At 38.3% G+C, this 72,089-nt stretch overlaps 1 protein-coding gene across 2 annotated transcripts; it reads left to right on the top strand.

Moving 5' to 3' along the window:
- The first annotated feature begins 14,162 nt into the window (after positions 1 to 14,162).
- Positions 14,163 to 55,785, top strand: LRIG3 (leucine rich repeats and immunoglobulin like domains 3). 2 transcript variants are annotated; one of them, XM_039726987.1, is made up of 19 exons: positions 14,163 to 14,547; positions 21,659 to 21,730; positions 22,002 to 22,076; positions 34,697 to 34,831; positions 35,453 to 35,596; positions 37,487 to 37,630; positions 37,946 to 38,089; positions 38,519 to 38,662; positions 39,926 to 40,006; positions 40,659 to 40,730; positions 41,091 to 41,162; positions 42,350 to 42,513; positions 45,392 to 45,712; positions 46,240 to 46,521; positions 46,971 to 47,423; positions 47,633 to 47,791; positions 48,885 to 49,028; positions 49,110 to 49,385; positions 51,874 to 55,785. In XM_039726987.1, exons 1-19 carry the CDS (start codon positions 14,357 to 14,359, stop codon positions 52,116 to 52,118), a joined length of 3,318 nt encoding a protein of 1,105 aa, XP_039582921.1. In that variant the 5' UTR covers positions 14,163 to 14,356; the 3' UTR covers positions 52,119 to 55,785. The 2 variants fall into 2 exon arrangements, with proteins under 2 accessions (XP_039582921.1, XP_039582920.1); XM_039726986.1 differs by having other exon boundaries at positions 35,438 to 35,596.
- Positions 55,786 to 72,089: the final 16,304 nt, after the last annotated feature.

Genomic DNA, 72,089 nt, shown 5'->3' with positions numbered 1-72,089 from the left:
TTAATTAAGAAAACAAAAGGCCTGTTTTGTCCAGCTTTGACAAGTTTCTATGAAATCAGACTATAAAGCCATATATAGCCATTTCTTCCACGAATTCCATCTTTTCACAAGTCTGTGCAGTCACAAAACCTGCATGGAGTGAAGGGCATCTGCCTATTCACAGTTCATAGCCCAAGCGCAGGGGTTGGTTCGTGATCTGTTTTCCATTTGTTTCATAGGCATTTCCCACTGTCTAATGGATAGGATATTGGGTCAAAAACCAAGTAAATAAAGTAGTGAGAATTGAAGTACTGCAAGTTCCTGACTGGTATGCATTGTTGTATTTGCATTGAGGGTTTTGGTTTGTTGGTTGGTTGGTTGGTTGGTTGGGGTTTTTTGCTTTGCTTTGCTTTATTTTGGGGGTGGGTGGTTGTGGGTTTGTTTACGGGTTTGTGGTTTGTTTTTTTTTGTATAAGCAATTTTCTTAACAAAAGTTCGTGTGCTGCTTTTTTCTGTCACTTAAATGCAAAACCTTGTTCCCCTAAATAAAGTCCTTTCCATTTGGAGGTAGAGTGGTAGAAAGTGAAACACTTGATTAATATATTCCTTGGCAATTTCCCACCAGCACAACCAGAGATAGGATTGTTTTTCATAATAATCTTGTCCCTCAAAAACTCTTAGTAGAGGTTCCCTTTAAACCTGCTATGGCTGCGCCCCAGCAGTCCACAAGAGCAGTTGGTTTTACCATTCTTCTTTAGGTAAGTAAATTAAGTTGTTTTAACTATATTTTGCTGTATTCTTTAAGGAAAAAAAATAGAAGTTGAGTGCTTTTAAAAATCCAAACAGTGACAACCATCCCATTGACTTAAAAATTTTTATGCGTCTAATTTTCTCATTTTCTTTCCTTTCAATATTTTGTAGCTATACTAAATTAATTTTTAAATGAAACAACATCTAAAAAAATGTTAAAAGGGTTCCCCTCCCACTTTTTTTAGGCAATAAACATCTTGAGATTTCACAACAGGTCTCTCGTTTGTTTTGTTAAAACACATCTTTATTACCTCTTTCAGCTAACATGAAAAGGTGCAAGCATTTCGCTATACTAAAAGCTTTTTGCTGTGCTGAACTCAGAGGAATAAACAGACTTGAATGTAATAATGATGCTTTTAAAAAGTAATTACCAAGGCGCTTTCTGGAAGGATTAGTGCCATTTAATATGCTGATTAATCAGCTTCTAAATAGTGAATTTGTAAAACCAAAAGTAGTTAATACCCGAAGTGTGTTAAATTGTACAAACAGAATTCTTTTCAGAAAGGAAAACGTGTTTGGTAAGGCCTTTATTGCCTACCTGTTCTGTCTGGCCGAACATTTAATGAAAGGATTTTCTTATTCTGTCAGCAACAGGCAACAAGCACGCCGCGGGCGTGAGCGGGAGCGCGGCCGGAGGCTGTGTCCCGGAGGAGGCTCCCGGGACCGCGACACCAGGGATGGCGAGCGGGCTGGCTCCGCGCATCCGCTCGCTCCCAGCGCCCGGGCGGCTCCTGCTGTGCGCTGGAAAGACTCCGGAAAGCTTCTTGTGACCTCTCAGTCGAAGGCAACCTCCAAAGGCAAATACGTAGCAGATAAATACCTTATAAATGCCCTTATAAAAAGCTAAAATTATTCTTCACTGTAACACAGAAGGGCTCTGCCTCTTTCTTAAAAGCAAACATAATTTGCAAACGCTTCTTAAGCAGCAAGTCATATCCACGTCTTTACATGAACTTAATCAAAGTGTGAAATGTCCCGTTGGGTGAAACAGATTCCAAACTTTCCCCTGTGCTGCAGCTAAAGCAGGGCACTTCCCTGGTCTCTCACTTGTACACCTACTTTTGCCTGAATTTTTTCTTGCACTCTAAGTAGTCTCCTTTATGGCAATATAATTTTCAAAGTACACTTAGCATATAAATAGATTTAATGTGTTGTACAAATAATCTTCAGAAAACACTGTGCTCCTGTCTTTTGTGACTTCAGATATAGGAGTAGATTGCTGGAATTAAACGGCACTCTTAAAATTCAGCAGCTCTGTAATTTGCAGATCGGAGGCCTACATTACTTCTTGTCTCTATTTCTAATATCAGTGAGTTGCCTTTATTATTTGCTGTCCTTTGTTAAGTTTACAATCTTTACTAATTATAAATATATATAAACCACTTTTTACCCATTCTTTAAGGCTGCAAATTAAAACAAAGAAGACAAGCCTTGGCATCAGGAGCTGGAGTTCGATGATCCTTGTGGGCCCCTACCAACTCAGGATATTCTAATTCTATGATCTTACAGAACATTTTTTAACAGTGTCTCTCCAGACCCTTTGTTGGTCTTTACTGAAGTTTTCAGCTGAAAATTTGATATGTGATAGATCAGTTAGAAAAAAAAAAAAAAGGAAAAAACAACAACAAACCCCAAACAAACAAAAACCCAACCAAACAAAAAAACCCCAACTAAGCCACCACACCAGATTTAATGATTCAGTGTATTGACTACTCTACTTAATTTACCGGAATGGACCAAATTTATTCCCAAAATAATTCACTGAATCCATAGCAGCTGTAGGACTGTGTTAAGGTCACTGGTAGACAATATGAGATAACACTATTAACTGTGGGACAGAACAGCATCTTTCTGATGATGAGAAATGCCTAGCCTTTTGTTTCATATGGAGAAATACCAGCCTTTTTAAAACCATGCAATAAAACACCCATTAGCTGCAGTGTTATCCTCCTACTTGATGGTTTGTTTGTTGTTTTGTTTTTGTTTTTGTTTTTTTACTGTATGTGTGGCAATAACAATATTCCAAGTTTAGCATCAAAGAGACTCAAAGTTGCAGCTGTAAAACAATTTGGTGAGTTTGGAAGAGTGAAGCAAAGGTTTCTCATCTGGGAACTTCTAACGCCTCAGCAAGGAGGATGTTTCTATCAACACTGCAAATCACAGAAATCTGTGGGGTGCAGCAGGATTTGCAGGTTTTCCTGCCAGGCTGTTGAGCCTGAGGCTGACAGAGATAGTCTCAGCTGAAATCTGCACTAATTGTGCTTGGAGCCTACTGTACTTGTGACAAAAACACATGCAGTACATGAAGTTAAATATCATGTGCACAGAAGGTTAAATTACATATAAAATATATTTATGTGTATATACAAATTTACAGGTGCAATATACGAATGAGTGTCTGAGCATTCAAATCAAGAAACCAGGACAAAATTGTGCATTAAAGAACTCTAGCATGCATGCAAACTTTGTGGCTTTAGACAAGTTTTAGAAATGGAAGAACTTAAAGTACAAGGCCTGATGCATGCTGTCAGGTTTGTTTTCAACTATTTTTCAAATCTTGAGCCCCTACACATTATTTACTGGCATTATGAATGTCTGCCAGGCTTATGAAAATGAGCTTGTTTTTCTTGTACTGCAGGTTCCATGATCATTTATACCACACCTGTGCATTACTGGAGTAAATGGAAGTGCACATTGGAGATGGATCAGGTTTGAATACACAACTGCATTCTGGCAAACTGGACAGTAAGATTTTTAATTCTGTCTTTAGGATCTTATACTAGCTTTTTTTGAGCTACAGATTGATCCATTCTGATCTTGCATAAAGCAAAACTAGGGGAGACAACACTTCAGACAGCAAAGCTTCAAGATCAAAGATGTCTGTGGAAAAAAAAACTGAATTCATTTGAAGAGGCAGAGTGAGGTTTTTTAAGTTCAAGTGACTGTTATGTTTCTAGACTCGGCCTCGGTGCACAAAGACTGGATTTACCACCACGTTAAATGGTACTCTTTAGGGCACAATGTATTTGGCACACTTTTTCCAGAGATAACAACCATTTAAGGTGCACCTAGGACCCCTAATGCCTTGCAACTGGTTCATATTATGGCAGCCAGCATCATTTGTGGGGCCAAATGACAAGCCAAACAAATGAACAAAGACAGGTTAAAATAACTCTAACAAAAAAAATAATGATCTGGTTTCATCTAAGGCACCACAAGCAGCTGTGCTCACACTCCGCAAGGGTGGTTAGGGCAGGTCTGAGCAGGCAGTGTGCTGGATGGGAAAATCTGAAGCCACGTCTGCTTGAGAAAATTGTGTGAGGAGCCATTCACAGGGATACTTATTCTTTTTGCTCTCCACTGCCTCATCCTGTCAACTTAAAAACTTGTCTATAGGTATGGAAAGGTCCTCAGGCCACAGGCAAAAGGTTATTCGGGCACACCTGCTCTGCTGAGGGAGGAGTGCTAGAGACAGCTTAGGGAAACATGCTCAGAATGCTGGCAGCAATAATGACTTTCCCCATCCACTGCATTCAGCTTTGTTACAAGTCTAACACTCAAGGCTAGCTCATGAAGGGGAACTGGTTGTAAAGGGTCCTTGTCATCCATCTTACTGGGCTTAGAGGTCTGTGTCCAAACCTCCTTCTTAAATACATGCTGGAGGGCTCTTTGAAAAAATGACATTTTTTAACAGCCCAGCTCTGGAGATCATTGTATGCTCCTAAATAAAGACAACAACAAAGGATTGTTTGCATTTGCAAAGCAGCTTCTCTGGTAGAATGATTCATTTCTGTGAACTACTTTTACATATTTTATAATTAATTATACACTTAATTTTATCTGTTTAAGAAAATTAGAAAATTATGTATTTGGAAAGGAGTAGAATGAGTTTAAGAGATTTAAAATGCAAGAAGTCAGGTAGCTATACCTAAAAATTTTAAACAAAATTTTACCCTTTTATATTTAGCTGTTGACATTTTTTAGACAGTCACATTTAGTTTTCACTTTGAATGCTCTCTTCTTGTTGATTTTATTTAATATAGTTTACAGCTTATTTTTTATGACATGCATTCACATATATGTGTAAAAAGAACACTTCTTTATAATTTATTATATTAATTTATATACTGAAATATACACAAGGCTAAGTTTCTTGGCTATATCTCTTTTGATCCTATTTTTAAATAGTATTATTTTACAAATAAGATGCTAGTCCAAGGGTTTAACATTGCCCCAGGAGAATTCGTCTCTGAGAAACACATTGCTCACAGCTGCAGTGAAATATCCATCACTGAAAATTTCAGCACTTTTAATTCCATCTCAGTGACATCAGTGGGATATCTGAAGTATTACTCACATGTGGTACTCAGTAAGGGCATGTATGATTTTATCAAAATTCTAGAAAAGTAATTTTGTGTTTATCATTAGCAGTTTTTTCTAACAAAAAATCAGACAAAAAACATTACTGTCATAACATGGTGTATTTGTGGTGAATTTTTTTTCCATTATGATTACAATAAGATGTAATTTTCCCAAAGTTCAAAATTATCAGCAAACTTCTTTCTGTTTACTTTAGTTTATAGCTTATTTCTTTTAATCCCCCCACAAAATTGGGAAATTCATACTGTAGCAGTAGCTTAGCCAACCTTATGGAGACTTTGCTGATTATTTCACAGAATAACTAGGTTGGTAGAGACCTTCAAGATCATTGAATCCAATCCAGCCTTAACACCTCAACTAAATCATGGCACTGAGTGCCACATCCAGTCTTTTTCTAAACACGTAAGTTACTCAAAGGATAACTCAATTATTGAGCGTCTGCAGCTCAGTGAAATGGTTTCTTAATCACCACTGCCAGACTTGTACCCAGCCTGACCACCCACATGTGTGATACCACTGCTTTGATTCTGACACTGCACATGTGCACCCAGGTACACAACACCCCACACTGTGGCACCGTGCCGTCTCATCCTCAGATCCTCATACCTCAGATGTTGTAGGATGCTGACAGTGTTGTTGATACCTTTCTAGAAGGTTGCTTTTTCCAATGCTCAGGTCAGTTTTGTCCAAGGAGAACTGTACACTAAATATTTGTCTTGTGGCAATGTTAATGCATTGCACCCTTGTATCCTATTTATTTCCTCTCCACAATTTGAACAGCAACAGAGAACACAACTGCAAGGAGAGTTCCTGAACCAGAAGTTCCTTCTTTGGAGATTACAGTCACTACCAGGAAAATATTTGAAGACTCGACATATGCAACTCTCTGCCCTGCTAAATATTTTGTTTTATAGATTGAAGAGCGTAGAGAGGTTAGTGAAAGGATGAAATTACTGAGAGGAAATTATTAGGCTTCAAACCTGTCAGGGAAAACAACAAAAGAAAAACTTCCCAATTGAAAACATTATTGAAATGCATATTGAGGGTTATCTTAGCTTACCCTAGCAGAAAACCCACTTCATAAAGTTACTTAGGGTCAAAAGAAGTACCATGGCCATTAGGAAACTGACAAACCTCAGTTTCCCAGTGCTCACTGGCAGTTAACGGGGTATTTGAAAGTGACATCTCCATTTCAGAGACTTCCCAGACCGTGTTGTCTGAATGTCAGAGATGTACAAGAGTCCACAAAAACTTTTGCTTGTATAAAGTTCCCCAAAAGGATTCATACCAGGATCCCTTGCAGTTTCTCTGATTCCATATTAAGAAGATCAAAGCAAAGAGTGTGTTGCAGACCGTTGTTCACCAATCTGGCCAGCTGGTGCACAGGACTGCTGTTGGTTGCAGCTCCTGCTGGGATGTAGCTGGCACCCAGCCCGTTCAGATCTGCAGGCTGTGTGCTGCCATGGGATCCAGCCTGCTCTTTGATGCTGCAGCTTGGAAAGTCAGACTTTATTGGCAAACATAACTATTTCAAGTAACCACTTGAACAGCTGTGGTAGTGGTGCAATTTGTGTTTGGCCAACTCCTTACCGGGATAGTGCTTGCTTATTTTGTTGCATATAATAATTGGTAAAGCAAGAGACAGCCGGCAGCAGAAGGGGGGGACCAGGTCCTGATGACACTGCAGTGTGCTATGACTCACTGGTTTCCTAATAATGGCAATGGCATGGCTTTGTGCAAAATTTCAAGTGCTACTTGCTGCACTGCAACACTGGGTATTCATTTTGTGAGAGCTGGAAACTCTTTCCTCTTGACCTTGCTACCAGCTTTTTGTAGCTTATTCCATTCCGCTCCTTTAATTTGTGACTTCCAAATGGGATACAGTACTTCATCTCAGTCCTCACCAGGACATATTTCTTTCTCTCACATAGAAAACTCCAAGTGATATACCCCGAAATTCTTCCTATATTGTTATTGTTTCCACATACTTATTTATTTTGTGATGCACTACTAGATCTTTCTTCCATGTGGTCCTCATTTTTGTATCATATTTTGTATCATATTTTGTATGATATTTTGTATCATGTATTTGTACATGATACTTCACTTATGCATATAACTTCCCCTTTGGTTTACTAAGTCTTTGAAGATTTAACCTGTTAATAAATCCTTAGTAGAACATCAGCAGGAAACAAAGTAAACTATTACAGGGGTACAATACAATTTAAAACTACAATTCATTTTTGGGATAAATTTTGCTTACTATTGTTACAATGATATTTAAGGTACTGTCATGGGTTGATGCTGGCCAGATGCCAGGCACCCACCAAAGCCACTCACTCACTTCTGTAGCTGAACAGAGGAGAAAGAAATATAACAAAGGGCTCATGAGTTGAGGTAAGGATGGGGAAAGATCACTCATCAAATACCATTACAGGCAAAACAGGCTCAACCAACAAAATCAGAGAAGGATAATGAGAAGTAAAATAAATCCTGAAAGATGTCTTCCCCCCAGTCCTCCCTCCTTGGAGTTCTCTTACCTACTCCAGTGGCTCAAGGAGGCAGGGAATGGGGTTATGGTCAGTTCAGCAGGCTTCTCCTGCTGCTCAGGGAGAAGAGTCATTCCCTGGTTCCACCATGGCCTCCCTGCCATGGGAGACAGTTCTCCATAAGCTTCTCCTATGTGAGTCCAACTCACAAACAACAGCTCCCCACAAACTGAAGCAATGTTTGTCCATGATATGGGCAACAGTCTTCCCAAAACTGCTGCAGCATGGGTCACTCTTCCATGGGTTGCAGTCCTTCAAGGACAGGCTGCTCTGACATGGGAGCAGGGCTCCTCTCTCCATGGGCCTTCGACAGGATCACAGCCTCCTCTTAGGCATCCATCTGCTCTAGTGTGGGGGTCCTCTGTAGGCAGCAGGTGGATCTCTGCATCCCCATGGAACTCCATGTGTTGTAGCAGCACAACTGCAACACCATGGTTATCACCACAGCCTACAGGGGAATCTCAGCTCCAACACCTGGAGCACCTCCTCCCTCTCCTTCTTCACTGACCTTGGTGTCTGCAGAGTTGTCCATCTCACATGTTATCACTCTGTTCGTCTCTTGCCAAAATAAAACTATGTCACAACTTTTTTTTTATCTTTCTTCTTAAATATGTTAGCACAGAGGCATTATTGGCATTTCTGATTGGCCCAGCCATGGCCAGTGGCATGTCCATTTTTTGAGCCATCAGGGACTGGTTCTGCTGGACACAAAAGAAGCCTCTAGATGCTTTTCACAGAAGCCACCCCTGTAGCTTTCCCACTATCAAAATAAGGCCATGCAAAAACAATACAGGTACCCATTACAGAAAGAAATTTGAGAAGTATGCTCCTGTATTATTCTATTTAGCTTAATGTATATGTTTGAAGGCAGACCTTGAGAATCATCTGAAAAAGCAGGGTCTAGACTAAACTAGTCATAAGGTTCTTTTTATACAGAAGGAGAAAATCTCCAGAGACTGTTTCACTCTAAATTCCTTGATTGTGTATTTTAGAAAGGTAGTAATCACTTCCTGGATTTGTCTTTTTTCTACTGACTACAGAAGAAGCCAATACAAATGCTTTAGAAGAGATACCAAACTTCCAAATTGCTAAAATTACACAAGATGAGTCCCAGCTGCAGCTCATTCTCCCCCTAGAACAGACAATCAGACATAAATTCTTCAAAGATTTAAGGCCTAACTCCCATTGATTTCTTGCTGTGAGATTCTTTAAGCAGTTGACTTCAAGGAGAGCTACACACCTAAAAGTAGTGAATACTTAACATTGAGATTGCAAAATACTGATATAAATCTTAAAAATCGGTCTCTGACTATTTAAGCAGATAAAGCCTTCAAGCCCTTTTTCCTGGGGCAAAAAGGAACTTATGTCTGAGATTCAGGTACCACAATCCCCCACCCCAAGGAAGGGCAGCAGGGAAGAGCGAAAGACATTACTGTCTGGAAAAGCCACTGCTAGGTTCAACTGAGCACTCCTTCAGATTCCCTTTTGGACCACTTCTTGGCCTTTCTTACCACAAAATGTTTACTTATTTTAAAAGACTATTTAAAAACCCTCAACAAACTGAAACAACAGGTAGAACAGACCTGACAGGTGTTTTATTGCAGTAGCACCATCCTGAAATTACATCTACTTATTTTTATTCAAATTGACAACATTTCAACTTGAGTGTTCCTTAATGACATAAAACTAAGTCTTAATTTTTTGCTCTTTGAAGTTACATCACTGTAGCTGTTGATTGTTTAATTGTCCTTCCAATCAAGCACTTAACTTCCTACTTAGCCCCACACAGGACATGACTTGAAGACATTAACAATCGTCACTAATGCAGATTGCCTTAGGACGCTTTAAGTTTATTTGTAATGGAGGCAAACACTCACTGTTTGGATGAATTCTATAAAAGCCGAACATTTTCTGCCCTAGGCAAAGTCTTCAGAAAGAGTTAATATGGTTTTTCTGGTTGTAATCAGTGCATTCAAATTATGTATAATTTGGTTTTCATGGTTTCACTGTTGGATCACATAAAGTCAATTATAATTACTACCAAAAATAAATTTCTGTATGCACCTTGGAATATTCACCATGGAATTATGACACACTAGAAGGAGATTAACAATTACTAGGAAATTATTTAAGAATATTTTATTATTTTTCTCAAATGCAAATGAAATTGCAATGGTTAATCATAGGGTTTGAAATAAATGGTCATGAAGTCTTAGTACTGCTATAATCTAGTATTATCAATTGCAATACCAAATGGGCAGAAGTAAAGGAAGGTAGAAAATCTCTTCATTTAGAGTAATTTCCATGACAAATATTCCAAGATATTGGATGTGATTATTGTTCACACACAAAGAAGTAAAAAGCCTCTTCTGCATACAATACAGAAGTTTTGTGGGACTCTTCAGTAACTGCCAGACAGGTGCCTGAGGCAAAACTTTCTCTTGCCTATTGCAAGGTATTTCATCTAGGCAAGCAGCCTCCACAAAAAGCATGTCCTGCTCCACTTTTGTTTTACAATCAGGATGGGTCTCACTGGTTCATCTCTCCCTCCAGCTGTGGTTTTAGAAAAAAAAATTGTTAGCCTTAAGATTATTCTTTTCAATGGACTAAATTGGTGAATCTCCAAAACACAGTAATGATCTTGAGAGCATGAACCCTTGATTTCCTTCTATCAGACAGCCCTAAACATCTTCTTTGACAATAAATAAAACTGAACTGTGGAAGTTTAGGAGTAAACAGACAGGACATCAATTCTGCCACTGCTCCTACAGGTCATTTACTGACAGAAAGTAAATAGATGGGCCATTGGTTTCTATCTCACTCTATCAGAAGTTAGATGTGTCAGAGTGTAAGCAATGTTGTTCTGCTTCACTTCTGCTTTTTGCTGTTGAATCCTACCCAAATCACTTCATTTACCCATGAAAAGTAGAAAAATCTGAAATTAATACCAGACACAGATTTGGATTACAAGGTGATTCACGAGTACATGGGAAGACTTTTAATTCCTGAGGTGCCTTAATGGACAAAATCATTTAAAATTTAAAAGATGTAACTGTTCAGTCCCTTTGACCTTCTGAAATTAGTCCTGCAGACTAATACTAATTACACATAACTATATACAACTGTCTATGTGTCTGATGTAATGACTTGAGATTTCTTTGCAAAATGAATAAAAAACCTAAAGTACCTTAATTTAGTTTTGCTTAATTTGGCAATAGGTAAATTATTAATAGTTAAATTATTTTTAATAATCTGCTAAACCCAGTCTGATTTAGGGTTGACTTTTTCTGGAAGTAGATTATTTGAAAGCAGTGCCTGATTTCAGTGCATTAATGATATGCAAAAAAATCATACATAGACAGCTTCTGGGTGTGTCTTTTGCCTGAAGTGAATATATATTTTAAACAACATATGTTTGAACTTGACTCTGATTTACAATAATCAAAGACTGAAAATTATACCATTAGAATCAAGCCATAACATCCAAAACAGTGAGCTGTATCTCACTACACAATCCCCTGTCCCCCACTACCAACTCATCCACAGGACTATGCCTGGTAGTGTTGTGGAGGAAACTAATCTCATCTACCAAAGAGAGAGCTTGAGAGTCTAGTTTTGCAAGAATTTTTCTCTGCAGCCATGTTCCCCTCTCCTCAACATCATTCCCCCAGGCTGACCTGTATTCAGGTTGTCATGGAAAGGACCTGTCTTTGCATAACCACAAGTAAAGTCTCTTCCTTGTGCAGCTACATGGAAAACTGGGTAAGGAAATTATTCCAACTCAGAATTAAAGAAAGTGTTTGTATGTGTGGGGGGGAGGGGATGTTATTATTTTTAAGGGATTTGGCTGATTCAGTCAAATCAGTCCCCTAATCCTGGTGAATCCACCATTATGCTAATACCAATGCCAAGAATGGTCACCAGAAGTTCCTTGCTACATGTGGAGATAACAGGGTAGATGAAGATGGGAGACCTCTTATTTTGATTTAAGCTTACTTTTAAGCTTATAAGATATAGTCCAGCCAAAGTTGTGAAGAAGTGACTTGTATGTGGTTATGTACAGATACAGTGCACACTCAACCTAAAACCAGTGATGAAGACACTCCAGGAACTGAGGGTCGCAAGAGCTTGCAGTGCTCATATAAGGTGCAGAACCAGTCCCTGAGACTCCTGAAGAGAGCAAATCTCCCTGTGGGAACAAAGACCTTCTGTTATGGACCCTGAAGTACACATATGTATATATGAGTGTATATATAAGCATTGTAGGATTCATAATATTGATTGTTTTGAGAAAAGAAGCTGCAAAGACAAATGAACTATTTTTCTGGATTGATTTACCTTGCTTAACTTAAACCAGCTTCATATATTATTAGCACTAAATATGTATTAGGTTTTTCTATGGACACAGTATTCCCTGCCTGCATGAGTGGTTTTCAAAATTACAAAACCAGAAGTTCCTGCCCTTTTCATCTTTTTTCCTGCTTTTGTTTCTCAGACTCTCTTTTGTTCCACAGTTCACATAAGCACCACATATATTATTGACTACTAGGATAAATTAAGTTCAAAACGCTTTGTTTCTAATTTTTCTTTTCCTTGGATGTTAAAACTGACAGCTTAATGATTCTCTTGCCACCTACTAGTGAATCACACCACCCTTACCGACACTCAAGATAAGAGAAGCTCACTTTTCCCAGAAAAATGAGGCCCTTTGCTGTGAACTCCGGGAACTATAATACAAAGCTCAGTTACTTTAAATCTATTTGAATTCTTGTAGATCCTTCAATAATTACTTAGAGCAACATAAAGATCCTTCTCTTGAATTTTTGTTTACTTTGCAAAATTAGCAAGTATAGCATATCTTACCTATACACAAACACAAAATATGCAAGTGTCCCTTTACCTTGGTGCTACAGTGTGAAACAATTGGATAGCTAGAACAAATGCTGGAACTTGAGAAAAGACGCTTTCCCACTGACTTCTATGGAAATGGGTACAGACCAATCATGGATAGCTTCAAAAATCCAAATTGGGCACTGTCGCACTGTCCTGCTGACTGTTTAGAACAGCTTAGTGTTTCACAGGCTTTGTTGATCTAATGTCACCCTAATGTTTTCCAAAGGAAGACTGGAAAGGAAACTGCGATACTGACATGCCAATTGTACCAGGACCGTTTTCATTCACTTTAAATAAAAAGTAACTTGTAAAGACATACTAAGTAATTTCTATCCTATATTTTGTTCCTTTGTTTGTTTGCTTCCTTGCTTGCTTTTATATGTAGAAAAAAAGTGCGTTCTTGCAGCATTTGTTTGCTTTCCCATGGTAATTTCCTTAAGGAACACCAATGGTCAGTGGAGCTCAAGCTGACAAAACATTGCAGAGCTCTGCACACCCTATGCATCTGAAACAGTTATGTTGACAGTGGCACGTGAATGTTTGTAGTTACTTAGGTCTGGTCAGTCTTTCAAACTCATGACGCCTGGCTGAAATGTATTTTTGCTTCTTTGATAAAAATCCCTGCACCATGAGATATACATGGAAACAGTAAAAACCGGGACGAAGTTTCAGCCTTACAAATCTTGATACTGGAGCTGTCAAACTTCTTGGGGCTCCAAGTTCACAGGGTCTTAGATGTCTGCCATCTTTCGGGTGCACTTATAAAGACGGGAAGCAAAGCAGTGTTCCTGAGCAACTTGATGGCGGCTGCTTCTGCAGAGTAGGGGGTGTGAAGCCTTCAGTAACTGATTCCGTGGCAGGGTCCGCGCTTACATATGGAAGTTGAACAATAGGTATTTACTTAAATTACATCGATTACCTCAGACATGTGGAATCTGTACGTCCTGCCCACTTCCCTGAACCTTTGGAGCCGGGATCCTGTGGGGAACATAATGGGCTTAATTACGGTGTCTGGACTAGCCATGTAGGACCCGGAAGGCAGGAGTTAACCTCACCTCACCTTTTACATGCCAGTGACCCCAGGCTTGGCTGGGAAGCCTAGAGCCTCTGGAGCAGCTTCTGGATTACCACGACACACGTTACCTGGTGTGATGGCAAAGGGAAACCCGGCGCGAGCGCGGCCACGGTGCTCGTGCCTTCTCACCTCGGCCCGGGCGTGGTGGGTGACGCTCAGGGCACACAGGGCACGCTCCCGCCCGCCCATGGAGAGGCCGAGGACAGCAGCAAAATCCCAGAGTAGCGCCCGCCGTGCTGCGGGGCGGGGGCCCGGGGGTGCTACCGCCAAGGCCTGGCAACAGTGGGGCACGATGCCGGCGCACCTCCGCCCTGGCCCGCCATCCCGCGCCCCAGCCCAGCGGGGCCCGGCCGCGGCTGTCACATGGCACGGGGAGGGGGCTGCGGCGGGGCGGGCCGTGCTTGGGGCTCCCCCGGCCGCGCGGAGGCGGGCTGAGGTGGCGGAAAGTTTGCGGAGTGGCTGGCGGCGGTGGCGGCGCTGCGGTCCCCTCCCGCTTTCTTTACTTTTTTCTACACACCCATCTCCCACCGCCTTCCCCCCTCAGCGGTCGCTCCGGGGCATGAGCGGCAGCCGCCACCCGCGCTGAGAAGCAGGAGGTCTTGCCGCGCTCGGCTCTGTCAGTGGGGCGAACGCCAGGGACGGGAGCGCGGGCAGCGGCTCCGAGCCCGCCATGCTCCGCCGGCCCCGCTCGGCGCTCGCCGTCCTCCCGGCGCTCCTGCTGCTGCTGCCGCTGCTGCTGGGCGGCCGCCCCGCCGCCGCCCGCTGCCCCGCGCCCTGCCGCTGCGCCGGGCACCTCGTCGCCTGCAGCCGCCTGGAGTTGAGCCGGCTGCCCGAGCGGCTGCCGCGGGGGGCGGTGCAGCTGTGAGTATCGGGGCGGCGGGCTCCCTGGCGGGCTGGGGGTCTGCGTCCGCTCGCCCGCCATCTTCTACCCCCGGAGCCGCGGCCGGGCGGGCTTTGGGGGCAGCGCGGGTGTGGTGGCGGGAGCGGGCAGCGCCGGGGCTGCGGCCGAGCTGTCAGCGGGTGCGGCGAGGTCGCCGGCGACCGCAGCGGGACAGCGTCCCTTGGGGCGGGCTGCGGCCCCGGACGGTGGTGGCGATAAGCGCCCGGCTGAAACGGCCCGGGAACGCTGCTCAGTGTCCGAGAGGGCGAGGAAAAAGTTCTCTTGACTTTCTTGGACAACGTGTAGTAGTCATCGCGTTAACGCTGGTCGGTGTGTTGGGAAAGCTCCTATCGGTTTTCTTCGTGCAGCTCTTCATTCCTGGGTAGTTCTGGCGCTGGCGATGCGCGGGCCCGCTCGGCCCGGCGCCGCGCAGTGCCCGAACCCAGAGCAGCGCGAACTCAAGGGCCAGCTGGGGAAAAGTTACTTTGAGTGACAAACTTTTATAGAAAAAGCATAAATGAGGTCAGCTACCTAAAAGCTTGAAAATGGCCCAGGGACTTTTCACATTTGTTTTTAATCGCTTGTCACTGAAACATCTTCTATATTAGTCGTATTAATTTTCTATTACATTTTCAAAGCAGATCGAGATAAGGGCTTTAAAGTAAACAGGAAGACTTTCAATTAGTTGTGGCTAATTCTGTTCAATTGCCTCGTCTGGAGGTCATGCTGCTTTACTCATGAAATGTGGATGGCTGTATTGACACCATATGGAACTGAACAGAGGCATGGCTCTGGGAGTTGAATATTACCAGGACTGGTGTACCAAAGTGTGAGGGGAAAGAAACTTTTTTTTTTTTCCCCCTTATGTGATTGAAACATACATACTGCATCTGCTTTACATTCAACAACTGGTTTTGCTTTCTGTTATGTTTCATTCTTCTTAGTTTTTTGAATTGTTTCAGTATACTGAACTGTTTCAGCCCACTTAAGTTTTCTGACAAAACCTAAGGATTTTGTTTTGATATGAGGTAAGCGTTATAGTTTAATTTCTTAGGTTAGCATACATCAATGCTGTTAAAATTCAGATGTGGTAAATAAAAACGGAAAAATCACAGAACTTTTCATTATTTTAGAATTGCTTTAAAAAGCATGTTTTGTTAGCAGTAATCCAAATTTGTTTTTTCCACTTATGTTCCCGAGAGACAATACAACACATTGCAGGGCTTTTTTTTGTTAGCACAAGGGACATTTTCCTAATTAGAATTCCCTTGGTAGTGTAAATTGCCCTTATGTAAGTTCACATTCCTTTAAAAGTGTGAGAAAATAAGTTCCGCTTGTATAAATAAGCTTTGGTCTGTTGTAAGAAACCCTGCTGTGATTACTCATTGGACAGCTGTGTCACTTGCTTTTAAACTCACAGAAGTACATCTTTGTAGGTGTCACCAAACCATGTGGTCTGGCCACTTTTGTGTAAATATTTCTTTTGTTTGTGACAAATGCCTTAGAAGTACCCAGCTCTTTCTTCCTTCCCCTCTTAATAAGAACAAGGAAGAGTGTGGCCTTGTCTGTTACCTCCAGCTACCCCAGTACTTGGACCTGGGATTGTGCAATTTGGTAATTAATGCGTTCAGCTTTACATAGGCAAAAAAGGTTTGACTAGTTTGGATTATTGTTGCAACAAACTGCACATTACAAATTGTAAAAGACTGTTTATGAATTTTATTGCTGTATGTCTACTGTGTTTTCCATGAAACCCTGTAGTGGGTATAGCCAAAGGCTAGTAGTTTAATTGCAGGCTTTCCAGTCCTCTTGAGGAAACAACAGCTTTTTTTACCACGTTCTTAACATACACAGGCGAGACCCCCAAGCAGGAGAGTGGAAGCTCTTCTGCCTGGGAAGGTCTAGGCCCATGTCAGGCTTTACACCTTCCTTTGCCCGTTTGTACTCACCCATAAGGAGAGTAGGTTTTCCCTGCTGCATACTTTCATGCCTTTTTTTGTTCCCATTCCCTGCTGAAATAAAATAAGAGTGATCTCAGAATGGACGAAGAAGGGAAAAAAATGAACATGTCTGATGTCCCCTTCTTCTTGGTGGCAGGTGTGAATCTACTGTATTGTATGGAAGTATCCTCACAAAGTGGAGTGTAAACAGGCCATAATTGCCAGCTTCACTGTGATTTTAGCTAAAAATGCCTTCTTCTATTACCTTGCTTTCATGAGAGGTAACAGTCTGCTGAAAACTGATAAACAGTTATAATGGCTTTGTGTACAGATAGTTTTGAAGTTGGATTTCCATTTAATTCCACAGTGTGTATCCTGATATTGCAAGAATGTAAGGTTGTTGGAGCTGATGGAAGAGGAAGAGTGTTGAGCACTGGCCAGCGTCCTCCATGTGTGCAAACTCCCACTGGCACTGCAGTACCCCTTGCCAGGTTCACTCAGGAATGCTACAACTGTCGGTGGGGCAGGAGGGAAAGTCTGAAAAATGGTTTTCACTTGTGTTTGTATTACGTCTTCAGTATTTACATTTTATAAATCCTCTAGTTCTCTACCAGAATTGCCAGAAAAAAAGCTGTATGGTTTTCACAGCTGTTTTTCAATATTTTCCAGACTAAAGCTTCAACATAGCAAGCTGATTTATGAGTCACTTTGGATCAGTGTCTTAAAACAGCTACAGCCTGGCTTTTTGTTTTTCAGCTCTGCTGATTTCTGCTGAATTAGCAGCTCTATAGGCCCCAGTGGGACTGATTAAGGAACTGTTGCTGGATTTGCATTTTAAAATTTGACTTGGGGCTCAGGTTTCTGAGTTCTCTAAGGAAGAAGATGATAATTGTGACTAAGTGTTGTAAATTAAGTTAGAGTCTAAAAGTTATATCTATAAAATGTGTGAAGAAGCACTTGCTTTCTCTCTCTGTGCATTAGGCTTCCTTTCACTTTTTAATCACACAAACATTGGTGTTCACAGTTAAGTTTCAGCTAATGCTGGGACTTGTGAGTTACAAAAAATGGTCATACAAATGTAATGGAACAAAGAAAATAGTTTCTTTCATAGAACAGATTATTTGGGGATAAAATCTATGGTATACTTTCTCAAGTGGAGGCAATTCTACTTAAATGTCCAATCACTTCTATTAGAAATGTGAGGTGAAGTAGAAGTATATATGCTTACTATTGCTATAGAGAATTTCTTAATATGTATCTGATTTCTGACTTTTTAGAGTATGTTCTATCTTTTATGACTTTTGAGATTCTAGTAGCAAAAGTAATTACAGAGGGAATTTTCTCCCCTCTTGTAATTTAGCTTTAACATACAAGGAAAGTTCAGAAGTGGAAAAGACATAGTAATAATGTTTGAACAATGTCAGTTCCATTTCTGTGAAGGAAAAATAGAATTTAGTTTTCCACCTTTTTTTATACATGTTTTAAGGTATGTTGAGAAATGCAAATTGGACTGAAACAAACTTGTAGCTTTGCAACTGGGATGATAGATTTTTATATTTAAAAAAATTGTACCAATCCAGTGCTTGTAAGTTTGAAACACTTCTACAGGTTTAGGCTTCACTTAGATTATTAGTGAAAGGCAAATATTTTAATTCTTGGTTCACTTCCAGCCACTCTGATTGAACTTAAAATGTAACTTGCAGGGCTTTTTTTACTGAATTTTCATGAAGTTTCCTATGCCAGTAGTACTGAAGTAATGCTTAATAAAATATGTATAATACGTATTTTATGTAACTATTGGTAGACAGGCATATATACTGTATGAAACAGGCAATTCAGTATTGTCTGGAGGGTTGGGCATTTTTTGTTGGTTTTTTGCTTTGGGATTTTTTTTTTCCATCTTGTGTTTGACAACCTGGTGTAAGTAAACCAGGCATAAGAAATTTTTATGTATGTATTTTTTAAAGTAGGTGCTACTTGGAAAATGTGAATGTATCTTTAGTGTTAAAAAACAAACACCAAAAAAAGTAGTTTGAAACCTAGTGTTAGTTACGCTCACGGTTGCCTTGATAGACTCCAGATGGATGTGAGCTTAAGCTATGAGTGAAAGTGTCTGGCTCCAGTGTGGTGATCATGCACAGCAGTGGTTGTAATTGCAGGATTTTTATAGTTTAAGGACTTTGCCAGATTTTTTTTTTAACATGTTTTAACTCCAGCAGAACAAATCTACTCACGTCTGTTACTGTCTGGTAGGTCCTTTAGGCAAACTTGCCTTAAATAAACCTTTTGCAGAGTTTTTAGGTGAAATGAAGAAATGCAGGTTTTTAGCAGTAGTGTTGAAAGCTCTTTGTTGAAATAATTACTGATTCCTAAGTCTTGTCTGAAGCGTGAACAAAAGTAACATGTTAGGCACTAACAGCCATAACTTAACTGAATTTTGGCTGTTTATTTGCATAGTTCTTAAAATACCTAGAGACTAAAGCCAAATATTGAATTAAGTTTAAGGGTAAAAACTGTCTCTGCTCTGCCTTTAAGGACCAAGTTAGATTTCTGTCTAGATTTTTGTATCAGATAGTTTTTCAGTATTTACACTTAAGAATGTAGTGTGAGATTTTCAAATCTGTGCAGCTAATGCATTCAGATGTTAAACAAAGGGATTTTTCTCCAGTGTATGGCCTGGAGAATGTTTGCACTAGATTTTTAAGCAGTGAAAGATGCAGTCCTCTAACTTTAGTGTGGTTAACCTAATATTCAGGAGAACTCAAAATCATAATCGTGGAGCTAAAATTAGTGGGCTTTTGAAAACATTGATGCTGCATTAGTTTTCCATTGTTAAGAGGAAAATCTGTAGGGGTTTAGACACCTGAAAGTCAAGGCATATGCATTAGGTGCTGGAGTCCAGAGCTGAGTCTCTGAAAACATCCCCTCTGTGGCCACCTGAAGGTGGTGGAATGTGTTCCCCTTCCCTCTCCCCTAGCCCCTTCTTTTGTTCTGGAAAATGCCATTCACACCTGCAGCTCTGCCCTGTGCAGTCCTGGCTTGGGAAGCACAGCCCACCTTTTCCCTGCCTGTGGCTCTGAACCAGGCTCTCATGCCACAGCTCAGCAACTCACTGGGCCTGGTCCAGTTGGCTGGCTCAGAGCACACCTTACAGCTGAGTGCTGGTGGTACCCCTCATGATACACATACGTGCCTGGGATTATTTTTTATGCTTAATTGTCATTGTTACGGGGGTATTTTTTAATTGCCAACTGTAGGAGAGGACAGAATTGGTGATGAAACTGTCCTGGCAACACTGAATGAGTCAGTTGGGAGAATCTAAAACAGTTTTACTATTTACATGTTCTGCTAAGGAAACATAGGTGCCTGGCTGGGTTGCAGAATTCCACCTGCATCTGAGGATGTGGAGTTACGGATGCAGGGAGACTGGAGTTCTCTGGGTCTGTGGGTTTTCAGGGCTTAGTCACAGGGCAGAATGTCTAGCACAGATCCTGAACTCGGCTTCATTTAAGCCAGTTCTGGTCTGTGTGCAGTAGGGATATGCTGTTCATCAGCTTTCTTCACTTCGGGAACTGTGGATGGAGAGTAGACACGTCCATGGCAGTCAGACCTGTGTTTGGTGTGCTCAGCACAGGTGACTCTACTGAGTCCTCTTACCCAGAAAAAGTGAGGAATGGTGTAGTTTCCTCATAGATTCAACTTGGAATGACACTTCATGCTTGTGTGGCTTGGTGGGGACCCCAGGTGTGGTGGATGACTCTTAAGTGCTGAATTAGCATAGGGAAAAATATCATGGAGTGTGAGCAATTTTTTTTTCAAAAGGGTGCTTTTTAAAGCACTCTTTACCTGATACTACAGCTGCTCACTGCTGAGGTGTGCTGATTCATTTCTTTATGTGTCTGCGTTACAAACACTCACTGGAGTGAATTTAAGAACTGACTAAAATAATGTCATTTTTGTTAGCTGGCTTGGATAAATGCAGTGTTTTAACTTGGAACAAATGCTTGCAGATGGCTGGATTGGTACTGGTGAGGTAGTGATAATCCAGTAGGGGAACAAAAAAGTGTATGTTTTGGTGGATGAGTGACTGAGAGCCCTCGACAGAGCTAGTTATGGTTACAAGATGAGTTGTGAGTCTGTACCACTTGTGCAGAGGTTTAGAGACGTGCAGGTTTGAGTTCCTGCAGTTAGCTTTTCTGTCCTTTACTGTACAGTCACTCTTATTTGTGTTATGTTTCCAGTACTTCTGAGGCTACAGAAAAAATTTCTTAGGACTCTTGTATGGTGTCAAGTGTTTAGGATGCATGAGACTGTACAAAGATGCATGACCTGTAAGGAAAAAATATTTCTTGGGGTCAAGAAGAAGAGTTTCTAGTACCTGACTTGTTTCGTAGCTGGTGCTGCAAAGGCGTTAACAATTGCTTATAAGCTGCATCAGTATATACTGGGATCTTCAGCATGGCACAAGCTACTTCTTCAAGGGTAATTAAGTGTGGTATTGATATCACCAGTATATAGACATCTTAAAACTCAGAATTAGCCCTTGCTATGTCTGTTTTCTTCTGCTATTTCTTAAGATCACTATTAAATTTGGTTATGTGGGAATGGTGTCCAGAATTTTGTGGAAGCATGCAGATACAGTTGCGATTTATTTGTGGTCCTCATGGTGTATTTGTAAGCTCTGCATTGCTTTTGAGATGTGGGTGAAAAGAGTGAAATATTATCATTAACCCAAGGAATGAGACTACAATGACTATTGTTTTTTGAATTTTCCTTGTTGAAGTAACCAAGAGGTTGTTACAGCCATGTTTTTTTGTTGTGAGGAGATGTGGGAGAGGGGTTGTTGGTGTATCTGAGTCAAAATCTTAAGATGTTTTCCATGGGTTCTATGCACATTCAAGTGAACAGTTCTATATTGTTCAGAGATACTAGGAGTTCCTTTGACACTGCTAGCAGTGATCAAGGTATTTACATTTGTATTTGTATATTTATACCTTGTGTAAGCAAATAAGTTTGTTATAATTTTGCTAATAAAAGGAATCTTTTTATGTACTTGGAGACAAGTGAGAACATAATTTGGATTGAAATTGCACTGCTTTACCTGATACCGTATGGCAAAACTGACAGGTTGTTTATTTTTGTAACCTCATAGGGACTTAAGTCACAACAAATTATCTTCAATCAAGACCAGTATCTTGGATCACCTTCATAGTCTTCAGGAAGTGTAAGTTAATTTGTCTTAATTAAAAAACATACCAAAACATAAACCCCAACCAAAAATACCCAACCTGTGTTTGTGTATGCTAATTGTATAGTTATTTCTCTAGGGATGGTTGCTTGAACAACAAAGATACTTGCTGTTCTGATATTTCACATTAAGTGAAACTGGAATTATTTTTTAATTTTGAGGTGACACAGTTCAGCAGTTTAGCAAGTCTAATGTACATGCTTCTGATTAACATCAAAGTTAACTCTCTCTTTTGTAATATTAATAGGAAGTTGAACAACAATGAACTGGAGATCATTCCGGATCTGGGACCAGTCTCAGCAAATATAACTCTTCTGTCTTTGTAAGTAAATCTTACTCTTGTCCCTGGTTAGTGGAACTGACTCTACAATGTTCATGGAAATATGTACATTACAGAGATTAAAGCAAAATAATTGGAAATAGAGCAGCTTGTGGTTAGGAAGTTGATTATGTCATATTATTTAGTAGTTCTTTATAATGTGTATAATTGAGCTTAATCCTTGTAGTTTTTGTGCTTCCCAAATACAAAGACTGCATTAGAATTAATTTATGTTGTGGTAGTACCCAGAAGCCTCAGTCCTGTTGTACTAGGCACTGTACAAGCATCTGTAAATATTACACAAACTTGTACAGTGCTGTCTTTAAAACAAGACTTATACTCTGTCGTTGTGCATCTTGGATGAGATCCTGATGTGTTAAATCATGGCAGAACTCCATTAATTTCACTGGATGATATAGGGAAATCCCCTTGAGATGCAGCTTCAGAACAAGTATCTAGGTTAGAAGATACTGTGCCAATGTCTTGAAAATTTTTTTTTGGAGCCCATTTTAACATGTGGCACTTTTTTTTTTACTGCAGTTAATACATAAAATTGTGACACGTGATTGTGTCCATGTTCATTGCATTTCATGAAAGAAATGAGTCAGTTACTTGGTGTTCATTTGTAATGTGACTATAAGGTGGTAAAAGGCATATAGAGCCCATAAACAAAAAATTGATTTTAAAGGAAATCTTATTTGTGATATTGTAACGATAAATTAATTGGATTCCTTTTCTGTGCAGTAGCATTGGCATTACTCATGATTTAGTTTCAATAAAGTGTTGAAGGAAGATGTAGAAAAGTAGTCACTATCATACTGTTAGTTAGGAAAAAAGACCTGATTTTCATGTGTGGGATTTGTGTTTTATCAATGGGAATCTAAAGTGTCTAAAGCTAACAATATGTATCCCTCTGGCCAGGTCCTGTCCTTGAATACAAATTGCAAGTTACCTTTCTTGAAGAATCCTGAAGGGTTAAAACAATACAATAAACTTTGGAGAGCTGTTCAGTTAATTAAATTGATCACTATTCAATTGCTTACATCTGGTGATTTATAGGGGTTTGTTTTTACTCTAGGCCTAGGTCAGCCAAGTCAGCTGGTGCAGCCGCTGTGTCTGGGCTGCTCTGTTTGAATAAGAACTAAGTGACATTTGATACTGATGTGGTTTCTTACAGATCAGAATCAGAAAAGAGTGAAAGAAAAAGCAGATGGTGTCTGACAAATAACTGTTGAATTTAAGCACATATTTTATTTTGCAGTAGCATTGGCGTTACTTTTACACTGGCATAGCATTCAAGCATGTAATTGATCTAAACATTTTATTTATTTTTTATATATGTGTGTATATATATATATATATATATATATATATATTTACCACCTTGCTAAGGTCCTTTTTACTACAAGGCTAGAAATGTTAGCATAATAAAGTGGTTTATATAGTCTTGATTTATTTCTGAATTCTTAGCATTTCTCCTTCTTATGGAAACTCAACAATTGTTGCTTAGAGGAAGCTAAAATCATTCTTTTGCAGCTGTGCAAAAATTTTGGTATTCCTTTGAGAGAATAAGTAATTATCAGTCACTGTTGAATTGTTTGTTTCGTATCCTTATGTGCATGGCTTGGGACATTTACTCAGGCAGTCAAACATGGAAAAATCTTTGTTAGATCTGTGCTAGATCTGTATATGCTAACACTTGAAAGAAAAATAAGTATTTCCTAAAAGTTTTTGTCACACTACTAATGCAGTTAAAGTTGCTCTGGTTGGGTGTTAGCTGGTTTTCATTCTAATTTTGTGTGTGGATAAGGAGATTACTGAACGTAACTGTGCTACAGCTGAGATTTAATACCTATTCTACAACTACAGCAGAGATTCCTGGAGTTTAATATGGCAGAAATAATTACTTTATTGTTAACTACTTCAGTAGTTAAGATAATTGTTTGTTCTATATCAAAACAGATGAACATAGAACATAAAATTAGAGTTGTATTGTATTGTCCAAAAATAAATCATCTTGTCTCCTTTGCACAGCTTTTCTTTAAACCTAGAGTAGAATAATAGAATTGTTTAAGTTGAAAAAGACCTTTAAGATTATCAGGTCCAGCCATTAATTCAGCACTGTCAAGGCCACCACTAAACCATGTCTGTTAAAGCCACATATGCACATCTTGTAACTACCTCCAGAGATGGTGGCTTAATCCCTTTCCCTTTGCAGCCCGTTACAATGCTTCACAGCCTTTACCATGATGAAATTTTTCCTAATACCAGTCTAATCATTCCATGACACAACTTCAGGCCATTTTCTTTTGTCCTATTGTTACTTCAGAGAAGAGACTTGGCTGAGATCCTGATGGGTTAAATCATGACAGAATTCCATTAACTCCCACCTCCTTCCAGGTAGTTTAGAGAGCAGTAAGGTCTTCCCTGAGCCTCCTGTTCTTACTGGTTGGATATTATTTATGTAAAGATATTAAACTTAATTTCATAGAAAACAGTAAATAAAGAGAAATAAACATACAGCTGTTTGGCATAAAAACATATAGGTGTTGTGGTAGCATGAATGGACAGATACTCAATCTAATGCTAGGGTTTCTTTTAGAAATCCTAGCATTTGGTTTTTCTGTGGTGGATGTTATTTGAAGGGATTGAATTGAACTGATTTAATATATCTTAAGTCATGTGAAGAGAACACATATGGAACAATTAAAGTTTTAGAGTCACTCTTCAGAGAAACATGTGATGACTTTCTCCAGGATTTTAAACTTTTATAAGAAAGGGGGTTGTGAAGCCCTTCCAAAGCAAACCACTGTTTCCATGTTGAGTCTTTGTTCTGGCTTTCAAGTGATAGCAGAAAAGAGAGTGATAGTTTTCTAGATTTGATTACACTTCTTATGAGATACATATATGTTGGTTCATTACAGACAGTTGAAAAGCCAGATTTTTTTTTTTTTTTTCTCCAAGGAATCTTCCAGGAATGCTGTATTTTCTTGCCAGTATCTTCATTGTTGAAGAAGCTCTATTACACGTTTTTTTCTTTGATTTGTGAAGAATACTCACTGAGTTGGGGAGCCTTGGCATTTTACATGTTCTGCAAGAATTTTTTTGCCCTGCAGAGGAAATTACACTGCTGATATGTCTCCATAATAGTGCAGGTATCTCCACACAGCCATGTATGTCTGAATTCTTTGAAGGATATAGACAAGCATGAGTGGATTATCATGTTAGTCCAGTTTCCATTTTTGGAGCTACCTCATTTCTAGATATCCAGTTGATATTTTATCTAAATGAGTTATTTACATACTAATGAATTATTCAGGATAAACATACCAAAACAGGAGATGATCCCAGTCTCATGGTCCCGGTCTGTCTGTAACATGAAACAGCAATGCTAATATTTTGTTTTTAGCAATGCCAGTTGAGGGTTGAGCATCTTGGGAATGAAAAGTATCAGGCAGGCACACCCCCTCACCACCACCCTGGGAGATGTGTCAGTGTGAAGGAGGGAGTATACAAGGATATTCAGGCACACTCTCGATACATGGCTGGAGATATATCTGTGATTTTATTCATGTGATGAGTATATCTTGTTAGAGCTTGTGAGCAGAGCTTGTGAGCCTCCTGGGAATCTGGATACTACTGTAAGCTACATGGGTGGTAGTTTGGGGTATATCTGGTCAGGAGGTGTAGGTCAAGTCTCTGAAAATTAAATTGCAGGGTGTTCTTTTTGCACAGCCACCAAGCCCTTTTATATAATCTTCCATAAGAGAAAGCATGAAGGACGAGGGAAGTTTGGGTATTTGCTAGAGATTGTTGGCATAATAGCTCTAGCCAGGAGGTCACGTCCCCCACGTGCTGTCAACATAAGCTTTTGAGGAGAGTATTGGATTTAACTACTGCTTACAGGTATATAAATGTGCAGGTATATAATGTGCAGACAGCACACATGCGAATGTAAGTATATTTATCTATCCCTGGAAGGAAAATATGTTAGAAGTTTTCTAGTTTGCATTCCTGAAGTAAATGTAAAAACAGTTAAATTAATGGAGAATTGCTTTAAATTCTTATAGTAGAGAATTATTCTTTTCATGGAGAAAAAACAGTTTACTTTTTACTATTCCAAGATAGATAGATTGCTTTTGTATCGGGTACAAAAATGGGCACTAATGCCCATTCCAGGAGAACAAGTGAAAGTTCTGAGTATTGTTTCCATTCTAATGACATTGCTTATCCAAGATGTACCAGTTCTGTCCTATTTATCCTAAAAATCTGCCTGAACCAGCAATCTTGACACATGAGAAGAAAACTAATACTGCCTTTCAGGTCTATTGCAGTTGTAGTTTTGGACCTAGGGGTAAAATCCAGAAACAGATTGAAACCAAATAGTGTAAGTACAATAGCCTTGTCTAGAAGTCCTGTTTGGTGTTTTAACTACCAACTGCTTTTTACATAGGGATTTTGCTTTAAAATTTTTCTGAAAATATTAACTACTTCTAATGTTACTAGTACTTTGTAAGGAAGAGACTGATTTGCAAATTCAACAATGTTATGTAAGGTTTTGTTTTAGGATATACAGTTTAAGTAAGAAACCCATGCAACTTTTACTCGCAGAATTAAAAAAAAATATAGTTATAGACACAGTCCAACATCATCAGTACACTGTATCCTTGAGTACTGTGAAAAATGGGAGATGGCAGTGACTGTGAAGAGACAGAACAGCTTTGACTATTGAAGTATCCTGTCTCTCCAACTAGAATTTATTGTTCTTATCAAACCATACATGCAAAACTAGTTCTAAAGCCCCCATGTTTCTCATTGCCCACATCCAGGATATGTTCTGTAGTAATGCACTTGTAGTCAGTAGGTACTAGAAGAGCTGTTCATGCACAAGTCTTTAGTGCATATAGTGAAATTCTAACATTAGACCAGTTTTCAAGAATGGCATGTTAAATAGACTTGTAATTTTACATTTTATTGGAGATATTTTATTTAAAGGCGCTAGAGCATATGGCGTAGGTGATGCAAGTTGTTACGTTGTAAGGACTGATCATATTAGTCTAGAACACAAATACTTGATTGTAGTAAAGCCAGAGAGGAAAATGAAAAAGTCGTGGTGTGGAACTTAAAGGGTGCATGAATGATTCACAGGTCAGGAATGTTTTTCAAGTCTTACATTAATGTGTGTTTTATATTAGGTTCCTGCTTCACTTTTTTTTTTTCTTAGAATGTGAAATCTTCTGCTTATGAGAGACATAACGAAAATGTGACATGGTAGAGGTTTTTTCTCTGCTGTGCTGGGGGAATCCTCCAACTCTGTCTGTACAGGAAGCCTTTAAGGCAGGGGCCATTCACTTTTGAGTTCGGAGATACTTAAAAGTGCTGCCAAAATTGAGGCAGTTTTTTGAAATGTGGCCATGTGTTTGTTAGACGATGAACAGAATCCACAAGCCACTTCTCTGAAGGTTTTCTACAGCCTTTAGCTTGTAATGTCTTTCTGTCAATATGTGCTGAATTTAAATTTACTGACTTTGAGGATTTATCTTGTATCCTGGATGTTTAAAATTGTAAATGAACAAAAAGTACTTAAAGAAAAGGTCAGGAGATAAATACAACACAAAAGAACTGTAAAGTAGCCAGTCCTCGGTGACTGCATAGGTCACAAGTTTTCATAGTAAGAAAAAACTATTTCAGCTTTAAATTTAGCTTTCTGATCAGCCATTACAAAATCAGCCTGATTACTTATCTTACTTTATGCACAAACATAGTTACTGAAGAAAAGTGACAATCCCTTCTACTATTGAGAAGGGATTTTTTTTTTTTTTTTAGTATTGTGCGTCCCTTTCTGTTTAAAATGTGGAAAAGTGTATTTATGTATGTTATTTGATAATAGGCATCCTGGATCAGACTTCAGATAGTCATATTGAGAAACAAAATTCAGTTGAAGCAAACACTCAAAGTAAATAATGCATTTGTCCCAGCTGACAGTTTGGAAATAAGAGTGATAGTTTGCACTTTGTGGCAGTTACTTAAAGCTCTGTGAAAGGCCTGCAGTAAAGACAGAAGGATAGGTATGAGAAGTTTGCCTGTGTCATCTCACAGTGGTCTGGGAGTGAAAGCTGTGTGTAAAATCCAGAGAACACTGTCTCGGTATGCAGTTAGAAAGCTGCAGTCACAAGAAAGATGTTTAGATGAAACTCCTGAAAATGAAAGCTTACATTCACTAGGAGTGAATGCCTTTCCCTTCTATGCTTGCCAGAGAAAGTGGTATTGTTTGTTTATAAAGCTAGCATACTAAACTGGAGTCTGGATCCCAGTACGAAGAAAACATTGGTCAAATATTTTACATCCTTGTCATCTCTTCAGCTACCACTTTATTATGGGAAGGATTAAGATTTGGACGCTGCCTGGAAGAGAATGTTTTGAAGAAGGATTGAAAGAAGGGATAGAGGAATGCCAGACTGGGCTTCAGGCATAAGGCTACTTGGAGAATGTCCCAAAACTGAGAGTGGTGGTAAACCATGTGTGACTTGGTCTGAAGTTGTTAGCAAAAAACTTGAACAAGGAAGTTACTGGAATTAGCTCTTGCAGTCTTTGACATTTGGTGTGGAGACTTAAGAGGAAGTAAATGAAAGAATTTGTAAAGAAACCTGACTTAGTCAGACTTACAGACATGGAAACTCAATTTTTATGACAGCAGTTTGGGCTGAATGATGGGAAAGAGAAGTACATAGAAACCCAGAGTTTGTTGTAGCAAAAATTGTGTGAGTGAGAGCCTAGATTAATGCTTTTGCAATGAGAATGGAAAAGAATGCAAATTTTATGAGCTATTTGCAGTGGATAAATCTGTCATGATTTTCTGATCAGAGTGGTAAAGGAAAAGGTGAATTAAAAAGAATCGTAATGGACAACAAAAATAGAGAGCACTGTTCTGATATGAGAGAATGGAAGAGTGGTAGGAATTTTACGGAGGAGTGGGGCATATGATATAGAAAATGAGAGAAGTGAAAATGAAAATGAGAGGTCAGGCATAAGTGTTTGGATTATATTTTAGAGAATTGGTGGTGGTGATTGCAATAGAGCATTAAAATCACTTGTGCCTTGAGTGAAAGAGAAGTGGATGGGGGAACATTGCTCACCTTGAATGATTGAAGTTAGGGGTGCATCTAGAGGGGTGTGCAGTCTAAACTGCCTAAACTTTGGTCTGCACCCTCTAAAAGGGGGGGTTACTCTGTAACGATAAAGAATAGGTGTTTTTATTTAGGAGCTCTATACATTAGATTAGAAAGATGATTTATAATAAGGGAACTATGCTAATTTTATCTAAGTCATACTTAAAATTTTCCAAGATTTTAGCATTAACTGTCACACAGCTCACTAAGTCTGCAATGGGCTATTCCTGTTGTCAGCTTTTGCCAAAATAGTTATGCTTGCATTGCTTTTGTTTGCAGTTGTTAAAATAAAGGGATGAACTTACACATTCACTTGCCTATCACATGCTAAGTAACTTGTGATTATTTTGGAAAAGCCAGAAAACTGAATTGGAAACAGACAGCAGGGTATTAAGAAGAGAGTTTGGAAGGAAAACTTAATTAGTTGCATATTGGTACTATGACTGGAATCAGAAGAGAATTGTTATGGAAGTATCATGTTTTTGAAAGTTTGGATTTGTCTCTTTCTTTTTGATCTGATCACAGAGTTGTTTCAGTCTGCATCTTTCCCCTTTCACAGTTTATGTTTGATTTGGGAATCAATAAACCTTTGGTTTCAAGTTTTGGACAGGGTATCAGTATCCTACAGAGTTCTGAGTTTTCATTTTGTGTTATGCCTGTGTAATATAAAAAACACAAAATATAAAACCAGAGTCTTTCTGATATCTGGCTTGAAAGAGGAATGAGAGGCATGGATCATGGAATGAAGGAGACCTTCAAAAGAAGGAACTGCTTGCTGCAAGGAAGGCAAGAAGCTCATATGTGAGAGAGACATCAGACTTGTAAACCTACCAGTAGAACTGGAAGTGAGACGGAATCTGGGCTCTATTTCTGCTTACTTTGTCTTGGAGAAAAAAGAGTTTCACTTGCAATACTTCTATGACTAACACTTGCAAATATTAAAAAAAACAAAACCAGACTTTCTTAATTCAGTCCAGTTGGGTGTCTTAATGGTGAGAAGAGCATGTAGTCCCATTCATATCAGAAGCTGCTTTTTTGTAAGGGTAGTATTCTGCTTAAAACTAAAATTTCAGTATTTTAAATAATGTGATTGTTCATTACAATGTTGCCCAGTACTCAAATGAGTAGAAATTGAAGAAAAAGAGAACATTTTTGCTCTTCTTGAAGTAGTAGTCACTGAGGCTCTTCTCAGAGATAAGAGTTCCTTAAAATTGTCCAGTCTTATCATAAAAACCACAAGGTATGTATCTTCCAGCATTTCCAGTCCTTTGCATTTAACATAATTTGTTTTTTCTTTTTGCTTAAGTTTTCTTCCACACAGTGTGGAAGAACATCATTACATCATTGCTCCCAAAGGAGTTTGGGAGGGGAGAAGGGGGACTGTAAGAAAGAATATGCCAGCTATATGAATATGATGTCAGCTAGTGAATGATGGGAAGAACAGGTGAAAAACCCAAAAAAATTTGAAAGGAGGCTGTGAGTTGTAGTGTCACGCAGTGGAGACCACCCAGAAGGTGCTCAGATATGGGCAGTCATGTTAGTTTTGTAAGGACTCTGATACAGCTGCCTCCAAAAGCTCTAGTCTGGTCAGACTACGCATCTGTGAATTTCCGTGTCTCAGCCTTATCACTGGTCAGAAAGATGCATCCAGTCCTAGCAGAAGGCTTTTTTTTCCCCCCTCTTTACTCTTGTTTTCCAGCAGGAGATTCCACTATGGTTTAATTTCCTTTTTGTGATTCAGATTATTCTGCTTCTCAGGGTTTAGTTGAGGGAGAGCAGGTACTGTGTTAGTCCAGTTATACACATATGTTAAGACAGTTACTTTATATCTAACAATTATGCAGAGCAGGCTGCATGGACTCTTCTCCAAAGCTGTCTTTCTATACAATTTGTTTTTTACTAGGTTGCTCCACCTCCAGCCTCCTACACATACCTCCTTGTCTGGATAGTAGGGTGAGATCCAAAGTTTTTTAAAGTGCTGCAGATCATGATACAGCTGGAAGAAAAAGTTATACTGGAAGTGCAGGAGTGGTTTTTCTGTGCTGAGATTTCAAAGAGAAACTAAAGACAGGACTTCAGGTCCTAATCTGTTTCTGCCTTGGATTTTCCATGTTACAATGTGCATGATGAGTTACAACACATCAGGACCATGCAGCTTATGTGGATATTTTTCTAAGGTAGAAAACATTTCATACTGATAATCTTTATCAAGAGACAGTATGACTGTCTCATAGCTCTAAAAACTGGGGGGATGGCGGGGGGGGAAGTTTAACATTTAGGAGCTTTTATATCTGAAAGGTGTTAAGTAGATGCTCAACAAAATGGATACAGAAGTTTCTGACCTGCTTTTTATTTCCCCAGAGTGAAGAAAGTACAAGTGATTATGTCAGATACATGGCAGCTGGTTATATAGAACAAATCTTAAGATCAGGATTAAGAGGGCTGTTACACGATTTCTGGCCTATTGGTACGTTTCAAGTCCTGAATGTTGAGAAGGAAAGCTAAGGTTTCTCTTACCCATAGAGAAAAACTGGTATTCTCTCTTAAGCTGGTATTTGCACAGGCTTATGTAGAAGTAATTAAAGCAGGCTGTATGCACTCATGGTTGTTGGTTTGTGAGGTTTTTTGCTGTAAGTCAGGGTGTAGGCAATCAGATTGCAAAAAGCACGTTTAAATTCATGTAGATCTTTTTGGTGGGTTTATCTGCATTCCTTGGTGCTCCTGCTGCTATTGCTGCAACTGAAGAAGTTGTAAGGAAGCTGTAGCATGTTGCTGGTCCTTCCACATAAAGAAATTGTTATCAAATTGCTGCAGGTTCGTTTCTGGGCAAACTTGATGTGCTGGTTTTCTTGTTGCAGGGAATCTCTGTTTCTCTCATCTCGCCTTGAAGGCCTGTGAAATTAAACCAGTGAAGTGTATGCAGCGCCTTTTGTCTGAACACAGCAATAGTACCATCACACAGGAGATTTTTCTTTGGGTTTTCTTATCCCCACCCTCCTCTCAGTGAAAAAACTTTTACGGCATTGTGTCCACGTTTGTGCTCTTTGCTTCTGTCCTGATATTAGGTAGGCTTGTGTTTTCAGATGTGTCCTTGACTAATTTTGATGATGATTTGGTAGTTTGGAGGTGGGTGATACACTATTCTTTTCAATTTGCTTAAGCAATGATTATGAAGAAAAATCAAATCAGAGTTAAACTTTCTCATTGTAACTGAAGTTGGGTCTTAAACTAGAACTATTTGGATATCTTCAGTGCTGAATAATCTTTCAGATGTGAATTATTATACTTACATTCTTTTGAAGAGAAACTGGACTAGGGTGTTGGAGCAATAGGGAGTGAACTGTTCAGCTATTTTGCAACTGAGTAACTTCTACAAATATGATTAAGCTGGAAGGTGCAGTGAGGGAGGGCTGGTTTGATTCTGATTGTGAGATGGACTAGGACTGTGATGTGTAGTGCAGTTGCAGTGAGCAAAAGGAGTTGCTCGTCTCTCCTCAATATGGCCTTACCATCTCAAAAAAAGAAAAATTTTCCTGAAGCAAAAAAGTTGCAGGTTTTTTTTTTGGTTTTTTTTTTTTTTTTGGTTTTTTTTTTGTTTGTTTTTTTTTTGTTGTTGTAACTTGGTCTGTGTCCGGTAATGGTGTAAGTGCTACTCTGAAGATGGTGTAAGGGTTTTATTCGGTTCCATTAGGTCCAACTAAAGTTTGTAATACAGGGGCTATTATCCTGCCAGTTGTGAGGAATTTCTGTTTTATGGAGCAATGCTGACACAAAGACAGTACTGTGCAAGCCGTCTTATAACTGAACACTTTCACACTGCAATTTAGGAGGTGGCCAGTTCAGGAAATTGCTGGCTTCTGCTGGAGCACACTTTTACTGCAAGGAAAATTTTATTCGTCACTCAAGTAATTGGCAGTTTTAATACCTTGTTAGTAATTACCTTGTAAACAAACTAATGCATAAAGGCTCTATGACCTGTTATGTTCTCTAACTCACATTCTTATTTGGCTGGTGGAACTGACACACGGTGGTGGTATTTGTTGTTGTTTTTTATTAAAGTAATTTGTTTCCATTTATTATAAATACTTTCAGCTAAGAGTTAAATAATGCAGTGTACGTATACCAGACGGCCTAAGGAATGAAACATGATACAAGCTGAGCATTGGAGGGGCTGCAGGATCATTTACCCATTCCCATATGTGGTCAGAAAGCCCATTAATCTCACTTCTGGTTCAGTTTGTGAGTTAGGACTTCTTTGTCTTGAGCAGTAGTTCCCCCACACCCCTTGAATACATGAGAGTTGTCCATGCTACCTTTGTGGCTTACTGTTTGATCCAGAGCAAGTATTTACTGTAAAGGTAAACACCTTCCAGAATTAATATTCTTGTTGATAGTTTTACTAAAATTGCTTTTGCCTGCAATCTCTAGGATCTGGGAAAAGCTCCTAAATCTTTGTCATTATCAAGCAAGGTATAGAATGTACCACAGCTAGAATGACTTGAACTTACACAGTTACAAGAATTATTCCAGGTTACATTTGTTTAATTGGTTGTGATCTGCTTTCCCCTGTGTAGTGGTAGCCCTGAACAGTAATGCTGCTGATGTGCAGTGTATGAATCTGTACATTATGCATCTCAGGTGGAAAAACTGGTAGGTTGCTTGGTATGAACATGAAATAGGATCACTGGAAAACGTTCATGTGTGAAAGTGAAAGAGAACAGACTACAATACCCACATCTTCAGATTGTTGCATATTTTTTGTTGTGGAATTGGGTGTGATGCTGAGCTGAAGTTTGGCCAGACGTGAAGTCCAAAACTCCTGTAATGACCTCTAATATGCAGAATTTTTGTTCTTTGCTAACTCATTAGAAAAATCTGTAGATTGGAATACTAGGTGTAATTCCACAATTACAGAATGTTTTTCAGGGGGCTGCATTGTCACCCATCCTTTATAGTCTAGCTCTTTGTTTTTTTCTGGAAATTCAGTTGGTCTTCCATGCCAAGGAAGATTTCAAAAAATCCCAAGCACTGTGTTTAGCTACTATGAGATTAGTTTGCTGAAAATAGAAAACAGCTCTAACCTTGTTTCATTACAATACTGTGGTATACTGTTCCATGCAAGTGCCAGATATTTCTACTGTTCAGAAATAGGTGATTATAGAGTTTTGCATCTCTTTTTAAAAGCCATGAATTGCTGTAATTTGATAATACTGCATTTTCTGTCACAGTTTCCTGGAATTATATTTTAAGAAATATTAATGAAAAGCTATTTAGACTATTCCAATTTATGATTTTGGATTAATATTATGCATAGAGAACATACTTTACTGCTTTTCTGTAATTCAAAATTATTTTTGAGTAGGGGAATTAAGAGCTAATATTTGCCAGAGTTGTGTAGTTAAGATGTGTTTACTCTGGAAATGACAGTCTTTGCCTATTGCCCTTAAACTTCAGGACCAGTAACAAGATTGCCAACATTTTGTCTGAACATCTGAAGCCGTTTCAGAGTCTAGAAACTTTGGACTTGAGCAACAACAACATATCGGAGCTAAAAATTTCATCATTTCCATCATTACAACTCAAGTATCTGTAAGTAAAATTCTTATCTTTCAGGTTACTTTCAAAAATCTTGTTGGATAATTTAGATTGGCAGCTGTTTCTTGAGTTCTAAATCTTCTTTTAATTGGAATTACATTAATATTCCTACCTGTCCAGTTTAACATAAGCTACTAACTTGAATATATGAGTTGTTACAATGAGGTGTTTTAATTCATTAAAAAAAAACTAAGGCCATTATCTTGAGATGAAGCAAATAGATGTGTCTCTTGAGAGAAATAATTATCTGATAAAATGAATTTAAGTTCCCTATGGATAGGCTAGTTTGTCTTTCTATGGAGTTTGATAGACTTCTTGTGAATACACTTTAATTCTTATTCAGGAATATTGGAATGCCAGATATACTGACTGATAAAAAAGTAGCAGGATTGCCACTTATTATCTTCTTCCATTATCACACTCTGGCAGAGTAGAGTAAAATAGTGCTGGTGAAATACTATTTGACTATAGAAAAAGCTGTCAAGAGCTTTAATTAATAAGAAAAAATTCCATTTATAAATGACTAAGCACCACAAGAGCTTTGTGTTTCACTACTTGGTGTTAAGAATTTATTAAATAACTGTAAATTTAACCTTCTAGACATTGTTTCAACAGGTATATTAACAGTAACCGAATAACCTCTATGGAGCCTGGTACCTTTGACAATTTGTCTACCACACTTCAAGTATTGAAACTGAACAGGAACAAAATTTCAGCAATTCCTCAAAAGATGTTTAAACTGTCCCATCTGCAGCACCTGTAAGTGTAACCTACAATTGACTAATTGTTTTCAGGTTTTCCAAAGCACTGGCAGTGCTTGAACTTTAGCCTTTAATTTAACCAGAGGCAGAGTGAGACAGACAGAGGAAACATATTACTGCAACCCTTACTAACTGCAGCTCTGTACTGAACAAAACCAGTCTTATATGTTGGTGAGATGTGAACAGTCTTTGTGTTTAAAATTGTGTTTGCCTATTAAAAGTTAAAAAAAAAAGACTGGAAAAAGGTAGAAGCAATATTTCTGTAAAAAAGCATCAGGAAAATAGAAAGTAAACTTACACAGTTCACTGCAGCAGTCATTTACTTTTTGCTTTCACAGCAGAATGAAGGAAATTCATTTGCTTTCAGATGGCATGACAATAAGCAATATGCTTGAACAAATAGACCTTCAGCTTTACTGATACAGTGCTGTCCATAAATGTTTTACCAAATAAACAATAAAGTTATATGAAAGAGACTGTGGGGATTGTTTTAATTGGAAAACTTAAAAAGTGCAGAAAATGGACAAGATTTGACTTTGTCAAATCCAGAATAATTACTTTCCATGTCAGATAGTCAGGAGTTAAAAATTACCAAGTCTCTTAGGTTAGCCTTGAAAGTGATAGGTTATAAGAACGCTGAAATATTAGGGTGCTTGACAACTCTGGAAAGAGTGACTGTATTTCTTCTGTATACAAGTGCTGGAACAGTTTTACTCAGGCCTCAGTGGAAGAGTATGAGAACAGTCTTGCAAAGCTCAGGATTTGTTAATGATCTTGGTAGACTTTCAGATCTTCAGATTCACCTTAAATTTTGGATGTTGGTTATATCCTTGCCTAAAAATGTTCCCTTTGTTCATAGTTGTTATGCTGTCTGAGTTATGTTTGCCTTATCTGCAAGGAAGGCCAAAAATTTGTGTTATCACCTGAAAGTATTCAAAGAAGAATGAGGAAGAGCTAAAGCCTGTTCTTACTGAATGTTCTTCACTTTTTATTCATATTTAAACCCAGGATAAGAAGCAGCGTTCTCCCTCAGGTCTCTTGTCAGGTAGATTTTGTGTCAGACTGCCATGGAGATAAGCTGAATTCTTACAAGGTTGTGACTCTGAAAAATAATGATGGTATAACTATGGATAGAGGATTACTTAGACCTTTACTTTGCATGAGGAATTAAGTTTTGGAAGGAGAGATTCTTCCTAGTTTGGTAGACCTAAGACTTCCTTGAGGGGGCAGATGATCATTCCTTTCACTACCTTTTGGTAGTATTGTCTGATCTTGTCACTGAGTCTTGCCCTCCAGCTGGTTACACCTTACATCTCCCTCACAGGATACACTGCTCCCAGTTTCTGACCTGCACAGGGTGAGTGTAGTGGCAGAAGAGCAAGTGCCAAGACCACTTGGGAAAGAGGGAAGGCACTATGTGTAACTGGTTGTGGAGAAGGAAGAGAGATGTAATGAGTATTTGACTACAGATAAAGAGATCTCCCAGGATGTTCAATTTTGTCTAGTAGTCTCAACTAAAATTTAACTTTTTTTTGACTGTTTATTAATTACAATTACCAACCAGCCTTAACAGCTCTACTGCTGGATAAACATTCTCAGTTTTGAATTTGGGAGCAGGATTAACCATGGCATTCTAGGTCTACAGGGATTCTTTAAGTCTGAAAATCAAGGAAATACCAAGTACTTGTTCTCAGTATTAGAAAAGCAGAGCAGTATTAACATGGTTAAACATAATGTGTTACAATAAAATATTTTATTTTTATTACTTTTTGTCTTTGTTTCATGTGCAAGAAAAGTGTTTAAATAAAGCTGGTTCCAGAGAGGGAAGAAAGGTTGTTGGCATGTAGGTAAAATTATTGTGCTGTAACTGTACATTCTATTGATGCAGGGAGCTGAATCGCAACAAAATCAAAAAAATAGATGGGCTCACTTTCCAAGGACTTCCTGCTTTGAAATCATTAAAACTGCAGAGAAATGGGGTTACGAGGCTTATGGATGGTGCTTTCTGGGGTTTGACCAACATGGAAGTCTTGTAAGTATCAAGCTTTTGCTGGTAGGCTTTGCTGATAACAGATTAAGTAGATTTGCACAAAATTAATAGAATCGCGTGATAAAATTTAAAGGTGTTTATGAATTGAATTGTTTTGTTGTGGTCTGAAAAGGAGCAAGTGGTTAGTAGTGAATGTGTAAAGCAGCACATTTTGAATGCATGCATGCAACTCAAGATTTAAGTAGAGGCTCCGGCTATCTAGCCAGTGTCATAAGGTCAGAGGTGGACCTGTGGCATAGCATGCATGCTGCTGAGTTTCTGAACCTTATGTCTTTTTCTCTTTGTGGGTGTTTGTAGGCAGCTGGACCATAACAACTTAACAGAGGTAACCAAAGGCTGGCTTTATGGCTTACTGATGCTGCAGCAACTCCACCTCAGCCAAAATGCCATCAGCAGGATCAGTCCTGATGCCTGGGAATTTTGCCAAAAACTCAGTGAACTGTGAGTATCTTTATTCTCTTCCAGTTTCAAAAGCCAGGTACATGCTAAAGCATGAGCTTCTTAGCACCAATCTGTGAATTTTTCATAGCAAAGTTTACAAGATGACTACAACTTTGCTGTATAAGACAGTTGAAAGAAGTTGAAACTTATTGCTGAAAGAAGTTTTAAGTTAACTGAGATCACTCAATTTCACTGTAGCCACTGTACTAAAGCCATAACGCAGTAATTTTCAAATGAGAGAAATTAATTCTGCAGTAATTTGTGAATTGTTCGAAACAATGAAAAATTCTGTGTGGTGTAGTGGGTTCTGTGATAATCATCAGGGGAAAACTGGTGCTTCCCTCCTGAAAATTCATGTGGGTTGAACTATGTTAAATAAGCACTGCAGCATGAACATTAAAATGCCTTTTCCCCCCCTTAAATTTGCAGAGATTTGACATTCAATCAATTAGCAAGGTTAGATGATTCAAGCTTCATTGGTTTAAGTGTGCTGGTTGGACTGTACATTGGAAACAACAAAGTAAATTACATTGCTGATTGTGCCTTCAAGGGACTTTCCAGTCTACAGATTTTGTAAGTTGACAAACTCAATTTGTAAGGTCTAAAACCTTGAGAAAAATCCTGTGTTTATAGGTTATTTCCTTTCTTCATGAAAGAGACAAGAACATTTTGTTAACTTCCCCTGATCAGTGTATGATTTTCTTACAGTAAGATTTCTTTTCAGAATAGTTGGGAAAGGGAGGAATTCCTCTTTTGTTAAGGGTGTGCACAATGGATGGTAACTGTGATACAAACTTCCAGTAGCATTGTTTGTGGGAGAGGCATATCTCTTGAATGCAGCAAGTAGAGCACTGCTACCCACAATTTTAGGGATCTGGATCATGGTTGAGTCTTAACTGAATAATTTTCTCTCACATCAGAAATAAGGAGACAGAAATTGTTGTCAAGACTGGACAATTGCTTTAAGTATTAGAGCATGTTTTGAAATAACATTACTTAAAGGAAGGGAAAGAACTAATCTAAATACATTCCTCTTCATTAAAACTTTCCCATTGCATACCACTGACCCATCTGTCAGCCAGATGAGCAAAACTACTGCTTTTGCTCTAGGCTTTATTTTCAGGGGTTTGCTCACATAGTCACACTTAGGGCATCTAGGAAAGATGCAAATTAGAGGAGTGTACACCATGTTTTTTAAGAATATAGAGAGTTAGTGATCGTAAAGAGTGGAAGTTAGAGAATGATGGGCTGTTAAGGTATTAAGTATTAGTCATTTTCTCCTAGATTTTTCTTTCTCCTCCAGCCCAACCCTGTAGATTGTTTGCAGACACACTGTTCTGTACACAAATCTCTGTATTCTTTTTATGCTTCATAAGCATAAAAAGAATAAGATAATTAAGGATATAAATAAAAAGCATAAGATAATTAAGCAAGTGTTTGGGGATGTTAAAATGACTCTCTGGGTGTTAGTAGTAAGGACTTAAAAAGATGTGAGGGTGTTCCATTCCAAAGGGACAACAGTTGGTCCTTTCCCTTCCTGCAGTGCATGTTTTCTTAAAGAGTACTGTGTCTGAATACATTTGGAGGGGTGTGTGGGTTGGTTTGCTCACAGTTCTAAAAATTGTTGAGTTTATGATCTTTGAAATTATCAGTGGGAAAAATACTAATAGTCTTCAAAAAAAAAAAATTGAAATGATAAAATTGATCAGGAAAAGCTTCTCTTAAAAAACCCACAAAAAACAATTGAACAAAAATCCAACCTAACAGAAAGATATATTAGATTTTTTTTAAGTAAAACAGCTTTTATGGTTTGATTTCCTCTCCCCTCTTAAACAGGGATCTGAAAAACAATGAAATATCATGGACTATTGAAGATATGAATGGTGCTTTCTCTGGCCTAGATAAACTTAAGAAGCTGTGAGTATTGCTACAATATTTGTATCTCATCATTTCTTAAAAAATAGCTTATTATGTGTCTTTCAAGGGACAAGCCCAACACTTAAGAATATTAAATTTTCCATAGCAGAGATGATTTTTTTCTCCCTTATCACTTTGTTCTCTATAATATCTTCCTTTTTAATGAATGAAATTCAAGATTCTCGAAGTCAAACTAATTGAAATATTTTAAGTATTATTAATATTTATGGGCATATTCATCAAAGAATGAGGTTTTTCCATGATAAAAAATAATAAGTTTGTCATATGATAAAGGCATAGTGGTAAGCTTAGTCTTCAGTCAGGCAGAGCAAAATCCAGTGGAAGTGGCTCCATTGCATTGAAATTTTCAAATGCTGATTTATGAAATTAAAATATATTTATAATTACACATTTAGAATAATCCATGTCACTTAACTGCACACCTTAAATATCTTCTAAAAATATTGTAAAATGTAGTACAAGGGGAATAAATTCGTATCTTTTAGATGTGATAAGTTTTGCTGCATTGGAAATGGATGAGTGATGAATACTAGTCACAGTTCAAAAATAAATGCCAAAAATGCAATTATTCTGCTCAAAAATACTCCTATTTAACTGCATTTCTTCTGCATCATGTGCTTAATTTTTTCAGGATACTCCAAGGAAACAGGATTAGATCCATTACAAAGAAAGCATTTTCTGGTTTGGATGCACTTGAACACTTGTAAGTAGTAGAAATTCACATTTAACCAAAATAGGAAAAAAAAAATAATTTTTATACTAACTGAATTTAAAGTAGGACTAACAAGCTTTACTTATGACTTGGGATGAAATACACTCACCATGTTTGCTACTGTGATCTTCAGAGGATTTTTCAGTGTTGAAGTTACACTGAGTGTGAATTTTGGAATTAATGCAGAAATTCTTACACATTAAGCATGCTATGAAACTCCTTATTTGCATCTCTTTTAATTTTGAGCTTGTCCTTTATATATCACTAAAATAGCAAATTATTACTTAAATCCATTTAGTTTAATAAATCTTTTATTTTCTTCTAATTCTAGTTTTCTTTTTTTCTTCCTAGAGATCTAAGTAACAATGCAATTATGTCAGTTCAAGGAAATGCATTTTCACAAATGAAGAAACTCAAAGAATTGTAAGTTTCTATCAAAAGACATAATCTCTATTAAGTATATAGATATTATTTATACGTATAAATGTATAAATAAAAGCCTTGTATGATGTCACCTGATGCAGTGATTAATCCCTGCTGTAATCTCTCTGAAATGCCATAAAAAGCTTATGCCAGTGTTTTGGTTTTTTTTTTTCTTTTCTTTTATTTTATATGATGGGTGTATCTAAGTGAGAGAATGTAGGATAGGAGGCTGCATTAATTTTCTGCTACAGTTGTTGTCTCTAAAGTCCTTGTTTTAAATTGGGTGATCTCTAACAGATAAGGGGGACTTCAATGTGACGTGCTCTAAGACCAGTTGTGCTATCACTGAGCTAAGGCTTGCTGGACCAGTGAAATGCAGTGCTGTAATTCTTTTGTAAAGACCTGGTTGTCACTGCTTGTAATTGGGTCCTTCTCTCCTGTAGCAGCAGAGAGACAGATCTTCAGAGAAGTTGTGAAGCGGTCACTGCGAAAAATGTATTTTAGTGAGGATGAGTTTGTCCTCTCACCCTTTTTTTCTGTTGATCAATGCAGAACAACACTGGCTCACAGGTTGGGTGCAGAGGGTTATACTGAAAGGGGTGGCATCAAATTAGCAGCCTGTCACTGGTGGGGTTCAGCAGAGCTCCATCCTTAGCCCTGTGCTCTTCATAGATGACTGGGACTCAGGACAGGAAGGGATACTGAGCAAGTTCTCAGATGGTGCAAAACTGGGAGGAGCTGTTGACTCCCTCAAAGGGAGGGAGGCCCTGCAGAGACACCTCAACAAATGAGAGGGCTGGGCAATCAGCAACTGTATGAAGTCCAACAAGAGGAAGTGCTGGATTCTACACCTGGGGTAGGGCAGCCCTGGGTGTATGGACAGAACGAGAAATGAGATGCTGGAAAGCAGAGCTGTGGAAAGGGACCTGGTGTCCTGGTCAGTGGCAAGCTGGACATGAGTCACCAGTGCCCTGGCAGCCAGGAGGGCCAAGAGTGTCCTGGGGTGCATCAGGCACAGCATCACCAGCTGGGCAAGGGAGGAGATTTGAACTGAGCAATATTGCAGTCTTTCTCTTGCAGTAGGTGTGTTTAACCTAAAGCGTTAGTTTTGTTATGAAATTGTGCTCATACAGATCTGCATTACAAACACAAGAACACAAACAGGCTTTTTAATTGCTTTTTCTTAGGCACTTCAACACATCAAGTCTCTTGTGTGACTGCCAGTTGAAATGGCTACCACAGTGGATGTCAGAGAACAACTTCCAGAGCTTTGTAAATGCCAGTTGTGCCCATCCTCAGCTGCTAAAAGGGAGAAGTATTTTTGCTGTCAGCCTGGATGGATTTGTCTGTGGTGAGTGTAGCGTCTATTTCTCATTTCATAAAGCAAATATTCTGTGTGCTTGGGATTTTTTTGTGGTTCCTTGATAGGTTGTAATTTCTATTACAAAATTGAGAGGATGTGATACTAGCATTTTCTTCTGTTCCCAAACTGTGATGTAGATACTTAAAGCTTGAGGCTTTGTACAAGACAAAGAGTGATGATATTTTGATTTTTATACCAAGTACAGCTTGCTTACATAGAACATATCATAGCATGCAAGTGAAAGCTCAATATTTTGTGAGGGTAAATGTGTGTGCCTCGAGATTTAAAAGATATTATTTAGATAACTATCGTTTTTAAGTGAGACATATTTTGGCAAAATTAAGATGCAGTTTTTGGGTTTCGTTATTTGTAAATTTTTTTCATACTCATTAGTCTTGAGGTTATTCCAGGGTTGATAAAATTTCAAGGTAAAAAAACCATCCTGGCCTCAGCTCTAACATTTTTTATGTGTGCTTGTTGCGTGCTTTAAAAATTATTTGGAGTATGTAAATCACTGCCTTTTAAACTATGTTTAAAAAATACCTGATTACCACAGTTAACGATACTGGTATTTTTTATTTCAGTTTGCCAGATAGTAAATGCTAGCAAAATATTTTTACTTTAGGACCTGAGAATTTGAGGTGATAGCATCTGCTTTAAAAGTGAAATTTTTCTATGTGTGTTTAGTAGCATTCATGAACACCTGTGTTATGTTCTCTATTTAAAGCAAAGTGAAGCTAAGCATTCAGAGTAAGGACATGTTTGATTACTCTGATATATAGAGTGGAAACTTTGAAAATATCAGGAAATTTAAAAGCCAACTAACTGCATTTCATGTATTTTTGTTGAATAAGTTTTATTTTTCTTACTAAAAATATTCAAGGATTGTATTCTTTGGAGACAAAAAGGTAAGTCTTCTCAATAATGCAATCGCACAGCAAATATAACTGATTAATTTTTACTGTTGCTACCCTTTTTCAGTGGGAAAGCAAGTCCAGAATGTAAAATAGTATACCAAAATGTTGGTTTTTTCTTTCCTGTTAGCAGTCAGATGATTAATAAATAATCAGCAGATTCTAGCTACTGCTGAGAAGCAGAGGGTTGACATAATGCAGGGAATGACAGATTTCTCAATGTCTAGAGGAATATATATGAGGTAGGCATACTAATTTATGCAAAGTGCATTTTGTCAAAAAATTAAGCTGGGGATTTAAATATATGTCTTCCATTTGTTAACTTGGGGGAATTGTGATCTTTTTTTTGGCTGCTGAATGCTGTTTTTAAGTAATTAATTTTAAACCACTTAAGATGCATTAACAAAAAGAAAAGTACTGAATCAGGTTTTGCACTTGATACTTAATGCAATTGCCGTGCAGAAATAACTAAAATCTCCTAATAAAATCATTGAGTGTTTCAGTTATATCTATAAAGTGTGTTTTCACTAGATGTGCAGGTGTTCACACCTTGCCTTAAAAGTTTACAAGGGCTGCTTTTGCTTTTATAGAATTTTAAAGTGGAGTGTGTTGACTCCTGTCTGAAATTAAAAGGTTTGTATATATGTGGATGTCTTTGTGATACATTCATTCAAATATGCTCTTGTATTGTTCTGACAAAACAAAATGCTAGTCTAGTGCTACCTTGTGTGTTCTGTATTCTGTACTGTATGCTTATTGGAGTGACCTTTGTATCAGCGCTTCCTGTCAGATAATTAAGATTGAAGTATGTTCTGCTGCCCTTTCACAAGGCTAATTTAAGTACTTAGAGTGTTTTACTTAGTTATTCCTGTGCAAAGTCAGTGAATGTATTAACTCAATTTGCAAATAGTAAGACATGGGTATGAAGCATGAAAAGAAATGGCCTGGGATGTTCTTAAAGCCCATGCTTAGAGTCCCAGATCCACGTTGCCGTGTCACTGGAGCGCAGCATCATACCTGCAGGAGTTTTGCAGACAGTTCAAGGTTAGGTTCTCTGCTTTGTAGCAGAGTGGAGATTCTTCAAGGAAATAGCACTTTGACCCCATAGTTGTTCCCAGTCATTTGAGATGTAATAAGACAAAGGTGCTAATAGACAGCAGGATCTGTAGGGAGGAATTTTTGGGGCACTGGGCTTTCCCTGCAGTTCCTTTGTCCAGAGATTGTACACGTGTTAAAAGTTGGGAGTATGCTAAGGCTTTTGGTTTTGGGAGACCAGGCATTTACTTGCCTGCTCCTTTTACGCATGCAGTGTACACACAATTGAATAAATAATTCAGAAGGCAGCTAATTCTGTAAACTCATAACATGGCACTTGAAGGTAGCATTCCTGTAGTAAAGGGACCTCCAGGAATTCTTGAAATTCTTGTGTTGTGCCCTGCTTAACGAACCTTCCATCCCCTTTGGCCCAAACAGACACATATCACTGGAACACTGACTTATGTACCTGATTTTTTTGTGGGTTTGGGTGAAATGCTCAATTGTAACTTGCAGTTTCTGATAGCAGAAGAACTATGCTTTCAATAAAGAAAAACTCCCAGCAGCCTGAGGTGTTGTAAAGATGAGAGGTAGGCTTCATGATTGATGTTCAGAATAGTTCTTATGGATGTCAGGGGGTAGTTCTTCTATCTTTAGTGCTGCTATTGAAGAAGCTATGCACACAGTCTGCTTTTAAATGTGCTTTCTCTTCAAAAAGAGATGGCTTGGCACAATAAACTCATAAATACAGCATCTTTAAATGCCCTAAGGCTAACAAAATTTAAAACAAAAGCATTGTGGATCCATTTAATAAATACTTATCTGACTCTACTCTCAAACCTATAAAACAAGGCTTACTAACTCTCTGGAAAGAGTCCTCAGGCATCACATATATTTTTTTCTTTTCCTCTGTGCAGATGATTTTCCTAAACCACAGATCACTGTCCAGCCAGAAACCCAGTCAGCAATTAAAGGCTCCAATTTGAGTTTTGTGTGTTCGGCAGCCAGCAGCAGTGATTCCCCAATGACTTTTGCATGGAAGAAAGACAATGAATTACTGCAAGATGCTGAAATGGAGAATTACGCACACCTCCGGGCCCAGGGTGGAGAAGTGATGGAGTACACCACCATCCTTCGACTGCGCAATGTGGAATTCAGTAATGAAGGGAAATACCAGTGTGTTATTTCAAATCATTTTGGTTCATCCTACTCTGTCAAAGCCAAACTTACCGTAAACAGTAAGTATGTTATGTTTTGCTTGTGGACTTAGAATGATTTTAATCAAGATAGGGATTCATAGATTTTCTATTCTCATCATCTGCATCTTTTAGAAGATCTGTAATATGAGATTATTTCTTAAAAATTTATCCATTTCCAAGGTCACTGTTCACTTTTACCTCTGGTCCCAGTGTGCTGAAGCATAGTATAGGAAAAAACAAATAACATACCCAATTCATAGTAAATCTGGCAAAATCAATGTTGTAAGATGGAAAAATGTTAACTTTTTCTCACAGGAGGTAAGTGTATGTTCTGTTTCAAGATGCTATGCAAAGGTCACATAGGAGGCTGTTAACAAAAATGAGATTTTGATCTAGGTGGTCTCACATACTTCACAGTTCCCTCCCTTTCTACTGGCTACTGATCAATTTAGATTGTATATTTCTCTAGTGTTTTTAGGCCCATGAAGGGTGTCTAAGAAAGTGCTGTAGAAAACAGTAAAAGTATGTTTCATGTATTGATTTTGATATCATCTACTTTCCTTTAGTGCTGCCTTCATTTACAAAAATCCCCATGGACTTAACCATTCGAGCTGGGGCAATGGCACGTTTGGAATGTGCTGCAGTTGGGCATCCTATCCCACAGATTGCTTGGCAGAAGGATGGTGGAACAGATTTTCCTGCAGCACGCAAGAGGCGCATGCATGTCATGCCTGAAGATGATGTATTCTTTATTGTTGATGTAAAGATTGAGGACACAGGTGTTTACAGCTGTACAGCTCAAAACACTGCTGGAAGCATTTCAGCTAATGCAACATTAACAGTACTAGGTAAGATATTGGTAAACCTTAACAGCACAATCAATATTAGGATTCAAAATAATAAAAGCTAGTTGTGTTTCTCAGTGTATACACATCTGGTACACATGGGATGGAGGGAAGAAGGGGCTTCTGTTTGCATTTAGAGACAGATTTGTGTAACTTTTGATTTCTTGACATTTTGTTAATCACTTTTATTGTAGCTCTCTGCAATCTTAAGCATGTATGATTTAGCATTTTTACCTTGTAAGGTAATCAAGCATGTAAATTGGATCAATTGACAAGTAAATTTTAAGGTTTAAGTACAAATTCTTGAGTTTCTTCTTAGAATGAGAGTAAGCTTTATTAGGCCTTACTGATGCGTATAATTTAGCTTTTCCTCTTGAGCTGTGAAGGAAAGGGACACTTCTTACTCTTAGGAGATCATTTAGAGTGTGCTTGTGCTTGTGCTTTCTTTTCAGAAACACCATCATTTTTGCGGCCTTTGCTGGATCGAACTGTAACAAAAGGTGAAACTGCAGTCTTGCAGTGCATTGCAGGTGGTAGCCCTCCACCCCGACTGAACTGGACTAAGGATGACAGCCCTCTTATGGTAACAGAAAGACACTTCTTTGCTGCAGGCAATCAGTTACTAATTATTGTGGATACAGATGTAGAAGATGCTGGGAAATACACTTGTGAAATGTCTAATACGCTTGGAACGGAACGAGGCAACATCCGTCTTAATGTAATTCCTACTCCCACCTGTGACTCTCCTCAAAACATTGCCCCATCACTCGATGATGATGGATGGGCCACAGTTGGCATTGTGATCATAGCTGTGGTTTGCTGTGTGGTGGGCACTTCCTTGGTGTGGGTGGTCATCATCTACCACACCAGAAGGAGAAATGAAGATTGCAGCATCACAAATACAGGTGTGTAAACTGAAGGTTTACCTTGGAAAGGAAAACAAATGTTTGTGGTTGCCTTGCAGTGACTTTATTGTAGGAACATTAGTGTGCTTTGACTCAGAGGCAGAAAGGTGAATTACTTGTTACTTCCAGTGCTTTGCTGACAAGTTTAAAAATGTTTCTACAAACTGAAGTATGTTGATGGCTTTTGTATGTGTTTTGCTCCCCCACAGATGAAACAAATTTGCCTGCTGACATTCCGAGTTACTTGTCATCTCAGGGGACACTGGCTGAAAGGCAGGATGGATATGGCCCATCTGAAAATGGAAGTCACCATCAGTTCCTCTCATCTTCTGTAGGAGGGTATTTCCTGCAGCAGAGGGACAGTAATGGTAGGTAGAAAATGCTAAGCAGATTTTTCATGTGATTTGAGGAGCTGTAGTTTGGCTATTGTCTTTCTAACTCATAGAAAGAACACTAAAAAAGCATGTTTACAGAATTTAATAGAGGATGTGAAATTTATTGCTTGAGATTTTTTCAATGCAATTTTTGCAACTGGTTCTGTTAATCCAGATGATGTTATGGTGTTTATTTAAATCAGGAAGTTTTTCTCTAGTCTCAAGGGTAAATTCAAACTGATGAGGACATGTGCAAAACAAGAGTCCAAAAGAAATTATCACAACATGTCTTCCTCTCTTACAGCCTGAAAAGGGTGCTTTTAGTGGAGTGTAGGCATGTGTGGTAATACCAGTGGAACTTCAGTATAACTGTTTAAACTTGCTAGTTAAAAAAAATTGTTACGGTCAGAGTCAATACATGATTTAAAGTGACTGCAAGTTAAAAGCTGCAGTCCTTGACATTTATACCTGTGGCCCCTAAGAATCCTGTACATAGCTGCACTAGGGAGGAAAAGTTACCTTTCTGGGAAAGGGCTTGGGGTTGAGATACAGTCAGGAGCTGGGACAGGTGGGAATGGAATGATGGCGAGATAGTTTTGCATTTATGGGGTAGTGAGATGAACAGCCTATTTGTGGATCAAGAACCAAAGACTGTGTCTAAAACTTTCAGGAACCATTGAACTAAAAATCTTTATAGCTATTTAGGCAGCCAGTGACTCCCTCAGATTCTTTCAACCAGGACTTTGACATTGACATTCTGCTTTGAAAGGAGGCTGTGAGGCATATAATGAATTTGTCTTCTGTGCTTTGGAAGAAGGAAGTCCTCGGTTCTGATCCTGTGATTGGTTTTGTTTTGTTTTGTTATTCAGGGATTGTACAGTCAAGTGACACATTCTCTGTCAAGCTAATTAATTGAACAGTTGCTGGAATTAGAATTCTCATCCAAAAGTTGGGTTAAACCTAAGCAAACTCTAAACTATACTGTGAAATGTAGTTGAACACATGGGGTTCTTACAACTTACTCAATAAACTCTATGGTGGAGATTCAGAAAAGGCTGTGTGCTGACACATCAATTTTATTTTTAAGGCATTTGCCATCTAGATAACAGCAGTGAAACAGACTTGGAGGGTGTTGCAGATCCATTCCTATGCCACTATCTGGGGACTTCAGGGACTTTGTATTTAAAAGGCAGCACTTACAGTTCTGACGCATTTGAAGCATACAGTACAAGTAAGTTGGTGGTGGAAGTTTTAGTCCTAACTCAATCTTTGTTAAGATGAATCTATAAAATGAATTTTTCATTTCCTTTAGGTTGCAGCTCTGACCAGAGAACAGCAGGTTTGGGCCCTTATGAGTCTGGATATTTAAAGAAAAAAGAATGCTGTCAGTACTCACCTTCACAGGAAGATCCATTTGACCAGTGTGTTGGCATTATTGGAACACAGGCTACAAGTAGCAGATTGATGAACTCTATTTATACTCAAAATGAAGGAACTGGAATGAAAAGCAGAAGTCTCAATTCAGACACATTGGATTTAAACAAGAGTTTGGAACCCTCATCCATTACGAGTAAAAGCACTTTCATGGGTATGTTCTAGCTATTGTTTTTTATTCAAGCTGCCATTGTCTTTGCTGTCTGGTTTCCTACCTAAAACACCAAACAAAACTAATTTCTCAGCTTTTTCTTTCCCAAATGTTTGATGCTGAGGAACAGAAAAGTGACTATAGTAAAACTGTGTAATGGGGATGTCTGGATTACCAGATCTTAATAGCTCACACTTATGGAAAAATCTCATCGGTGATGTGATTCTTATCTTCCGTCTTAATATAGCTGGCAGATTTCTCTAAGTGTTAGCATACATAACTTAAAAGCACCTTAAGAAACTTCAGGCATACCAGAAGTTTTGCCTGACAGGCAAAAGGTGTGTAAAGAGGGCTCAGTGCACGTAGAGAGAATTGAATTTTTATGCGTATATATTGTATAACACAGTCAGCCAGAACTATTTACCCTTCAAAATAAGGCAGTATGTAAAAATGCCCTCCCTTATGCCTCCTTTGTCATTCTCTCATGATGTGCATGATAAAAGAATTCTTGACGTTTAGTTTAGGGTTTACAATTTTAATTCAGATTGCAGGGAGAGGTAGGGGAAGGAGAAAAGCATTGCTTTATCCTTGAAGCTCATTAAATTTTAGATGTTGGTTTGGTTGCTTGGTTTAAAATGCATACAAAACCACATACTGCTTTCATCTTTGTGATATCTTAGCGCCAAAAACAGTTCTGGTACCGTGGATTGTCTCCCAGCTGGTGTGTCAGCACTGGCTGATCAAGATCTGGTCTGCTGGCTCTGAAGGGGACCTGGGGGAATGTGCATCACTGGGCTCTTTGTTCTCAGGGGGTGGGGAGGGAGGCACAAGCTCTGAAGTTTTCCCCCTTCAAAAGCCAGATGTTTGAACTGTAAAATGTTGCAGATGCCAGGACATCTGGCAGAGACCCTGGGACTGCACACGGCCGGCCTCCTGGCTGCCTGCCACTCTTACTGTGGTGGGACTGCACAGATATGGCTTCAGCATGTCTCCTGCAGAAAGCTGGACAACTGTATGTTTGTATATCCAGGAGTTAATGCCACCTCAAGAGTGCATAGTCCTCTGTCTGCCCTAAAAATGTATGCAGAGTTACATCTTTGATCAGTTCTCTGAGCAAACTACCCTACTTACGTTGCATTGTCATTGCCTTGATGCCTCATAGTCATTAGCACTCTCCCTTCAAAGAACCTATGGCTAGATCTTGGACGTGGTGGCTGTGGAAGAAGTTGTGATAGATTTCTTGTCTTTAATTGTGAATTTACTTATTCAACACTGTTGTCAAATTCAAGCCCCCTTTTGCCTGTGTAATCATGGTGAAGCTGACAGCTGGCATTAGCATCACAGTTGATGCTCGAGCTAGAAAGATTGTAACTTGGATTTTTGTTTTTAAGACTGTTCATTTGTACCTTTGGTGCTGTGAGGAACATCCTTTCATACTGCATTAGGTCAAAAGTGCTCTACAAATGATTGATGGAAATAAGGCCTTTGTCCAATTCCTTTTTTAGTAACTTCTCAGATCACAGTTGAAACCCTTGGTTCTAACAACTAAGCAAAATCAGAAGTGTTGCATTTTGGGTTCAAAATTTATTTTAAAATGTAGTGTTAAATTATTAATAAAAGCCTGAGTTCTTCGAAGTCAGCCTGTGGCACATTGTCCTCTGAAAATAAGTCCTTACAGACACTATGAGTTAGGATGGCTGTATCATTGCTCAGTGAAAAAAGACGGCCCTTCTTGTAGAGGTGTTGGTACTAACAGCTTCCCAGTGATGAAGAGTGACACACACTGATTGTTTACTGACTAGTAAATCCAGATAATTATTAATTACATTTCAGCTGAAATATGTAGTTCTCTTTGGGTTGCTACTGTTCTCTTTGCCCACAGCTGACTGGATGATCAGTGCTGAATGGAGCATGTGACTGTCTGCATCTTTATTATTAATGGGAGATGCTAGCCAGAAAAAGATTGTGTTAGCATTCAGATTGCACTCTGGGACAATGTTGTATAACCTGATAGAGGTTGTGGGGTTTCATTTTTTAAAAAAAATTCTATTTTATTTTTTCTGAACTCCATGGCAGATTGCATGTGCCATTCATTTATTGAAGAACAAAACAGGGAGTGACTTTTGCATTAGAAAGTGTCTTGTGATGTGTTTGCAGTTTGGTCTGTGTTCCCACCTCCCCCCTCACCACCCTCCCCAAAGAAAAATGGGTATGGAAGTAGTCATGAAAAAAAAATAAATGAATTTGTAGGTGGCTGTACAACTACTTGTAAATATTTTTCATGTCTTTGGTGGCAGAATCTTGCCTTATGCTTGTGATCACATGGATGTTTTCTTTAAAATGGTGGAACAACATTTAAGTAAAATCTCACTTCGGTGAACTTCCTGTCAATCTTGCATTTCAATGTCACTTATGTACACTAGGGTGAGACACAAAGCTTTTAGCATCAATATTTCTGTGCTCACTGTTTCACTCTTTTACTGTCTTTCAGGAACATTTGGAAAGCCTTTATGGAGGCCTCAGCTGGACTCTCTTTCAAGCTGTAGACAGCCAGCAAATTGCCAACCAAAAATCTCCCATAATAATCATCATGTCTCGCTGGACTTTGATGCAGAGGCAGATGAAGAGGGAAGAGAAAGGACAGTTTCTAGAGGAGAAAATAGCTTTTATACTTGCAGACAGTCCTTTGAAAACTTTAGGACTTCTACTTTCCAATCCTCTGATTCGGATACGTAGCTCCTTTTGGACTTAATGATTTCTGGAACCAAAGAAATAATTTGACATACTACTACCTCAGTATGGAACTTTATTTAAAAATGGAATAAGGAGAAGAAGGGAAGAAAGAAACCACAACCACATGATGCTCTGAAATGAGAAGAATTTTTTTTTTTCCTACAAAGCATAATTTCCAAGATGATGTACATTGGTTATACAGGGAAAAAGCCTTATAAAAATACTATATTTGTAATTATTTTATAGCCTTTTTTTAAATGCAAATAATATGTTTTGGAAATTAATGGTGTAAATAATACAGTGTATGTATTTCTATGTCAGACTTAATTTTCTTGAAATGAATAGTAAGCATTCTAATTTTGTACTGTTACTTGTACCTTTTTACAAATGGAAACTCCATGCTGTTTGCAGGTACCATGCATCTTATTTGCACATTACTTTAATAAAATATGCTGCCATGTGGTCTCTGACCCACATTAGTGTATGAAGAATGTAAAGTGTGAATTATGTTTGTAGACAATGTTACAGATGTAGGTGCTTTCTGATGCATGTTTGTACCTTCATTTGACTTAAACTTGTGCCTTTAGATTTACTGTGTAAAATATGCTCATCTTCAAAGAGTGGGTGTGGTCCTGCCACAGCTGCTGGTAAGGTGGGTTGCAGCTATTTGAACCAAAGCAAGGCTGCAAATCCTCCAGTTTGTGAATTCCCCCTGTCAGATGTGCACGCACATGCTCTCAGTTTTCCTGCCTGTGAGGCTGTGGTACCAGCAGTTTCCCTTTGCCTTTGTTAGTCTGCCTGCATCTGGTGGAGGGATATACACAGTGGATGAACAAATTCGTATTGAGCTATTTAGTAAAAGAAGAAAAAAAAAGGCACTGGATATCTGCCTGGTAACTTAGCTTTTCTCTGAGTGGCTTAGTGTCAAGTGTTTGCCAAATATGCAGTACATGCCTGAGTCTTTGCTTTCCCATACCCTTTCTCCTTCTTTTTGCTTCTGCAACCACTCCCTGCTCAACATGAGGAGGTAATCCAAGAACAAGATAACTTTTTTTTGTTTAAGTCCTTGCTTCTGTTCCTTACTTGGCTGCCCTTCTCTGGTTACAGATGAGATCTGTGCTTTATTTAATTGCTCTGTTAAGTTGAGCAGTTGTAGACTTTTGCTGGATTATACTTGTAGTAATGAACCTACTATCTTTACCTATACAAGATGAAGATAGAGTTAATCATATCTTTACCTATACAAGAGGAAGAGGATTGTGGATTGCTTACTATAAAGCAGTAGTTAAAACTGAGTGAAAACAGTCTTTATTTTGTGTTTCCATGTACAGATGCCTATTGTTTTAAAAAGCTGTGAATCATGTTGTCATCACTGCACTAAAACAGCGAGACTTCAAAATGGTTAATTCTACAGGACATTGGCTTTTTAAATTTGCCTGCTTTGAAGGTGTAAACTTACATGGTTGCCAAATAGCTTCTTTTAAACTAAATTAAAAGCAGCTGTTAGAGTAGGCCATCACAGGCACCAGGGCTAAAGAAAGAGCTAAGATTTTGTTGCCTGGTGTAGCTGAACTAAGGGCTTTTAGTTGTCTGCAGCCAGAAACCTGGTACCCAGATTGCAATGCAATTTCCCTTTAATTTAGGCACCAGTATTAGAGACAGGAAGTTAATCCATCCTTAGTCACTGGTGGTCTAAGCGTACAGAATGGATTTTGCGTGCTGTAGTTGATCATATTGCCAGATTTTTTGACTTATTGTTAATTTGTCTTCATTGCTGCCAGATGTGCTGATGTGGTGAAAGACATTGGTATGGGTATTTGATTATAATTAAGTGCATTTGAAAGAGATTAATTCTTCCTCAGTTAAGCACAAACCTGTAGGTTAATAGGGCAAGAAATCTAACATTTGATTCACTCGATATCTCTCCTTTTTCTCCCTCAAACCCCACTCTCCAGTGGCCTTGTTTTTAGGGAGAGGAGAGCTGGGGCCTGTGATAGCTCCTGTTTGTAACCAGACATTGCTTTCTGACATATTAAAAAATACCCAAGTTAAAAACAGTAACTCCAGATTTAGTGTTTATCCTTAACAACTCCGTGTTAAAGGTCCATCATGAAAAACAAGCTTTAAGTTCTGTAGTGGGTGAAGGTTGAGAACAGTGACAATGTCATTTCTTTTTCATCTCCTTTGCAAAGGTACTAATCTTCCAAAGGCTTGGATGTCTGTACCTAAATAAATGTTCAGGGTCAATGACTGAACATTTAACTGCTTTTTATCGAGTTGCATTTAGCAATCTTGACATAGGAATTACTTACAATTTTATTTGATGCTTTAAATGCCCAAAAATGGAAATGAAAGCTCCCAAGTCCTTTTTTCTGCTAACTTGAGTTTTTATGTTTTATAAGCGGATTGTGCTATACAGTGGGTATCTGTAAAGTGCAAGATATACTGTAAAGTTTCAATATTTTAGGAGTTCTTTTTAAACCAGTGATGTTACCAAGAAGGTGGCTTGGAAGTTTGCTTGGTTTTTTTTTTCTTCCCCTCCCCTCTTAAGATGCAGATGTTAGTGAGCTGGTAGTTGGGTATTTACTCAGCTGAAAAGTAAATTGTAAGTTGATGTGATGGGGAAATAAATTGCAGCCAACCCTGAATAAAGCTTACACTGCATCTCAAGAGTTCGAATGAGAAGCAAGTGTCGTGTTGCTGAATGACAAAACAGACATTTTGTAGTTTTATGACCTGCAGCAGCTGGAATTTTGCCATGGGATCACTTAAAACTTGTAGAATGTTCTTTAAGAGCAGTATCCACTTAATGCTTTACACAACAAAATGTTTTGCCTGTTGAATTCACACAAGCAGTTGCTGAGGTATAGTTTCTGCAAGCCTTAAATAGTTTGGATAGAGTTAATCATTTACCACTTTCTCTGACACAAGCATTTCCTAAATGAATAACCTAAATGGTGTGTCTGAGATGACACTAGGGATACCTGCATTGAAGGGTGTTATAATTTCAAACACAACCTTATGGAGTACTGCTGTATTTCAGCAGCAAGTGCTTTAATTTAGAATTCATAACTTAAGGGGATCTTGAAAAATGACAAAGAGTTAGGTGCAAAGCTTTCTCCAACTGAGGGCTCATTAGTGTCACCAAACATTTCCTATTTCAGTCTTGGAGAACTCTTGCAGACTTAAGTATTGTTCCTTGAGCCGCTTCAAAGAAGCTTAAAACTAAGAGTTAGCCTTTCACTGCAAACATTTGTGTTCTGCCAGCCTTACAAACCAGGACTATAATTGGCTGTTGTGTTTCTTCTTGAATATAAACATAAGGAGAAATTCTGTTAGCTACCTGCAAGATTTCTCTTTGGGGATATGACACATCTCAGAGAATTACACTTTCTCAATGAAGTCTTGGTTTTGCTCACTTTGCGTATTGCTTTGTCATAGAGGATGTGTCTTGATTAGTTGGATGTTAGTTTACAGTCTTGTGAAATTATTTCATTAAAAAAACAGAGAGGGGAACCTCAGCCTCTTTAGTGAAGGGAAAAGACAATGTACAACAAGATGCAGTTTATCTACATACCATTTTACTTTGATTAAGAAGTTTCCAGATGCCTTCTGTTTTTATGTGTCAGGGAACTGTTACAGGAAGGAATAAAAGCAACAATTTGACTTACTAATGTGTGGCGAAAGGTGCTTTTCCTGGTTGTTGTGCTCAAGTATTAAGGGGTCAGTGGTTCCCCTGAAATAAATATATGCACACCCAACTTCTTACCAAAAGGCACAGGTGGCCTCTCCTGTTTCCCATGCTGCTCTTTTTCTCACAGCTCAGTACTGCTCCCATGTCCTCAGAAGTCCCTCTCTGGTAACCCACACTCCTCAGTTTCCAGTTTCTCTGCTTGCCCTGACACTGTGGTGGCAGGCTGGGGCAGATGGACTCAGTTTACAGAGCACGGTGCAATTGCAGGCAGTAAGCAGCAGTTGTGTGCTGGTAGAGAGGAGGGCGAAGTGACTGGAGAGAGACAGGCTAGCCACAGCTTTAGAAAGAACTTGGTATGAGTCTGCAGAAAATGCATAATTCAGGAGAGGGGATTAAATATTTATAGGACAATGTTATAAGCATAATAAAGAGCATTTTTGTACTTTACAAGCTTTACAATGCTTTTTGTATATTTAATTCCACTCACCCTCTATGCTTTCAAGTGCCAAAAGCAGCAGTGCACCAAAGAGCACATCATCTGGAGATTTACCTCTTACTGCATCTAAAATGTCCTTTTCTGGTAGACTAGAAACAAGATTTGTTTTTTTGTGTTTGGGTTCAAGACTGAGTATTGCTGGTGCAGTGCATAGTTTCCCAGAGTCATGTGGGGTCCACTGTGTCAGACTCAAGAATGCCATGGGACAGCAGGACCTGAAGAAGTCAGTAGCAGTTCTAAATTCACTGCTTGTAAAATAAATCTAGGCCTTATTACTTCAGAATTTTTTTCCCACACAACAGAAAGCAGAACCATAAATTACTCTAGATTAGGGACTACTGAATAGCACTTCTGCATGATCCCTGGACCTCAGCCATCAGCCAGGGCAATGGTGTTGTTGCCATTCAGTTGGGCTGTTGACCAGCAATTTCAGTGCAGGAATTCGCAGTCTGAATACCTGTATGTACACTGTTCTGAAATTAATGGTGGCCAGTTTTAAGGTGTGTGAATTTCAAATGTGGCATTGGAAATTAGGATCTAACTTACTTGACAGGGGTGGTAAGATCCTCTGGATATAAATCAGGCTTTGGGATTTTGTAGGCCTCTGTTTTGAAAGGCTGATATGCAACACTGTCCAAAGATACTGTCATTTGCCATAGCAATATGGGACCTACTTATTTTGAGCACTTCCTTTGTAGATGTGCATTGACAAGCTATGACTTATGATTTGGGTCTGCTGCTGGATTATCAAAATTCAGGTATTGATTATAACAGGCATGTGAAATAACATCTTTTTGGACAGTGAAGCTTCAGATTCTTTTATCAAAATGACACAAAGCCACATGACTTCCTATCCAGTTAAAGAAGCAACCTTTGGTACTACTCCTGGTGTTCAGCCTACGTATTATAGAAATCACTGAAAAACTACTGTCATGGGGGAATAGACATTGATGTCATTCGGTTGCTTGCAAAATGTTTGCAAAATACTTGCATTTTGTTTTACTGTGACATGGAGAATTTGGGGCTCCATTCAGCCTGTGTTCCTCAACAAATGGTGGACTACTTTCATCCTGATTTTCATAGATGTGCCAGCACAGACATATCTAGTTCTGTGCTGGGCTGGCATGCTACATGTTAGGGGAGTAGTCAGAGCTACTGTAAGGCAGAGCCACAGAGCATGAAGGGAATTCAGGGGATGAGGGCTATAGTTCTCTATGGAGGGATTTTGAATAGTTCCTTTGTTCCAAGGGAATAACTTGTGCAGGTTTTAACATTTACTCCTCATAATTCTGTAAGCTTATCAAGGTGTTAAAGCTGACACTTTATTAGGCTTTGAATGGGGAAGGTGTGCATTTTCTGCAGGACAAAGTACGATGGAGTTTTTGGAACTGCTTTTCAATCTCTGAGTCTAGATTCTTAGAAGTAAGCAGAAAGACTTAGTCCTTCCTTTGGCATAAGGAGAACCCCCACGATGTGCCTTACTGCATGCAGAAGAATTTTGCAGTCTATTGATTAACCAGAGAGCTCACACAAAAAATATTTGATTCAGTGGTACCACATTATAATTTTTAACACATCTCCAAGTGAGTCTTTTGTTCTATGTTTTTTTATAGCTGTGGCTGACTAGCAGAGGAATGAAGAAGCTGCTGTTTGAGTAAGTGGTAGAAAACATTTATAATTAAGCCAACTCATAACTGAAACTAGCCACTCTCCTGGCTTAAAATAAACTGTATTTTTACTGCTACCTGCTGTGGGTCTGTACACCAGCAGCATTAAGAAAGCATCAGTGCTACAGCAGCCAGCTGCCCATAGCTTGGCCTCTGCCACAGAGTGGTTGGATTCTTTATTAGTGTAAAGTTCTTTCTCTATTAACCTTCCCTCAGGAAAGGGGAAACATGGCCTCCATTATAATTAGCTTACACAGCCTTCCATGTAAGCTAAAGAATGGAAAGTGTCAGGGGTGCTTGCAGCAGCCTCATGGGTATTTGCTGTTAGCAGGGAAAAGTTAATCTACTCTCAGATTTTGGCAAGGGCACAAAAACCCATGTGTAAAAATGTTCTTAGAATGAATTAAATTTCACATAAATGTGACCACACAGTAGGTAAAGTAGTAAAATGGTGGTGATGATGGAAAATATGACTAATCAGAAAGCTGCATTAACTTAATGAATAAAATTATCCTTTAATATAAACTGAGGTTCTTAAGTGCCTTATTTTAAAAATGTGTTTGTTTATTGTTCTGTAGCTTATAACAACTGTGTTATTTCAACTACCAGCACACTTTAGCAGTTTGGTCTGAAACAGCATTTACAAAGCATGGGGGTTCTCTTGAAAAGAAAAAAGAGAAGTTGAAACAAAAAAGCAACTCAGTGACATTGAATCACTGAACTAAGTGGTTTAAATCAAAACATGAAAAAAATGTGAAAAAATAGAAATGTTCTGACTTTTCACTTGGAAATTACTCGTCTCAAAATTATTTTTATTTTTGTTTTTGAATTCTCCCTTTTCCATTCAGAACTGGAATATAAAGTGCAGACCCCCTTGGGTTATCAGGGCAACACAGACCAGGCACACAGCTGGAGTGTGCAGAGCTGTGGCTTGTTCTTTCCCTGCTGCACATCCCTCTTCCCAAATCTATTTGATCTTAGTTTGGCAGGTCCTTGTAGGTTGATTCTCCTTCCTACCAGAGCATGTTTCTCTCCTTGATTTTTTTCTTGAAAGTACTGATTCAACAAGTTTCTACAATCATAAAGAGTCAGGCTTGATATTTTTCTGTGTGATTAGGAATGTTCTGCTCCCTGTGTGCTTTGAGAGCTGTAGAAGGCTGGTCCCAAGGTGGATTCTGAGCAAGCCCCGCGTGGCCTCTCAGCATTGCTGCATGTGCTGTTGGCAGGGAAGCCACAGTGGCAGCCTTGCTCTCCTTGGCTCCTACCCTGGGCATGCCTGTGTCCAGCAGATCTCAAACAGCACCTCAGATTCAGGAGCTGTGCAAGCAATGCCCAAATCATCTCATCCACTGAAGTGCAAATAAAGGGCTGCATCAGATGTTATCTCTCAGACAAGGCAGCTGAGGGAACATCTTTGAGCCTGTAATGTCTGGTCACTGATCAGGTGCAGAGATTAGGGAGGGGGAACTGTGAAAGGCATTCCTACCTCTTTCCTCCACCCAAAGCTTTCCAGCTATTCAGTAGTGTTGGACCTCTTTTCTCCTCACAAAACATTCTTAAATGGAAAAGTATGAATTTGCTCTTATAGTTCACAGCAATTACAAAGTAACTATTGTTAACTATAAGTTGGGTGGGATTTTTTCTTTTTTTTTATTAATTTTTTAATGAGGTCTTTCACAAAGGAGTTTAAAGCTTATGTGGGCTTCCTGCTCAAGCTTCATATATTTGTCAGGAAAGGAAAAAAAGGGTCTGCTTTTTTGAGGCCCAGGTGTTTTATATGGCTAAGACATGCCTGAAAAGGCTGTAGTTATTTTCCTGTCTGAAAAGTACTGCATTTATTTGGGTTTTTTCCCCTTCCGTTTCGTAGCAATGAGCACATAGCCTTTCAAACGTGCTATTTATTTCTGTGTTTTCTGTTTGTGAATCCCCTATGACCATTAATTTATTTGGAACACTGGAATCAAAAGTGGACGTTAGTTTCCTCCTCTCCTCAAATATTCTTACAGACGTTGCTGTAAATCAATTGCAGGGCTGACATAGCATTTGGCTGCCTGACAAATGTGCCATAATAACGCAGCTCAGTAAAATGTGGAATTTCTGAGGTAGTTCTTGCAACTTTTTTGAAGCAGTTGTAAATTCTCATCCATGTCAGCACAGGTGGAAAGGTAGTCACAAATAATATGTGCACATGTGTGCATAGAGGGTGGGGTGCAGAGGTTGCCTGTACTTATTCTTTCTAGAGAGTCCTCTCGGTGGTTCACCACTTCCATTATTTAATGCAGCTCCTTGAAGCAAATTAGAAAAATAAATACTCTCATTAAACTCAAAATGATCTTGCTAACAAAGTAGGAGAGAGAATGTGTGCCTGCAAATTCAATCAGTGGGGCTGTGGCAGCTGAAGGTCAGAACTGGACCTGGTAAACCATGACAAACTTCACAGCAGCCCCTCAGGTAACAAAAAAAGACATTTCAGGTCCCCACCATGAGTTTTTTCTTCTGAGAGGGCTGAGCCAAGCTGCTCTTGGTCTTCAAGAGAATTCAGCCATGAGCTGGTAGTTCACAGCACTGGGCAGGGACGGGAATGTGTTGTCCCAAGACCTTTTTCTTTCCTGTCTCCTTGTGTGGTCAGTTCTGAGAGGTGAGATGTTTGGATGTTTTTATTTTTTTACAGCTAATCCTACTGAGTGTTCCATGCAGACAAGGCAGCCCCCATTCAGCTTTCCTGGCCAATCATTCTGCCTCCCTGGTGAGAACTTGCTTTTCATCTGAGCACGTGCTGAGCCTGGCCATCCTTTCCCCAAAACTGAGAATTTTCTGTTTACTTTGAATTCATGAGTATAAGACTACTCAGGAGTTGTTACACAATAGCTGAGGGCAAAACATTTGGAGGAATCTTAGAATTTGATGAGCTGCTTCTGTTGAACTAACTGGGAGGAAAGCTAGGCGGAAATTCTGGGAGCACTGATTTTAGAAATACTGCCTCTTCTTGCTGTGAATGGTAAGAAGTAGATTTGATTAAGAACTAAATAATAATCTCACCTTAAAAACTTCTTTCTTAGCTATTATTTCAGTCATCACTACAGAAATATGTTTTAGAACAGAATTCCAACTTACACTACATAGTAATATTTGTAGAGCATGGAAATGATGATGCACATCAATCTGCACACAAAACTAGTGTTAAAAGAATATTTATTCTCAAAGCTAGAGACTTTAAAATCATGTGTTTTAAAAGGTAAAAATGAGTATTTGGCCTTGTCAAAGTCTGTGAAGTCTGTCTTAGCTACTTGGAAACAAGCAATTTTCTAAATCCATTAATGTAGTAGGTATAAGGTGTTCCCACTTCTTACATTTTAAATACAGATCACTACAAAATGCAACACAATATTCAACAGGCAAGGAATATTAGAATTCTACATTTGTAGAATAATTCAGATAGCTTACTTGGAAGACTAACCACTGAGTATTCTATTTTTTTTCTGGTTTATGGTTAGTAGTGTTTATACCAGCATTTCCCCTAAAAAGAGCATGTTTAAACCCAGGTACTCTCATTCATCAAAGTATTTGATTTTATGGAAAATTTATAATTCTATTCTCAACAGACTTCAAAATCAGCCTACTTTTAAAAATTGTTATTGCCCTGCATGTTGCAAATTAGGATACTTCTAGATAATTTAAAACCAGTTGATCTGAAATATGACCCAAAATAATGTAATTGCCCAGCCTACTTTTAAAAATTGTTATTGCCCTGCATGTTGCAAATTAGGATACTTCTAGATAATTTAAAACCAGTTGATCTGACCCAAAATAATGTAATTGCCTTTAAGTGATAAAGTGGTGGCTCCTTGTTTCTGCTTCCTGGTCCTTCTTTTGTGTCAGTGATGAGAAGCCATACAAGACTGGTTCCCAGCTGGTGACACTCCTGCCTTGGACCTCAAGCTTTCACAGAGAAAGCAAGGGCTAAAATAAGGATATGGTGTTGTGAGGAGCTTGTATGGTTTTATCAGGAGCTTAGGGTGGAAAGATTCAATAGATGTGGAGGGGAGAAAATGCAGGAAAAGAGAGTGACTAGGGAGATCTGTGGGATGGATGGATATAAGGAGTGGACCATAGAGATATGCACAGACTGGGAGGAATAGGGGATGATCAGCTACCTAACAACTCCGAGGAAGTCCAAACAAATCAGCAGAAATGTTCTGACTGGCTCATCCCTGCAGCCGTGTCTGCAGGCTGGTGGTTGGGTTGGGAGGAAGGAGAAGAGAAAATTGAAGAGTTGCCAAAAAAAGGATCTGTTCTTCACAGTATGAGCTATTCTGAACAAATTTAAATGTCTGACCTGCCAGAGATCATAACAAAAATGCTTTCACTGCCTTGTATTAGAATCACTCAAGCCACACACCTGAAAGACAATTCACATCTTCAGGAGCACCACGAAAAGCCCTTTCTGTACAGTCTTCAAAGGAAGTTTTATCTCATACAAGCAGATACAGGTGGTAGTTAGGGCTTGGGTTCTTTCTGATTCCTTTTAGCTGATGGAAAGCTGGGCCTATAGCCTCTGGTAACTGTCTTGGTTTCCTCTGAGCTCAGGGGATATGTGATAAGCATCTCAGGAGATGCTTCTCCCCATGTCTTGGAAACCCATCTGAGAAGGAGCTGCACTGCTGTTCAAGGCTGCCCACAATTCTGCTGACAACCTCAGAAAACAGATCAAATTGAAAGCTTAACTTCTGGTCAGATAAGCAGAGTAAATCCTGTGCTATAACAATCTTTGTTACTCACTAGAAATGAGAAAAAAGAGTACAGTTCAGCTGTCTTCAGAAAGCCCCAAATGATTTTATAGAAGCTGCAAACAAAAAAACCACAGGATACTTAATTTTAATTTGCTGCATCTGATGATGAAGCTGAGCTCATTAACATGATACCATTTTCTGCAGATTTTAAATGTTTATAATAGGAATGGAGTTGGGTCTATTTTGACAATACTATGACAAGCAAATTTCTGCAGAAAGTGTTCCTTTGTAAAAGCCATCTGTGTTTCCTCCTTCAATCCACTTTGAAATGTGTGCTAAAAATTGCTTTCTCACAAATGTAGAAGTCTCTTTCTGATTTTCAGCCCAAATTTACCCAGGACAGATATTTGCTCTTTGGAATAATGACTTTCTGTTGCTGAAAGTGGATGGAACAGTATCCAATATGTAGTTTCCAATGTTTTCATAAAGACCAAGCATATTCCTTCTCTGCCTTTCTGGTCTAGAGAAGCCAAATTTCTGTACTTTCCTTTGAATATCTTGTGTCTTTTCCTTAACATTTTAGGCATCTCTTTCCTCTAAATTTATAAATCAAATAAAGAATCACTGTAAATCAACAATAGCAATCATCTGAAAAATTAGCTTTATTCAAAACTTTGAGTTAAATGTTGATTAATGTAGCTCCAGGAAGGAAGAAATCAATTTCTGTTGAGCAGAATCACAAGAAGGTTCTATCTTGTTTTGAAACAGGATGAGTTACACTGGGTGTAAGTTAGCCTTGTTTGAAGTCAATGGTAATATTCTGATTTATATTAGGATTTTATTAGTGTTCTAGCAGTTAAGAATAGAATGACTGGAGGGGCTGCTTACAGTGATAGGTAGCACTGGGTTTGAATCTTTCTGTTAAAAATATCTAATCTCTCAATAATGTAGGAAGCAATTAATTGGCATTTAAAACTATTGGAAATAAATCAATTTGATCAAAATTCAAAATGTGCCACTTCTCAGAAACGTGAATTTTAATGAAAAGCAAGAACATATTCTGACACTTTAGCTTGTCTGATCTCCATTCTAATTGTACTGAATGTTAGTTGTTTAAAGCACTTGAATAATTTTAACTACACTATACCTATTTATCATTTTAGGTTTAAACCTGAAATTAAATAAACAGAAAGCAGTAAAGAAAAAAAAGCAAAGTCTCAGCTTTCCTGAGCAAGTAACTGAGCAAATGAAGTCATATTCAAACTGCTCACATGTTCAACATTGTTGCAGCTCCCATCAAAGCTTAGTGGTTTGGGGTTTTTTCCTTATCTCTGTTTTGCTTTCAACTGAGATGCACCATGAAAGAAATATGGCCTTTCCTCTGAGTTTGTAATTGTTTGAATTATAAGCTTCCTGTGGGAATGGCTACCCTGCTGCTATGCTTAGGCATTTATGAAATGTCTCTGTTTCTGTCTGTGTCCTGACATGGGGCAAAGGCCAAGCGGGAAAAGCAGGTTATTCTTTAAAAGGGTCATTCCTTTGGGAAGGAGGGAGAGCCTCACAGCTGCCTGTGGAGCATTCCTCAGTTCCAACTTATTTCACCCCTCAAGACCAGCTTTGGACACCAAATGCTTCTTTTTTCCCTGTGATTCTTCACACTGCTCAAGATTTCACAAATCAGGCAGGTGACTTTGTTCTGCAGCTGCAGAATGAATCTGCATGAGCTCAAAATGTGCTTACTTCTAACTTTGGCTCTTTGACTTTTGCTTTTGTGTATTTGCTAAAGGCTTTGAGTGTACCATACTCACCCATGCCAGGCAGAGACTGGCTGAGCCCATGGCCTGGACAGCCCTTTGAAAGTGCGTGTGTTTCTCTAATGACAGGAAAATGTTCTTGTGGCAGAGGCCTTGGGAAACGTCTTGGTTAGCAAGAATCACTCCTGGGCTTTTGCTTTGTGCTGCTCTTCTCACACATGATGGAGAGGCTACTTCATCACTAACACCCATTCAGAAATGCATTTGTGTATGAGGTTCTAACAGCTAGGATTTCATTATTAAGCTGTGTGGAACTTTAAAGTCTTTGTTTAAGCACACAAATGTGAAATGTGAAAACAGGCACAATTTTTATCACACATTCCCCAAAGACCTAATATATTCAGTCTTATTCTGAATCCTGAGAGGTGAGGCCGTAGAACATGAAGCAGTATTGTATTTAATTTACTGTTTTATTATTAAATCATCCACCAGGTAGATATTTACTTTGTAAGTTTGAATGGGAGAATTATATTTTGGTGCTGTAAAACTCTTATAACTTTATACTACCAGCAAGATAAATAAATAAAAGATATTGTGTGTCTTAAGATACAGAATAGAAAAAGAGATTAACAATTTTTTCCAACAAAAATATTGTTCCATATTAATACAATCCTGAAAAAAATTGTTGACCTTGTGAAATAGCTGTAGACTGAAACAAAATTGTTTTGTTTTGTTTTCTTTTTTCTAAGTTTGGATCTTTCAATTTTAGATTCCTCTAGAGAAATTTCCAAAAGGGAGTTCCAAAGCAGTATCCTCAAGTATTCAGAAATGTCCAAATGTCTTTACCAGTTTGTTTGATGAAGCAGAAATGTCTGATATTATGATACATCAAAAGCCTGTCTTTCTTATATTGGAAATATTCACTTTTTGTATCCATAAACTTGCACAGCAAAATGAGATTTCCTGATTGGGGACCCTGGACAAAGATGGAAATATCTTTATTGTCTTAACATCCCTATTTCCCTGTTCAGGTATTTTTTTTTTTTTTTTTTTTTTTTTGTAATACAGTCCTTACAATATTTCAGGACATTATATGTTGAAAAAAAGAGGAAGGAAGGAAGGAAGGAAGGAAGGAAGGAAGGAAGGAAGGAAGGAAGGAAGGAAGGAAGGAAGTCCAGAAAGAAGGATTTTGTAGAGGTGCCAAATAGAGCCTGGAGGTGACCCACCTATTTGTAACAGTTTCTGCCTGGGCTTTGTAGCAGAACTTGTCCTGAGCAGTGTGCACACAAGCCACGCTGTGTCATTTGATCTAGAGCCAGGTGCTGGACCCTTGAGGGGATGGCTCTTATGACTCTGTGATGCAAAACAAGTACTGGCATCTTGAAAGTGCATTTTAGGTCTTTGGCTGCATGAATTCTGAACCTGATCCCCTTTAGGAGCTATAACATCATCAGTCTCTATGTGCTGGCAAGGAAGAAAGAGGAATACCTTTAAGGACCTATCAATTTGGGGTTATTTGGGGTGTTTCTGTGTGTTTCTACTTATTCAAGGGGCTTCTGAAGAAAGTATATGATTACACATTATTTTTAATAAAGCTGTGGTTATGAACTTTGTTTCCGTAGTGAAAGCATGTGAAATGAGAAAAGGGAAGGAGAGGGCTGTGAGAGATCTTTAGGGGAAAAAGAAGGGAGGCTATCTCAGCTTTGGCTCCTCCCAATGCTTCGTGGACCCCCAGCACTGACACAGAAAAGGTCAAGACGATGTGAAAGCACTGCTCAGCAATAGCTAAATCATTGATGTGTTACCAACACTGTTCTAGTCACAAATCCAAAACATGTTGCTCCATTCCAACTACTATAAAGAAAATTAGTTGTGTCCCAGTGAAAACCTGTACAGGAAGAAGAGGCACAGACCCTAACTGGGGAATATTTACCTGATAGAATTATTTTTTTGCTTATTTTTAAATGCATTTTCTGTTTTATTCCATTACATTTGTAGTTACTTCCAAGACATGCAATATGGTTTCTTGTCCTTGCTAAAATCAACTACCTTTAGACAGGTCAGCATTTTACCTAGGAACTTCTAAGGAAAAAATAATTATATTAAAATATAAAAAATATTTTTGCACATAAACCCTATTTGGTGATTTTACATAACCAGTGGAATATGAATTGGGAAAGCAAGCTCTTTTAAAAATTAACAAGAACTTTTCAGAAAAAGAAATTTGCAGAAAAGGTCATAGTTTCAAAATCTGGAAAACAGCCATAAAGTCATCTAATCAGCATTCCTTGGGGAACGCTTATTCAGGGCAAAATAAATCAGATTAACTGAAATAATTGCCTTCCAGAAATAATTTGATCAGTTCTCCATTTAACTTGACATTAATTTGACCAAAAAGAGGAAAACAAAGTAATGTCTGGGCTGGAATCTTCTGTTTATTGTTCCTTCCTTGTTAAAAGGCTCACAGATAATTTTTATTGGTAGCAATTTGGTGCTAGTAGATAACCAACAATTTATTACTAGATTCATGCCATATTGCTCCTTCAACTTGCAAAAACCCATTTCTTTCATCGATAAAACACTTTTTCATTTATCACCTCTTGAGAGCACTTAAGCAACTGTGATTCAATTAAACCAATGTTCAATGTCTGTGCCTGTGTTTCACACTTGGCTGATAAAAGAAAAAGATGGGCATATTATACCTATTGATGGACCATATCTTATTTATGGTTTTAACCTATAAGTCTTTAACAGTCACGTGAATTTTGCATGTGTGTGTGTGGAGAGTGCTGAGCTGATAAACGAAATCTACAAGTGCAACCCACAAAGAGAAAGAAGAAACATGTTTTAATGTTTTATCTGTTTATGAAGTAAATCTATAGCTTTTTGGTTTTGTCTGTTCCAGAGAGCACTTTTTCCTTCTTACATGCACAGCAGGAATGCCACAAGCACTAGTAGTGCAACCTTTCCTAAACTGAAAGAGCCACCAATGCAATTTTAAGGGACTTTCAAAAGTATTCAGTCTCACATCCATTCTGTTTGCTTCCTAAACTCCTGTGATAGGCTTTCTGGCAATGATGTAATTTCAGCTTCTAATGTTAATGAATCAGAGAAAAGAAAATAGTCTTTAAAAAATATGCAGGTGAGGAAACTGAATCAGACAACTGTAAACTGGTTTGTCCAAGGTCATGAAGAAAGAGCCAACAAACTTATTTTACATATAAATATACACACACATATATATAGAGGGAGGATAGATAGATAGATAGATAGATAGATAGATAGATAGATAGATAGATAGATAGATAGATATAGGTCCAAGCTGGGTTTGAATCCAGAGGAGAGCACAAAACTTCAGAGGCATCTAGTTTAGCTGAGGGAATGAAGAACACACAAATGGATAAACCCCAGTCTTTTAAAATGTAAAAGAAAGAAAAAATAACACGATTGCACTGTTTTTAGTCTCTATTTAATCTGCCATATTGCTCTCACAGGGAAGCTTTGAAATAAAGAGAGAATCTCAGAATACAAAATGGAAGGATAGATAGTGAAAGGTAGTTGAAGTTCTTACCCTGATCTCTATTCCACAGGCTCACCTGAATAATGCCTTTTGAAGCTGTTACATTGCAGGGATTTAGAAGAATAAGGCAAAATGTTGTTTGTGTTTTTATTAATTTGCTTGTGCAAAATGCAGCTTTCAGGGACATTGTCTCACAAGTACAGCTGCCAAGATATTGCCTTGGAATCGAGACACAAAATCTTACTGACATGAACAAATTTGCATGAGGATCCTGTACTTAATAAATGCTTTACAGACCACAGAAAAAGCTGGGTGAATTTTAACTGCAAAAAACATTCTTGTAAAGAGAGGTTTAAATGAACATGAAAACAGTAAGTTGGAATTTGCAGAATATTTTTGTTTAAAATTTTCTTTGGCCTAGAATGTTTTTTAACAAACTTTTTTTTTTTTTTTTTTTTTGGTCAGGAGCTCTGATGTTTATATTTTTTCCACTTTTAGAAATACCTTTTCTGTAAATATAGAAAAGCATTTTGTAAGATTTATATCAGGTTTGTTGTTAAGGAAGAAATTTCCTTTTTCCCAACAATTTCATCGTGTCCAGCAAGTAGTGATGATGATGATGATGACACAGCAAGAATGGCTGAGCTGTCAAGTGAAGGTGGGAACCAGCAGATACCCAGGAAAGGTGCAGTATTCCCCCAGAGACTTCTGAGAGGAGTTTTAATGAAAGAGATGTGAGAACTAAAGATTAATACATATTTAATTTTTATTTTATTATTATTTGCTCGAAGTTTTCATCACTGAAAAGGTATAAGGATGAGGGTTTTCTTTATTTTGTTTTGTTGTAACTGACTCAAATGCTCTTCTATGTTGTTGCTGCTCCTGGTGTTGTTCCCAGTTTATTTAATCCAGCTGTTTGGGTAGGCATTCTCTTTTATTTTGTGTTGAGCTGCTGATTTCTGACTGTGGCTTCTACCTCTAATTTTCTACACAATGAACAAAATAGAAGAAAAACAAACAATAGCAAAATATGTCATGATAGTTTTCATATTTTCCATGGTTTTTGTTGATCATATGCACATCATTTGTCATGCTGCCAAGAGCATCTGAGCTTCAGTCAACTACCTTTGGGACTGTAATTCCTTTATGATCTATTCTCCTATTTATTTTGTTCTGAATGGTTTAGCAGTGCAACTTGGAAAAGAACAGGCAAAGCTTTGGACTAAGTTTCTGTTGAATTAACATACCATTGGCTACGAGCATAATGCATTTTGGGCTGGCAATTGCCCTTGAGAATACAAATCAAATGAATTTATTTTCTTTTTCAACTCCTATCTACTTGCAGCAGCAGACATTCTTATCACAAGTTAATGCTATGCTAGCAACATATTAGAATTGGAGAAGGGTAATGGATACAAGCAGTTCATTCATCTGTGTATCTTGCTATTTATCCTACATATGTTAATAGAACATGTCTGCTACACAAAATTCATTGCATTTGGTTTTTTCTCCTTAGTTCTTGCATGCAGAAATAAAACTTAATTTTCCTTTCCTTTCCTTTCCTTTCCTTTCCTTTCCTTTCCTTTTCATAAAACAAGGAAAGAGGAATATGATTTGCATTATTAATAAGGAAAAAATATGACCAAGAGGTAGGTTGGGCAAATTGAAATAAATCACTGGGTAAATAGATTATTAAACTTAAGTATCTAATGTACATAAGAGCCCAGTATAACTCTTTCTGGCTGTGTTTCAGAAAGTGCCTTTGCAGTCAGACAGCAATGGTAGTTTTCAAAATGTTTCTAGTATAGGTATCTGTGTTGAAGAATCTATATCTAATGGTATTTCAGTCTCCTTTTTCAGACTGCTATGAGAAACAGATATTCCTAGGAAACACCTCCTCTCACCCTGATTAACAGTCTTAAAATATCATAATAAATGTAAGATTAGTAATGCCATTTGCTCTCCAATAAAAATAATCTAGCTGAGTAACCCAGATGTACCTGCCTTCTGCATCAGTTTGTTGAGATGCATGCCACTTACAATTTTATAGAATTTGAAATCTTACACTGTTTTTTGATATTAAGATAAAGTTGTGTGCCAAAGCATGGTATGCCTCATGATAGTAGATAGCATCCTTTCATTATGAAAATGGTATATGTTGTGTATTCAGGATCCTTAATAATTCTGCAGTGAATTAGAATCAAATATTGATCAGTATTCTCATACAGATATGAGATTTAATCATATGCTTGAGTACAATCATCAAATATTTATGCATGTGGATTGATAAAGATTAAGAATTAAGTTAGCATGATATGCACAATGACTTAAAAGAAAAAATACAATTTTCTTATGAAGTAAAAATTAATAATGTACCCCTGTGGATATATCTTAGATAGAGACTTGCATTTGTGACCCAGCTGCTCAAAAATATCAAGGGGTTGGCCATATTGCTCCTGACCAAGTCAGCAGCTGAATTAAAATTCACTTACTTTAAATAATTATATGAAAAATCTTGAACTGCAAATCCCTGTGTCTATCTAGCTGCGGAATCCTAGTTAAAGGAGCAGTTGAGGTAGAGAAATCATAAAACTGTACAATATGAACCCAGCTTTGCTGGGGAGTGAGACTAGAGCAGAGAGTCAGCACAGCCAATCTCTGCCATCTGCTCCTGCAGTTTCTTGACCAGGTTGCAGGGCAGGCAGTATCCTCCCTTTTGTGCTATTAAAAGTGCCATGTGCTGTCTTCTGCACCAAGGTATTGACACAGTCCAAACTTCACAATTCTGAATGGAAATTCATCAGAGCAGACTTGGACTGAGACATAGGACTTTATCCTACAAGAGTTGTCCACTGAAGCGTTAAACTCACTAAATGTAAACTCAGAGTAGGCAGTAACTAAGCTATAAGAACCTGTCCTAAATGGGCTAAAATGTGTACTGGGAGACAGGAATGTCTGTTTTTCCTCATGCTGTTAGATCCCACTAAAGGAACTCTTCTGAACCAAGTCTCTAAGGTAGCTCATTTAAAGTTAACATGGATATTTCTGCAAGGCTTTGCACTCACACACGTAGCCACGCCTTCAGTGGACTTGTCCAAACTACAGCAGAGGATGTTTTTATACATGTGAAATTACTGCACCAGAAATATACTCCATGGAGAAAAGACAGGCAAAAAGACAAGAAAATAATTTAACTAAATATTTTGCTCTTTTCACCCTGACTTCTACCAAAAGTAAAAAGCTTGATGATGTTAATTTTAAAATTAATTAATCAGTATTTCTATGTACATTCAGTATATCTGTGTATATTATTTCAAAATATAATCTTATAAATTTCTTTCAAAAAAAGCCATCATTTAAATATTTATAAATGTTTTGGTAAAATATGAGAAACTGATTTTATTTTTTTTTTCCAGACATATATCAGGGACCAAATATTACTTAATTATCAGGTTTTTATTACTAAAAATTACAGCCTCAAAACAAAGGTTTCCATATCATGGAAAATATAATTTTGGGGAATATGTACTTAGTGAATATGTGCTGTGATATGCACAAGAAATGCATACTTAAAAGAAATATTATTTAAGCAAATCTGTCTTATATTTATAATTAAAATTATATATTAGTATATATTAAGAATTGATAATATATTTAATCATCAAAAGGAAGGTGATTTAGGAAATCTATTTATTGAGCAGATTCTGTTCCTTTTTTTTCTCTTTTTTACTTTTCATCGTCTTTTCAAAACAACAAGTACCAATACCTTTTGTAAAGATCAATGGAGGAGGTGTGAAGAGATGAAGAACCTAGGTGTGCTCATCACTGGCTGAATGTTATTTTAAGAGAGAAAAGAAAATAGAGAACCTTGGTTACACAAAGACAGGTTCAAGGGATGACAATTCCATTAACAGTGTAGAGAACAGAACTGAATGAATGAATCACACTCATAAAGGATCAGAGACTGAGGGTGAGGACTCAGCCAGCATCTGAAATGAGAGGTCTACATCAAGCAAATGGAAATACCTCTGCTGCAAGTACTTTATAGCCATCCTCCATTCTTTCATTATTTTCTTTGTTACTTTATTGCACTGGGAATTGTTCCTTGCTGTG

This window comes from Passer montanus, unplaced genomic scaffold (genome assembly GCF_014805655.1).
Source record: "Passer montanus isolate IOZ18808 unplaced genomic scaffold, ASM1480565v1 scaffold6, whole genome shotgun sequence".
NCBI lineage: Eukaryota > Metazoa > Chordata > Aves > Passeriformes > Passeridae > Passer > Passer montanus.
This window is presented reverse-complemented; position numbering and strand designations above follow the sequence as displayed.

Excerpts from the sequence above, each read along its gene's own strand:
- LRIG3 (XM_039726986.1), top strand. The coding sequence starts at position 14,357 with ATGCTCCGCCGGCCCCGCTCGGCGCTCGCCGTCCTCCCGGCGCTCCTG. Across the intron at positions 22,077-34,696 it reads AATATAACTCTTCTGTCTTT|GACCAGTAACAAGATTGCCA; the intron begins GTAAGTAAATCT and ends CTTAAACTTCAG. Across the intron at positions 40,007-40,658 it reads CTAGATAAACTTAAGAAGCT|GATACTCCAAGGAAACAGGA; the intron begins GTGAGTATTGCT and ends TAATTTTTTCAG.